Genomic DNA, 69,857 nt, shown 5'->3' with positions numbered 1-69,857 from the left:
AAACGGATAATATCTCATATAATATGGTTCTGAATTGTTACATGGACTATATGAAAGATTTAATTTTTTATTTTTTTATTTTATGAAAGATTCTCCTAAAATCACTTTATATACACTAAGAAACTTCAAATTAAACCTACAATCATATGTAAGGTTAATGAGCTAATACAGTTTTCTTATTTCAATTAATAGATATCAGTTAAATTCTCAAAACTTTTAAAAAAATTAAAAACAATAAAGATGTAAATTAAAGTGGGGTGTCTCTTATTAGTTTTGAAATAACACATTAGCTTCTTATTAATTATAAAATCACAGGCCATAACTAGATTAATCTTATGAGATGAGTATATATCCAGTTTGCAACCTTTCTTTTAACTTAAAAGCCAATATGCTTACTATGTTTTATTTTATTTTTATAGTAATTATATGGGAAAAATCAAGCTGCATTTTGATGATTTAGTTATTGAATTATCGTTAGTCTGAATTAAAATTTGATTAGTAATTAAAATTTCTTTTTCTTTTATAAAAAACAGCATAAATATTTTAATGTACGAGAATAAATTTATTATATTGGTACTTAGATTACGTAGTCTTTGAGGTTTTTTTATCATTTTTTTCTGATAAGACTGAAAAATATAATAAAAGTAAGTAGGCCTTATTTTTAAACCCTTTTGAATATAAAAATAAAATCAAATGGCTAACTGTTCATATGTTATCATTGACTTCATGGACAATTTTTCTTCCAAGCATTTTATATTAGAGATGTTCAACTAACTATATTGTCCTATTAATACCTCATTAGCACCATGATCTTAAATTAAACAAATGTTTAGACATGTACTTGACATATGGGGTCTGCCAATAATCTGATTGCATGAGAAGGAGAGTCATTTCTTCAGAAAAATACCTTTCACTTAATTCAACAAACAACAATTAACTAAATTAAATAAATTTAAATAAAGGATAATCTAATTAGTATTTTTTATTTGTGATAATTGAAATTTTCAGTTTAAGTCTTCTTATTCACTATATGTCCATATTAATAAAGTTTTATTACTTGTTATAGTAAGAATAAAAAGAAAACTGCTACTTGTTATGTAGCCAGATTACGTTAGATCTTTAATGCTAAATAAATAAATAAAATAAATAATATATTTCTTTTTCATTTAGATGTAAGTTCAAAATAGAGCTTAAATCATATTAAATGTTTCCCTTTTTATTTTTACTCTCAAGAAAGATTGTAAAATTAGAATAAATAGATGAATTTGATAAGATATATATTAAAAAAGAAATAATAATTATGGATTTTATGAGAAAATAAAATTATGCTTAATTGATTTCTCTTTTCTCAAATACAAAAGTTTTTGAATTTTACGTTTAATTAGTAAATATGGATAAAAACAAACGGAAATGAGTGTTGTACTAAATTATGTTTTAGAGTAAGTTGTTATTTAGTAAATTTTAAAATTAATTACTATAAATACTGAAATTTTAAGTATTATGTTTAATTATTTATTTAATTTTTAAGATTTAACTATTTAAACATATATGAAGAAAAGGAGACGAAGGAAGTTATCTTGGCTAAAAACAGCTAACTTACCTTTCAAAACTATTTGGCTAAATATATATTTGGAGATATCAGTTTTGACTATTTAATAATTTTTAATATTTTAATATTTTATGTAATTAAATAGCTTTTTAATTTATATTTTTAATAATAATTAAATATATTTAATATATATCTTTATTTAGCATATTTATTTCTAATGTATAAAAATATTTAAATATTATCGTAAAATAAAATTTAAATATTTATTACATTAAATAAAAATTAGATATATAAAAATTTAAAAATAAAATTTAAATATTTATTAGATTAATATAAAAAGAGCTAGAAGAGATCGAAAACTATTTTCCCCTAAAATTTAGATTCTATACTTTGAATTATTTTATCTTCTGCACATTTTTTTTCTTATTTTAGTTAGTCAAATCATTTTTTAACTAATCCATTTAATTTTATTTTTTATAAATATTAAGCAGTCTACTAATTAAAGAAATTCATTAATCTTACTCTGAATGTGAGAAGTTAAGAGAAAACAAATTTAGCTAATTATGTAAGAAGTTTTTGTTTTTCTAGAATCGATCATGTAAGAAGTTAAGAGAAAATAAAATTAGCTAATTATATATTGACCAAGAAAGCTTCTTAATTATTTTACATTAAATCTCAGGTTAAATCTATATTTGGGAAAAGTTTGAACTCTGAGGTCAATATCATTTATATTATGCAACAATGAGAAGAAATTAATAATATATATATATATATATATATATATATATATATATATATATATATATATATATTTTAGTTTATTGAATGATTTAATTTTAATATCAATATAAAGAATCCAATGTTCGAATTTTAAAAATAATTATTATCTTAATAATTTTTGAAATATGATAATTAAAACTAAAAAACTTCAAGACTACCTTCGATCGACCGGTTTGGATATCATTCTCCTGACCTTGCTAATAATAATAAGTCGATTTACTATTAATTAGGAAAATAAATGATGATTTGGAAAAATATTAAGATAAAAACCCTTTTACTTTCTAGTTGCCATGAGGCCGATAGTAATATTTTTGATTCATTTTCTTTGTGCATGTGGAGAATAAAAAACGTTTAGATCATAATCATGCTGACTTGTTATTATGAAATGGTCCGTTCCATTATTTGACAAATTGTGTCATGACATGTATTTATTATAATTTCAACTATATATTCACTGTCTCTAGAAAACCTGTTACATCATAAACGTTGCAAGACAAAGGACTTGATTCTCTTTCACTTGAATTTCTCCTCTCTTTTATGTAACCCCAAATTAAATCTTTGCCTTACGTCCATCAATCAAATTTTTATTTCATATTCATGTAACAAGAGCTCTAAATTTCTAATATTTTTCATATTTTCATGTATTATTTTCTCTAATAATGACAATAATAATTAACTTTTCTCTAATTTTTCAAAAAGTAAAGCAGGAATTTCTTTTAAATTTTTGTAATTGTCAAGAATATAAAATATAAACCAGTAAACATGGGTGAAGACTCTAGAAATTTCTATCTTTTTTCTTTCATGGAATAGGAATCTCTCGTGAATCCCATTAAAGTTCCTCTATTTGGAATCACTTACAATTCATGTTTTTTCACTTCCCAAATGGTAAGTACGTATTCGTTATAGAAGAATTATATATAGGGACCCGATTAGATTCTAATTGAAATTGTTAATTTTGTAATTTTAAAAAGGATTTGAATTTTGTACATGTGGCTTATTTAGGTGGAAAGAATTTGTATAGTCTATGGTTTTTCCTTCTATTTTTTTCATTTTACTGTTTTGGGTAAAAAATTTATAATTGTCAAAAAAAAAAAAAAAAAGAAATCCAAATAAATTGGTAAGATCAAACATAGAAAATGTTTATGATTCAAAATCAAAAATGGTAATAACAAATTATGTTGTTACATATAATCCAAAATCCACAATCCAAAACTAAAGAAAAGCACTATACTTACAGGAAGCAAACGTGTCACTGACCCAATTGCTTAAAATCAGAACTGATATCAAATGCTTATCCTAGTCAGCAATGGGATCTACGTGCTGGACTCATCCATATTGACACGTTAAATAATCGACACGTGGCCCAATTGACATACACCACCTTCTTTGATCGTTCTATAAATAAGTGCCTACTTCTATGCAACATTCATTCACTTTCGCGGTTCCTTTTCTGCCTCAAACATCCAATTTTTCATATTTCCTTTTCTTTCTTTGATCATTTTTTTTCTTGGTTTCTTTCATTTTCTATCTCTGATTCTTGAATTAAGAAACCCATTTTGATTCTTTTATTGGAGGGTGTTTTTTTGGTGTTAAGTTTATTCTTTTTTCTTGGAAAATGAAGGAGAATACTGGAAACCCTCTTCATCTGAAGTCCTTGAATCACATCTCTCTGTTGTGTAGATCAGTTGAGGAATCTATTGATTTTTATCAAAATGTTCTAGGGTTTGTGCCTATAAGGAGACCTGGATCTTTTGACTTTGATGGTGCTTGGTATGCACAGAATTGTATCCCTCAAAAACTACTTGCTATATATATGTATAGCAAGAAATTGATGTAAATTTTGTTCTGAAGATTATGATGCATGATGGTGTTCTTATATATGTGTGTGTTGTGTGTGTGCAGGCTATTTGGCTTTGGGATTGGAATTCATTTATTGCAATCAGAAGATCCAGAGAACATGCCAAAGAAAAGTGAAATTAATCCTAAGGATAATCATATCTCTTTTCAGGTAAATTTCAATCTAGTCTATACTTATTTGGTCTTTGTTTCTCAAGGTTTTCGTACACAGCTCTTAATTGCACGTCATAGTGACTAACATTATAAATGAGAATAACTAGTCTGTTTTAATTATTTGCTATTAAACTTTGGAGGAATCCTATATTAGAGGACAAAAATATTATGCTACATAGAATTTTCTATAAATATATTTTATAGGGTTCGATCGAATAAATGTTGGGTCTGAGACTTTTTAGTTGTTGGATCGAATGTGAAACTAGTACTGCTGGTTTTGAAGTTTAATTCAGTACAGTGTCGTAAAGGTTAAAAGAGTTTGGTATATCCTTGTCTGTTTCGTTGGTTTCTTTTAAATGATATCTATAGGTATTCAATTGTCTCACTAATTACTGTGGAGTTGGGACCATGTTGTTCACTTTTCAGTTTTCTTATAGCAGTCGCTTAGATTTATTTTACTTTACTAGTGGCAAAGGAGAAAAGAAGTATCAAAATTGTACATTCTAACAAGAAAATTGATAGATTTGTTGTATACTTAACTTGGTATTCAAGGGAAATAGAGTTGAATCCATTTAATTTGAGCATTTAGAGTTAAAATCCAGTTTTCTTTTTTGTTTTTTTTCTTTTCCCCCTAATCTTATAGTGCGAGAGCATGGGAGCGGTTGAGAAGAAACTGAAGGAGACGGAAATAAAGTATGTTCGAGCAACGGTAGAAGAAGGTGGTATACATGTAGATCAACTGTTCTTCCATGACCCAGATGGATTTATGATTGAGATATGCAATTGTGACAGTCTTCCAGTGATCCCACTTGCTGGAGAGATGGCAAGATCCTGCTCTCGTGTGAATCTACAGATGATTCAGCACAATAAGCAGATGCATCAAGTGGTCCAGCAGCTGTAATTAATTAAAGAGAGACTAGCTAGTAGTTGAATTGAAGCCAGCATATTCGGTGCTGTGTCAATTAAGAATCATAGTGGGGTCTTATTATGTGTATGTTTTCCTTTTGTACTTTTTTTTTTTTTTTTTTTGGTTGGGTATGTTTGGTGGGTCTTCCTGTGCAGGTATAGCAAATAAGACAAAAGCAAATGTAGTGATGATGAAAAAAATATCATTGCTTTCTTTTATCTTTAGCTTTTTGATCCTGGAAAATCCTCCAGGAAATCCATTTTCTTGATGCTCCTTCCAGCTGGTTTCTAGTATTTATTTTGTTTTTCCGTTTTCTATTTGATCGAGTTGCCTGTTTAAGGAGCACAACTATTTGAGTGCAGTTTTCCCTTTTTCTTGGTGCCCAGATTTTAATTTATGAACCCTTGCATTAAGAAGAAAGAAGAAAGAAGCAACAAGAAGTTCATGGGGGAAACTGTTTTGTCAATTGGATGAATGCATGGACTTAATGGGGTCATGGGTTTTGGCTGCTTAAGAAAATTCTGGACCTATGTAGCAGAGTTAATGCAAGGAGGATTCCATAAAACATCATATCTTGTTCTATGAAAAGAACATAAAAAACTTCAACTTGAATTGAGAGTCCCGTAGCTTTGTATCACTGCGTATGGCGCAATCTTCATCTTAAGTAGAGGAAGGGAAGAACTGAACTAGGATTGATGTAACATCAATTGCCCTTTGGATTTTCATTCCTTATATGTGACAGTCATGAATTTCCTGAGGCCCTGAAATGCTGCTAATTACTCTCTTCTCCATCATTTTCATTTGTGGTTCTCCATTTGATAACCACAAATGTACTAGGATATCAAGAACCTTTCCTCTAAAAACAATAATCTTGTTTTCTTTTTCTTCCATTATAATCTATTTTTTAATCTTTATTAAATATTCTCATTTAAAAATTGAATTTCAACTTTCTTACCTTGAAATTGCAAATTCTTATTGAATACATTTTTTATTTCAATATGGTTTAATTACCTATATGTTTTAACAATTTTAATTAATTTTATAAACTCTTTTTATAAAAATACCTAACTTTTAACTTTTTAAAATATAATTTGACATAAAATTTATGGTAAATTCTACTATGTATTATCTTTTTTAAGAAATTTTTTGTCTAATTTGGTGTATATATTAACAAATAGAAAAATAATTTATATTATAAGTTCTTTATATCTTAATATTGATAATTGAACTATAATTTAGAACTAATACATATGTATTACTCGCCCATTAATTTAGTGTTTTTAAATTTCTAAGTGTATAAGTAAAAATTTCCATAAAATTATTTAAAAGGAAAAAGTCAACGAGTGCTATTGACTCATTCATTTTGTCTAGACTCATACGGTATTCGGTATGAACACCATGCCAATGCAAACCCATGGAAATACCGTTTTATTAACGAACAATAGATAGAACGTTGAGGCCTCCATCTTATAATTTTGCCATTTTCACTCTTTCAATCTCTCAGCCCTTCACCGAAATCTGAAATGAGATGTTGTGGCTACCACTACCAGTTCATTGCCATTTATTTTCCTCCTTCTGTATTATTTATCTTTCTGTTTTGCATTTTCTTCTTTTTGTGTTCTTTACAAGGGTTCTTTTTTAGGTAAATCTTTTTAAAGATGAAAAATGCATTTATTGCCAGAGATGTTATACTATACGAACTTGACAGCTCTTGAAAGACAAAAGGGCTCGTTTGAAATGGCAATAATAAAAGCAACATCTTCAAGTAGAACAATATCAACATCACATCTTGCGGTGATTTAAGTGGAAAGTTCCAATTGCAGCAGCAGCAACAACAAGGTTTTCCGAGTGATTTTGGTGAGGTTGTGGTCTATAAAGCCTGACCTTGGTTCATTAGAAAATAGATGCTGTGATATTACTATTAGTACTAATTCTGTTTCAGTTGAGGCATTTGTAAAGTACAATACTCCTGATTTCTTACACCAAAAGATAAAACACTCAACTCTTAAACTAGTGTAGGACTTAACCATTTAATCGGGTTATGGAATGCCATGAAATAGGTGTTCTTTAATGGGGCAATAAGATTCATTCACACTTGCAATATGTTATTTGAAGACTTTACAGACAGAATTATAAAGGGTTGCCTGAGTTGATTTCGATCTCAGTTTTAGAAATTTTAATAATAGAAATCTCTAACTAAAGGATATCTCATCATCATGTAGTACTTTTCTTTGAGTTCCTAAAAAGATCCGTATAGTGAGAACATAGATCAAGAAAGCCAAAGATTGGACAGAGGCAAATAAAAGAAACTGAGAAACATTCCAATCCCAAATATTACAGAAAAATTTGATACATATGTATTAATCAAGAAATGGTATAATGGTAATGGAACATGCCTAAAACTGAGGCATATTGAGTCATTATTATTAGTATTCTTATCCATGTTTACTCTCTAAATCATGCATACATACATGTAAAATGATCATTAAAGAGAGAAAACAGGTTACAGTAACAAATTAATAGAACAACACCAGAAAATAAAGACAACAAACATAATAAACAAAGATGACCAAGAAAGGTAGTTATAATTTTAAGTTAATCAAATCAACTAAAGACCTCTTGCTAGCATTTTCTCGTAATTCTCAATGGATTCGAGCCTCTGAATCAAGAGTTGTTTCCTGAACTTCTTGATGAATGCTTCAGCGCTTTCATTTATATCCACGGATGGCTTGCTCTCGAGCTGCTTTTGCGGTGGTGGTTTATGAGTAATATTCTCCACCGTAGCAGGAGACCTCAAAGCTCTATCATGATACATATCGTGACAATGAAGAGCATCTTCTTTAGCTGCAAAAGGAGAAGATTTTTGGAAATGAGGAGGGAATTGGCCATTGTTCCTGTTCATAATTGCTTTTCTTTTTCAAAGGATTTTTTGGATATATGCATATTGATACCTTAGTGGGTCATATTTATATGCGGAAGTGGAAGAGAAGTGCTATAATTTGTTGAGTTAAAAAGATTCCACTGCCAGATTTTGCTAAATCAGCACTCTTCTTAGCCATAAGTTTTAAGTTGGATACTTCCTATGGAAGAGAATATATATGAGAAGGCTCTAAAGTGCAATCTGATATATATATATATAATATGCTTTCCGTGTCAAAATTATACAGCAGCATTATTGTAGCAGGAAACCACAAATTGGTTTTTACTAATCTTCAGATAAACATTATTCAGCTCAGGGTTTGTCTTGAGGTCAACAATTTTAAGGAGTATAGTCATACCAGAGTATTTTCAAAATGCCCATATCTAACTTTTGACATCTGGAAAATCTTTCTTGGGAGATTTATGATAAGAATTGCTTCTATTTTCTAGTTATCCAAGATTCAGAGAGACTTCCATCTTTGGAAAGTTAAATTTCTAAATGATAATTCAAGTCCCTGGTATGCTGATTACAATAGGGAAATTCTGAAAATTGCTCCTTCTACATCCATTATCAAAATAAGTATACAAGTGATCACAAAGGCAAAATCGATTTAGGTTTCTATTCTAATTGGGATACCATGATGGAGAATATTTTTTTATTTTCGGATTTTGTTTAGTTAAATGCCACATATAGTTAAAATATATTTTAGTTATTTAATTATTTAATATCTAAATTTAAAATACTTGAGCCTTATTTATTTTAAGGTGATTTTGTTTAACATAAAGTATTTTTATTTTATTTTAAACACCATTGCTTCTTAATTAGTTTAAATTTTATTTTTTAAATTTTATAAGTAAAGATAACTAGCAATCTGTTGAACTCTTTATAATTTTATAATTACGAAAATAATTAATACTTTACGAAAAATGATAATACTTTTCATATTTTTTTTCACAAATTATGCTAATTTTTTGTAAGTGTTACTAGTTATGAAGAAATTAATGGTATTTTGAAAAAAAAAATAATTACTTAAAATTTAATGATTTACGAAAGAATTGATAAATTTATAAAAAAAATACTAAACTTTTGTAGTCACGAAATATATTATTAAATTACGAAAAATGACAATCTTCTTTATATTTTTTTGTAAGTGTTACTAGTTGTAAAATAATGAATAATATTACAAAAAAAATGATAATTTTGTGAAATTTAATAATTTATGAAAAAATTGGCAAATTTACTAAGAATATTAAAATTTTCGTAATCGCAAAATATATTACTAAATTATAAAAAATGATAATTATCTTTACATCTTTTCACAAATTACATTAATTTCTTATAAATGAAACTAAATGCAAAAAAAAAATGAATGATATTACAAAAAAATAATAACTTACGAAATTTGATAATTTATGAAAAAATTGACAAATTTTAAGAAAATATTTAATCTTTTTATAATCACAAAATTTATTGTTGAATCACGAAAAATGATAATCATCTTCAAATTTTATTACAAATTAAACTATTTGTTCATATATTTTAAAAGTATATAGAATTTTAAAACTATCTTATATTACTTTAGAAAACTCCATTTTACTTGGTAATCAATAATTATAGATTACTAATTTTTTTTTAAAATAATTATATAAATTTTATTATTTTATTGATGGATTAAAATAAAGCATAATTACTTTGTTTTAAAATAAAGAAATCGTAGGATTCCCCTTATTTTAATTTTAATGTACATTCGACTACTCCCAGAACAAGGAATTCAATAGTTAGGCCAAATTATTGGATTCCCTGTACGCATGTGGATAAGAACCATTGATTCAAGTCAAAAAAGAAAACGTGCGGCTTAAGATGAGGTTTTGGGACCGAAAGTTTGACCATCCCTTCATAATGAGTGATCCCTTTTGCAACTTCCCGTCCCATGCCGTTCACACTGTAGTATAGAAATTTCTTTAGTCAACTAACTTTAGTTATTTAGTCAAATTAATATTTTAATTTTTAACGTAATTTAATAGATATTTTAATTAGTGTTTTTCTGATATTTAAATATTTTTTTATTAAATACTTTTATCTAACGTATTTATATGTATTGAGTATTAGGTGTTATAATATTATTAAAAAATAAAATGTAAATATCAGTTAGATTAAATTAAAAATTAAAAATACTTATTATTAAGGATAGAGATTATAAAAATGGAATATAAGTATTTATTAAGTTAAATTGAAAGTTAAACTAAATAATTAAAGTTTAGATGTTTAAATATGTATTTAATAAAATGATTTTAACTTTTAGATAACATATTATTTCGATGACTGAACCTAAGCATATTTATCTTTCTATTTTTTAATATTTTAAAATTTCTTAATATATATTCCTAATATAAAAAAAAATGAATAAATGGGAATTTATATCATGAATTTCTTATCTATTATGAGCATCGATCGGTGGCGGAATTGTTTTAAACTCAACTTTCCATTCACACAAATATTATAAGCCTCACAACTCATTGATATTCTAATGTATAAGAATTGTAAAGATTGCTATTGCCAATACCATTTTGGTTTTGGCCACAAAATTCATGTACTAAAATTGTTCATCAAGGATAGTGATGATTATTTTGACAGCAACTTCTATAGTGTTTCTCCATTCTTTTCTTTCTTTTAGAATAAATTCCTAATCTAGATTTAGTGTGTTTCGTATAAATAAAAACCCATTTGAAAATTTTTCTCATTGAATTTATGAATTTAGTTATAACTAATTAAACTAAATCTAAAATAATTTTAAATTTATGAGTTTCTTTTCGGTTGCCACAAAAAAAAAAAATTAGAATTCTCTCTCTAATTTTAATTCTATTTTCTACAGCAAAATATTCAAATTATATATTTTATATATAAAAGGCGTTTTAAATAAAAAGAAAAACTAAAATACTAAATTGGATTTCATATTTAAGCCAAACCCAAAATTCATTTTATTTAAAATGAATTCTACATCTATTACTTCAAAAATCATTATTGAATTTTCCATTCACAAATAAAATAAATGTGTATAATACAGCACTGCATTGCATGTGTTCATGAAGTCAACCCTTTAAAGGATCTCCACATACTAATTTGTTAAATTATTTGATGATACCCTTCAATTATAATAAAGAGCAGACTATGGCATCCTAAATGCCTAACCGTAGCTTATAAGGTACATTGCATGAACCTTTATTTTATTTTATTTTTCTTTTAATACAAGAAAGAAGTATAGCAAAGGGGACATAGTGCACATGGTTCACATTCATTGGTTAGGTATGGGAATTATCGCCCATATGGCTGACTCAATAGTGTTATAGATGTGGCTAGTGACTTGGCTTCTGGCCATCAGGTTGTGATCTGCGGTCAGGTCAGGTGCGTGCGAGTTGGTAAAAATACGATAGTTCGTTCAATCAATGCGCCAACTCCTTCCCATCAACCAAATCATCACCATTTCACAACAATTAATACTTGTCGCCAACATTATGCAACATTATTAGAGTGGATATTCCTTCTAACAAACTTGAAATACTGTTAGGTATCCTGACATCAATTATATTATCTAGTGGACGAGACTAATTGTATAATGATATTGTATATTTATATTTATTTATTATTATTAGTTATTTATAATTAAAAACTAACCAATCAAATATAATGATATATTATTATTATGTAATTGATTCTGTTTATAAATAATATGGTAAACTGAAACTATTTATTAGTTTTTTCAATTATTTATTTTTGTGTCCATGCATTACAAATTTTGAGCCCGTTGGCTGATTTAAATTGTGGACTGTTAAGTCCATTTTGTTTGGGTCATAAGGGTTTGATGACCCTTTTCAATTTTTTTTTTTTTTAATTTTCAGAGCTTCGGCCCGAAGTTCAATTTATTAGTTAGGCCTACTTGAATTGTTGTCACTTTTGTACTCTGTTTAATGACATTCGGTTATTTCTATTGTTCAAAAACAATGTAATGTGGGTGCATTATAGAATTACCCCACTCAGTTTTTAGAGTTTCTTTTTTCTTGAGCCTGACTCGATGAGCAGTATGGTAGCATAAATTGTAGTTTATAATTTGTGTTAGAATTCAATTTGATTGAACTACATTATGAATTCCCTTTGCTGATTTTGTTCACCCTTTTGAATTTCGTGGATTCTAAATTTTTAATATTGGTGAAAACTCTTTTCAATCTTTGCAAATAAATTATGAATTATTCATTTATTTAAATTGGATTTTTTAAAATGATACTTCTTTTATTTTGCTCATTAAAAGGAAAAAAAAAATATTTTGACCTAATGCCCACAAAAATTTTAAAATTTTCTATTTGAATTAATTTTAATGATTATTTAATTTCTAAAAATAAAGGGTTTAAACTTATGTGTGAGTAATTAAGAAACTCTTTTTTCCTTAAATGTTTCTACGAGAACACAATTCTTAAACTCAATAAAATCCATACACCCAATTAAAAATGTCGGCTTATTTTGTAGATTGGACACCATGACCAAGCCCATTATATTGCAGCAGCCTCGTAAGTCGTAACTTTGTGTCCTTAAAACAGTTCAACCCACAGCTCAAAATCTGTTTGAATGAATAACTAAACTCCTACATTAATGGAGACTCTCCATCGATTCTCTCTCCGTCTCCTCCCAATATCTTTAGCCGATAAATGCTTAAAACCCACAAAACACCATCCCATATATCGTTTAACCCGAATACCCATTTCCAAACCCGATTTCAGAACCACGATCCCCTACTCTATAACCCGGAAATCCTTATCTTCCTCTTCAATTGCCAAAGCGGGTTGGCTATTGGGTCTTGGAGAAAACAAGAAAATGAGTTTGCCAGATATAGTTAAAGCTGGTGACCCGGTTTTGCATGAACCAGCTAGGGAAGTTGACCCGGATGAAATTGGATCCGAAAGGATACAAAAGATAATTGATGATATGGTTAAAGTTATGAGAAGAGCTCCTGGTGTTGGATTAGCTGCTCCTCAGATTGGAGTCCCATTAAGGGTTGGTTAAAGATGATTGCTCTTTTAGTGTCTGGTTGATGAGAAAATTAAGGAAATGCTAGTATGCGCGGTACTAATTTTATTGAATGCAGTTTAGCTTACTTCAAAATGATGGTATAGAAAGTTTAGAATTTTCGATATTACAGGAAGTGAGAATAATCATGAGTAACTGCTAAAATGTTGATAATTAATAGTTAATTTAGTTACTACACTGTAAATGCAATGGGAACTAGAGGTGTAACCAGAAGTACTTGTTAAATGTTAGTGACATTATACAATTTAAATTCGTCAGTGATTTTAGTTTCAATCGGCTTTGTCTTGTCAAAGTTTAAAATATTCTAAATGTTAGAACCAGTTTAAGGGGTCAATCTTACTAGCTTGCTACTTCCATCTTATTTTGGTTATGTTTCCTTTCATGCATTGTTAATGACATAATACATTGTATTGATTTTGCATATTTTATTAAAGCAGTTTTGGATTGGAGATTGTGATTAGATAATCTTGTGTAATTGGGAGGGGTGGATGAGAACAAAATTATAAATCATGAAATTCCATTAATGTGATAACATACTTCGACATGGATCTGATAATATTATGTCCTTCCACGCAAACAAATGCCCGACTCTTACTACAAGGGGCAAGAGTTGTTCTTTTTCTTTCTTTTTCCTTTTAATGTTTTTTTGTGGTTTGTACATATGTGAATACTGATGCTGAATGCTGCTTTCTGATCACGTGTGTATTAACAAAGCTGACTTCAGTAACAACTGTTTTCGTTATTTTGATTTCTGCAGATCATAGTTTTGGAAGATACAACAGAATATATTGGTTATGCACCCAAGGAAGAGACTAAAGCCCAGGACAGACGCCCTTTTGATCTTCTGGTATGTTAATATATATGGCTAAGGAGAATATTCCATTATTGACATTTAGGTTTCCAATATCCAAGAATTATCACTTCACTTCTGCAATTTATTAGTTTGTTTGAGGCAGGTGATCCTGAACCCAAAGCTTAAAAAGAAGGGCAACAGAACTGCACTGTTTTTTGAAGGCTGTCTAAGGTAAGATGGAATTCTAATATCAAATTTGTTTATCCTTCACAACCTTCGCCTTTTGCTTTCAATCTTCTTTTGTCAAATTTACGTACATTACCTTTGTAATGTACATCACATGAGATTATACCACAGCTTGCATCGAACTTACCATTAGTGTAAATACTTAAGCATCTTTGACAAAATACCCAGAATTGTTAGGTTTAGAAATTTTATTCACCGCCTTGACCTGTGTTGGTTCACGAAAGTAGTATGGATTCCTTTATGGGTAATCTTATGTTTGTTTCTTTTTACTATCTTTCTTTACAGTGTTGATGGGTTCAGAGCAGTGGTGGAGCGAAGCCTCGAGGTTGAGGTTTCAGGTTTGGATCGATCTGGCCAGCCTATCAAAGTGGATGCCTCTGGCTGGCAGGCTCGTATCTTACAGCATGAGTGTGATCATTTGGACGGAACTCTTTATGTTGATAAAATGGTTCCAAGAACATTTAGAACTGTAGACAATTTGGACCTTCCTCTTGCTGAGGGATGCCCCAACCTCGGTGCACAGTAGTTCATGCTAAAGCTACAAAGATAACATGGAGAATGTGAAAAGGAGGGCTTGAAAATTCTTGTGAGACATGGTAGACTCGAATTATGTATCTATAGGCATAGCATTTTTCCTCATTTAGGAGATGGTAATGGTACTTATATTCGAGTTGCATAGTGCTGGACATCCTAGCCATTTTAGCGTCGATTGGAATAAAGTTATTAAAATTTCTAAATTTTGTCAAAATCAATGGAATAGCTTTTAATTTGATGAATTTATTCATACTTTCTTGTTTGGGATGCGCATCAAATCAATGAATTTTCAAGATATAATAAAGTCTTATACCTTTGGTGAAAAGAAATCAAAGGAAAATAGATCCACTTCTAAATAGTACTTATAGTACTGCAGTATATATAGGCTGTAAAACATCAACTATGCAGCCATCAGCATATAAGCAAGAAGCAAAAGAGGCCGAGTTTAGTGAAAGTACTTCATTTTCAAGTTGGGACTTTGCCAACTTCTGCTTCATGTTTCTACTGTTTACAGATTATTTCCTGTACGAAACTCTCTATAATCTAAAACAATAATAATAATTATTTTTTTTTAAAAAGGAGGCATTTACAGTTATTATAAAAAACAGAAACATTTCTACACGATTCGTGATACAGAATCTGGAATGCCTTGATCTCATTGACAACGAATTGAACTCCACAAAAGTCGCTGATCATAATCCTCTACTGCTTGATGCAGCCTGTCTTCAGAAAAATGTAAAGGATTCTGATTGAACTTTCTGCTTAATGAAGCTTTGGCTGTACGAGAAGCAAGGAGGTGGATTGACTGGATCCACACTCGAGCCATAGGCTTCCCAACAAAAAGATTTTAAGATTTCTCCATTGTGAGACAACAGTTGAACATCTTCTAAATATAACCCTTCACACGGTGAACTATCACTGCAAGCAAATCTAATAGCATGCTCTGTAGCTGAAGTTCCCTTGATGTGGATGAAGGATATATTGGCCACTTTAACAGCTGAACTCTGCATCCAATGGATTTAAAGGTTGTATTCTGGTTGAGCATCTAGACAGCCAATACTGACACATAATGATCCCAGACTAATGTGTTTTTATAGGGACTGATAAGAATCCTATACCTGGTTAGCACACGGAATTTGAGAATCACAATAGTATTGATCTATGATAATTGGATTTGATACATTTTTCATGAACACATTCTGGAACTTGATCTCAGTTGCATTACCACTACCTCCCTGTTCAAGTATTAAAAATGCCAGGAATTCATTAAATATAAATAGACTTATTCAAACCATCCATTTTCACATGCAATCAGGCTGAAAATACAAGCACGTAATTTTCAGAGAAAGAAAAAGATAGCTTTTGAGAAAATTACCTGCCATGTTTTGATCCGGAGTCCATTGTCAGTGTTGGACAGGAATGCCCCATCAATCAATATATCATGCACCTTTGAAGACGAGTCATATTTTCCCAAGCTTCCAATGCTAATGGACATAGATTGGACTTTGGTTAAACTATTCATGATAATAAAAACCTAGACAGAGTTGCAGTTGTTATTACCTTATGCCATGGCCTGGACCACAGGCAATTTTCCTGATTTTAATTCGTGACGAGTTGCCGACTATAGAGATGCAGTCATCTCCTAGATGAAGGGTTCGAGTGTATAATCAAAATTAAGAAATCCAAACTACAGCTCAAGGATGATTGTATAAACACTATTATCTTGCATGCTATTAAAGATGAAAAAAAATGTTAGAAATATCATTCCATAAGGTTGTAAGCAAGAATTATTCAATCCCATAGAATCGGCACAAAGTTTAGTTTCGCTGTCCTGGCTCATCTTCTCAGCAACTCTACTGCAGTGCGCTAGAGACACACATTAGGATATTTAGATTCAGCACAAATCACAAGCAAAGAATTAAGAGAACAAATAAAGAAACTCTTATTTCAATCTGTGTAAACTTTGTCCAACTATCAAAGTGACACTTGTGATGCACAAGTCGGCTGAAGTATGAAATATGATGATCCATCTATTAATAAATATATGGACACATATAAGCAGAACAATTTACATAATCTCCTTGTTGATATGCTTCTGAATTTAAAAATAGAAAGAAGAAAAACAAGCATTTCTAATTTTTTCTTTTTGGAAGTACTACCTGTCCTTACAATGCTATCTCTTATCTCAACATGGCGGGATGCACTAATATGAATCCCATCAGTATTGGGACTAAAAGCAGGTGATGTCACCACAAGATGGAATGCCGTAACCCTGATGCAATTGGTGAATGATAAATGCATTTGTTGACCATAGACCACCCTTAGGTTCATGATTTTCAAGTCCTTGCATTTGTGGAAAGTCATGGCCTGTAATGTAATTGATATACCAGAATAAGCCTATAAAACTAAGTTAAGAAAGCCACAGCCTTGGGGCCACAAATAAAATGAGAGGATTATCTAAATGCATTTCTTCAAGACCATAAGCAGCACTAACCGTAGGAGCATGTCGACACGGCTGCCACAAACAAAAATTGAAGACATTCAGAAAATCATGACTAAGAAACTTATTAAGAACATGGAGTCTGAGAATCAATGTTTAGAATTACGTTATTTGGGTTGATCTTGCAAGACTGAGCCCACCATCTATGTCCCATACCGTTGATTGTGCCTCCCCCATCTATTGTAAGATGGTTTACTCCATGGAAGTATAGCCATTTTCGAGGATTTGAACCTTTCCAAAAAGCAGGATCTTTGGGAGCAACAATAGTACCAGATATCTATTTAATTACAATTCCAATGCAGTGACTAAAAGGACAAGCATATACAAATAAAAGAAACAGAAAATAAAAATGCAAATTTATAGCAGAAATCATTTGCAAATTTAAGTAATTTAACTGTTAGTTCTTACAATGAGAGTAAGTTTTGATTTACAAGGCCCACCCAAATCAACAGGATGAACAAGAAGAGTATATCCAGCTGGAATTACAATTCTGGTTCTTGATGGGAAAGAACAAGCCATTTCCCAAGCTTCCTTAAAAGCCTGAAAAGTGAAAACCCAGACAAAGTAGCACAATATCAAGACATGTTTTACCACACAATTTTCTTGCACAAGGCCAAACAAAATTAACCCAAGAGTACCTAAGAAGCATTCTTGAAATAAGTTGGGAAAAATAATAATATATATATATATATATGTAATTTGAAGGAGACACTGAAACAGTGACTATTTTGATAACAACCTAGTTGTTAAAATATCAACAAAGGATTCAAAATTAGCAAGAAACCATGCAAGTATCAAATAAAGTAATTAAATCTCCATAAACTTAATTATAAATAAAGCATAACAATAAGATAAGGCACTACCTGAGTATCATTAGCGGCACCATCTCCTATAGCACCAAAATCGCTAACAAAGAAGACCCTTTTGGATCTGAGTCGGGTTCTTGCCGACAACCGAGATTGTGGGAGCTGGAGAAGGGAGTCAAATGATCCTTGTACACACACAAAACCAGTAAACATAAATGTACAAACGTTAATCAAAACTATCAGAAAGGGACCAAACGGTGTGCAAGAACTTATTTCTTTCTTTTTCATGTTGTTCTAAAGAAAACCAAGAACATGGAACCCCTATTATATAAAGTGTTAGACAGCCTTTAACTTTGTTTAAAGTTTAAAGTTTTAAGCTTTAGTTAATTATTTTATTTACATTCTTTTGATGTAACGAAGGCACACACAAGACAATTAGGCAATATTAGAAAAGAAAGAAAGGGCTCGACTGGAGGCAGCTTCGGGTGTCAATTTTCCTAACAGATGGGAAAAAAGTATGTTAGAAGCTCAGGCAGAGGCAGAGGCAGTGGCATTAAAATTGAATCTGTTGATGGTGAGATTAACTAATTTGAGTGAGTTTGTTTTGACACTGTCCTTTCTATTCAACATGGGCTTGGAATTATCAGTCAGGCTTGGGCTACAGTAATCATGGCGTACAGGTACTTCCATCTATTATTTAGAATTGTTTCCATGAGGTCCTTGGCTCTTTGTCCCTGAAACCATATAATCTAGGAAAAGCACAATACATTACTTTGTGATTTCATCTGATTTTTTTTTTCTTTTTCTTTTTCTTTTTCTTGGAAGAGTAATAGTTTTCAATCCATCACTCTAGAATAACTTTAAATATATATATAATAAACCAATTAAACTATTTTGTTTAGTTAAAATTTTGCTTGATAAATCAGCAAATACAAAAATTTAATAGATAAATGATATATATAAAGAAGTATATATATATATATATATATATATATATATATATATATATACTCTTCTATCTATCACATTATATACACCAACTATACATAATTTCCAAGCACGTACACTCTTGCATTGCATATCATCCTTCGTTAACTGGAATTCCATCCATGATCAAACTGTAAACTTTCTTTCCAAACCCATTCCGGAGAGCATTGAGATTTGGCTCGAGGCTGTTCAAAAGTATACGATGGAGTGCAATATTCTTCTTCTTTGTAACTTTGAGTGCTTTCTGGATCACATAATTACCGAACTGATCTCTGGCAATTTGCAATAATTGGCTACTGCCGCAAGTTAGAAGATCCTGAACTGCGTAAACCATCGCTTGTGATACCAAGCATTTTTCGACCACATGACTGCCCCACTTTTGAAATGATAGCCTTACGTAATGACCCTTCAGCTGAGCGCCTATTTTTGCATTAATGATTGGGTGTTCAAGTCCTAGGACTTTCTGCACGACATGGTTCCCTGAAGGATCCTGTGAGAGGAACACCGCATTGTCAGAGATTAATTCAAGGAGGGTTTGCCTGCGCGAACCTTGGATTCTGTCAATGAACTTGTTCGCTGATACACATCCAATTGCATCTGTTGCCAAGATAAGACAATGTGAAATAGCAGCTTCATACAGCAATGCGTTCTGCTGAATATCAAGGCAGTCCATGCAGAAAACCACAACATACGACCCTATTTGATTTATCGCCAGCTGGTAGAATCCCTTGTATAGACTAACAGTCAGGTAAGATATCAAGCATGACCTCTTCACCTTTTTTATCAACTTCTTAATCATCTTTGAACCATTTATGGCGCAGCATATTCGAACAAACTGTTCCGTGTTTTTGGTTATCCTCTCCAAAATCAGGGTCAACTGTATGTCATTACAGGAATCAATCAGCTTTGAACAGACATGATACCCATGTTGATCGACCATTAGATAATTGATCACAGGGATGCCAACCACTGAAGCTGTAACCTTATCTAGGATTTTACTTGTTGTAAGATAAGAGTCACTAGTTGCCAACAAATCCTGAAGGTACTCCGAGCCTTGTTGAGTACTAGCGAACATGATAAAGCTGTCCTGATTCTGCATACCTGGGATAGAATCTTGACCAACCGTACAAGAGCTTTCGTTTCTTTCTTCAACTGCAGAAGTGCTTGCACCACCATAACTGTTTGATTGAAAATTCATGCCATTATAACCATGGAAAGAGCCCAAAGGCATTCCTGCATTGACTGTTGAATAATTGACTGCCCAGATGCTATCTGGATACAACGGTGTTAGAACTGGTGTTCTTGACATCTCTAACCCAGTTTCTTGTATAGCAGGAGTAGTTTCTTGTGTTCTCGATGCAGAAGATTCACCATTAAAAGGCAAAGAACAGTCGCCATTGATCAACGAAAGATTCTCGACCGAAAAAGAGAGGATATCAATGGCCGAATCAACAGACAAATTTGACTTGGGTGTTTCAAAATCTCCGGCATTAGAATTTTCTTTCTCCATGGCTAAGAAGAGTTGCAGAATAAAGAAACAAGATTTCAACAAAACAATACGAACAAGAAGCAAGGGAGAAAAGCTCAATGGAATCGGTGTATAAATAGACAGAGAAACTCAAATTGTTATTCAAAATTGAATCGGACTTCCTTGTTTATAATGGTACTAAGGTGTGACCCTCTTAGGAGTCCTGATTGCCAAAGGAGAAAAATATAAAAGAACGTTGAGTGTCTTCCTATTCAATGCTCTTAACTAAATTCAAATTTTTGGTTATTTATTGCTCAAACACAGAAGATATTATCGGATATAATCCGGAATTATTGTTGTAATTCAATTAAAACAATCTACCTCTTCTAACTCTCTTAAGCATATTAGGCTTCAGCTTAATGATAATTGAATCAAAATTTAATTAAGAGAATAACCAGTTCTTTTAAAGAAAAATCTATTTTTTTATATATTAAGAAAATAGATTTTTGTTCCTTAGTGGCACTTGTAAAAAAGAAAAGATACCTACCGTTTCTAAATTATTTTGATAGTAAATAATAATACAAATTGAATTTATAAATAGAACTTTTAATATTTTATAACTATTTATAATATTTTAATAATATAAATAATTTTAAAAAAATTTAGATATTTTTAGTCCAATAATCTTTAAATATTTATTAATTGATTTTTATTATATACATCAATACTATATATATAACTCATCGTACTATTTTTTTAGGATTAAAAATGATTGTACAATTAGAAACCTAACTTACCAGTTAATATAATATTAAAATTATTATTTATAGGATTATAAATATTTTTTAATTAAGAAATTAATTTATCAATTAATATAATATTTAAAATATAATTAAAATATTTATTAAAAATGTAACTTATTAATTAATAAATTTATAAAAATTCATAAAATTAAAAAAAATAGATAATATATGTTAAAAATAAATCTACAAATTAAAATAAAAACAAATTCATGTCGAAATATAATAAAATGTATCAAAAAAATAACTCAATAATATATATATATATATATATATATATATATATATATATACACATCTCGCTATTGATTTATTCAGTTTATTGGTCGTATAGATGTTTTAGCAATTTTCATTAAGAGTAACGAGATCAGATTTCATTTTTCAATTGTAATAACATTTTCTCATTTATCCTTCAACTTTCAGAAGAAAATCATTTAACTAGTTGATGACCAGAAAAGTAATGGCAGAGCAAATATTATATTGGTATAGTAAAGTATTGAAAACAGTAAAAATAAAAGTTTGTGGTTTGGTTTAATTACGTGGATATTTTTGTAAATTAATCCAATATAATTTAATTCATTTATAAAAAAACTGTATATATTTTTATAACACTATTAGCACTAAAATAGAAATATGGTATCTTAAGTTAAGAATGGATTGTAGGTTCAAATTTAAGTAAATTATTGTCCGTGGACAATGACACGACCTTGTCCCTCCAACCCACTTTCCAATCTTCATGATTATTCACGCGGGTATTATTTTGCAACTTTTTCGGAGACCGTGGATCTTGCTTGCATTTAGATCTCCGCCGTTGAACCTGCTACACTACTACTTCTTTTAGCTCTTTTTCTCTTTTTCTCTTTTAGAAAAAAAATTAGTAAGTTTTCTAGGGGGCTCTTGAATCTTGATGAACATTCAAGGCTTCCAAGGTTCATGCATGCCAGAGGATGAGGATTTGCTCAAGAATTGAAGAATGGAAGTCCTACAAAAGGAAAGACCCTTTTCAAAAATATCACCGAAACAATTATTTTTCTAAGAATATTCTCAAATTTCAAAGAGGATTATTTCTATAATAAAAGATATTTTAAGAAATTTAAATATAAAAAATAAAATATTATATTTAATTTTAATAACTTTTTTATATTTTATATTTTATTTTACTTTTATTTCTATAAGCATTAGTAGTTTTAATTTATTTATTTTTCACTTTTTAACTTGTACTAATAGAAAAAATAAAAATTACAAATATTAACTAAGTCAAATACAAAAAAGTTTATAATACATTATTAAATATAAAATACAGAGTCAATTTCTTATGGTCTGACTTCCATCTATTCCGTCCAAGGGCATCCAAGACAAAGTTGGCAAACCGCGTTTTGGCTTAAGTCTTATATCGCAAGCAGGCACATTCTTCTTTCAAACAACTTCTAATCGTATTTGGTGAAATAAGATTCATTGTTCTTTTTGGAAACTTGCTACTAGTTTTAAGCTTGCAGCTCAACACAAGAGCAAGGTAAGCCAAGACTCTCGAAGATAGCATTGAGATTATTCAATGAATAATCATTCCCATTCTTGGTCTTGAAAAATTTTGCCCGTCCAAGAGCCAACCCCAACCCGGCTCAAGCGTAATAAGATTCGTTTTTTTCATTAAAGATGGATTGAGCCTTTTCGAAAAAGAAAGACGAATCAGGAAGCTCCCCCTTTCCCCGCAGCATGTGCAATAGTTTTATTTCTTTCTCTCGCTCGATCGCTTCGACTGAACCTGAAGGAGTGTAGCCACTCGACCACCCCTTGAACCTAGCCCTCGGAGCAAAAGAGAATTCAACTTTAGCTTCTGAAGGAAGAATGTCACTTGGAATTCCGGAAAGTGATTCTTCTCTTTCAGATCCTGGCCTTGGTAGAACTTGTCTTTGATTGGGATTTCGATTGAAAAGTCTGTCTTATTTAGCAAAGAAAAATAGAGTACGTTATAAAGAATTAATTAGCCAGTTGGATATTCGGGCGTCAAAAACTCATTAATGTGAAGAGTTTTTTTGAATTATTTGATTTCTTAAATCTTAATATGAACTTCTTTTTATTTTCAGCAATTCATGAAAAAATGACTCTAAGATCACATCGGATTGGTCCTAACTGCTAGGCTAGATCTTTGTGAAAAAAAGCAAAGTGCTTTCTCCTTCACTTCAATAGGTAAAGAAAGACCGGTTGACACCGCTTTTCAAGGATTTATTGTTAGCAGACTGAAAGTGCCTTGCCTTTTCCCTTTGATAACAGTTGGTCTCTCAACTCTCACTGTAGGAGGCTTCGTTCCCTGCTGAATTAGTCAGTGAATCAATAGTGGCAATTTAAAACAGACTTTTCGAGTACTTAAATATTATTTAATGGACGAAAACGGGAGAGTTGTTAATCTTGATCCATGCAGTAACAGTGTTTTGAATCCATTCAATTTGAATTAGTATTTTCTCCATCATAATTATCATCATAATTATTGTCATAATTATTGTGAAGAAAGAAATAAATAATTATTCCGATGGAACCTTCTCTTTTCCCGGAGATTGGACGTTGATATACGATCCAAGCGATTAATTTCTTTCTATTCCTTAATTTCTTTCTTTCTTTATTACTTTACTATTAACGAATCACATGTAACAAATTACAGGACTGCGTTAATTAAAAAAAAGGATGTGAGTGAAGAATGAGATTTCTACCAATATGGGCCCACTAGGCTCAAGACTTTAGGTTCAAGGCCAAGAAAAAAAAAAGAGTGTCGTGACAAAAACATCTAGACTTTCAGAGTATAATAATAGATAGCAAAAAAAAAAAGCAAGCCACCTCTGTTTGATCACCCGAAGGAAGTATTCATTCATAGGAGGGCCAGTCCGTGGTAAGCAAGACCACAGAGCTTACCTCTTTTCTGACAGACGAATAGGCGAGAGCCGAGACATAAGGACATTCGACGACTCGAAAAGGGACTTTTGGAACACCAATAGGCACTAAATGACAGAAAAATTTTAAGTACTCTATTTCACTTTGATGTGAAAATGTAACAATGAATTTATTGTCTTAATAATAATAACCTTTATAATATTTTATACATGGATTCGATAAGACCCCTCCCTTGCTTAAAATATCATGAACAGTTCTCGTAGGTTGAGCGCCTTTTTTAAGGAAATATAGAATAGTAGGAACATTTAAATAGGTTTGATTTTTTAAAGGATCATAAAAACCCACTTTCCGAAGATCTCTTCCTTATCTGCGGGTACTTTTCCCAGAAGCCAGCGATTATATGGTTAGTGCTCGATGGTTATACTTTATGCTGGACCTGGATCGGGTACGTGAGTATGCTTGGGGAGCAGCTTTGCTAGCATACACATACCGTGCTTTTCTACCGGGCAGAGCTGTAAAAGTGGCTTCACCCTCTTTGCCCACCCTAAAAAGATCTTCAGAGAGGCGTTAACTAGAAGAGGTAGGGCCGGGAGGGAACGACTTCTCGCCTTAGCGAGCGAAACACGCGACATAACATAAAGGAGAGGAACTTGCTTCTTCTTTTCCTTCTTTTTCTTGGCAGGTCTATAACTTGCTTCTATGATGCATCGCTGTTGAGGAATAGATGAATTAATCCCACGTAGGCTACCCCCGTTCTAAGCTTAGATCAATACCTACTGGTTCCATCAATTTCATTTCCTCGGGATCTCTACCCCGTGTCATTGACTCTGGAAAGAAAAGATTGCTACCCTTGTCCCGAACCTGCACCACTCACTCGGTCTTTCTGAGTCCGGAAGCGCGACTGCACTATATGACTTCCTTGTTAGGTACCTGATAATAGGTTTAAGCTAGTTTGAGAAAGATAGACTGAAGCTAAGCAAGTTCAGGAGTGTTTTGCTAGATGTAAAATAAGAAATTGAAAGATTTCGTTGAAATTGTTCGTTTGAAAATTTTCTGAAAAGCTAATCATAGGTATGCGGATTGATAAATTGCGTAAGAGAGGAACTAGTATCAGACTCAAGAGCCTACAGTTGGACTTACTAGTTTAGGCGCCTTTGAAATCGGATACTGTTCCAATTTCCTACTGAGATAGGCGAGCAACGACTTTTGGTCGACTTAAGCCAACTAGACTTATTGCTTCGTCTTATGCTTTTGGTATCTGTCTTTCCATCCAGCTTTGTTATTCGCTTTGGGACCTGTTCCACCTTCAGTTTAGGATCTTAGGTTTGGGGGCCTCAAAAAATAATAAACCCTTATTTGACTTGTCTTTACATTCTATCTATTGATAAAATAAAAATGACAAACTCTTTGATTCTTTTTTTTATTATTAAAAAAAAGAATCAATTCGAATTATATTTCTATAGGGTTGAATAAAATAAAAAATTCGATTGATAATTTGATATAATTGCTATGCTTTCCAATTTCCTTATTTGATAATGTCATTGGAAATCATAAAGCGAATATCCTGCCGCTTCAAATCAATCTTCCTCGATAACTAGTTATGTTTGCCAGAAGTACGGTCAGTGTAAAGCCGCAAAATAATTCTATTAGATCTAATGTACTTTTTCGATCTAATAAGTACCTTGTGTCAGAGATGATAAATTCCAATAAATTCATTGTTATAAGACAATAAATTCATTGTTACGTTTTCACATCAAAGTGAAATAGAGTACTTAAATTTTTTCTGTCATTTAATGCCTAACCCTTATAATCTAAACGTTTTGAAGCACCAGTAGTTGTAGCTGTGGGTAGGGCTTTCGTTCTTATCGGATTCATCCAATTGAACCCACACTCAAAGGAGGACCACAAGCTTGGGGCTCGACGAAACAGAAAGTATCAGCATTAAGAAACTTCTCTTCTTGGGGTTAGCCATCCAGGCCCAGGGGCCTTCGCAGATCCTTTCCTAAAACTTTGTTTTGAATTTCCTCATCCGTAATAGGAATAGGATCAAGCATTTGATTACGATCGCTATAAGTAGAGGTAAAGTTGGCACGGAAACATCGTCAAAGAAAGACACATTCTGTGTATAGTTGACAAGTTTATGAAAATAGAAAATATGTTTTAGCTCTCTATATATAGAAAATCAAACTTTACTCTATACTTCATATTTAAATAATAAAAAATATATTAAAAAATTATTTAAAATAAAAAATTTGACACATATAAAAATAAATATACATTGCAAATGTTATAACACTGAATAAAACATTTCTAAATTTGCTTCACTTACCGAACGTCAGAATAATTTAAGAAAATGAAATCATGAAATGATAGCTCTTTGGAACCCAAAAGTTATAAATGCTTCGGATAGAGATAGTTAAATATTTAAGTAGTTGTAGTTATAAAGTATATGTAAAAAAAGCAGTTTGAAATGGTATTCATAATACTCCTAACGCTATAGTGATAAAGTGTTAGCAAATTATTTATCAATTATATAATAATGTTTATATTTGTGCATAAATTATCAATTATTGAATAAATACATACTACAGTTGTTGGGTCACTACCCTGCCTTGTACTCTTTTTGCCCTTCTTAAGGCTGATTGTTAATGTAATTTTTTAATGGTTCAAAAAAGAAATACTACAGTTGTCATTTTGAACCTACACAAGTGACTGAAAACTATACAAAGTAAATCATTTCCATTTGGATTGGTCAAGGTCAAACACCAATGCAGTATGTCAGATATAATCAAATTAGCCAACACAGTGGCAGTTGCATCACAAAAACATAAACTATGAAATAACAAAATAATAACATACGATAAACTGACAAATTTAGATGTGTAATGAAAATAAAAAGAATAGCAAAACCCAGTTGTAGTTGCATAATATCCTATAAAGTAATAAACAACAAAATAATATAACATATTTAACAAGCTGACAAAATTAAGTGACATACGCAGTTAATTAAAAAAATGTGTATGGGCTGTGACTTGGCACTTTATCAGCAGCTTCGCAGGTCATGAAATGCCCAAAATTGCACCACTTTCAGTGCCAGGAATGCCAGGGACTTACGTCATTGAAACAAACAACTAGAATAAATAAACAAGAGACTCATTATTTTATGTCAGATGATAGAACTGATCGTAGCTCTGAAAATTGGCTTTTCTAGTCTGATGTGGCTTTAGAAATTAAAACCAGGTTCTGTCAAACTGTTAGGTCCGTCGGTGAGTCACTAACCGATGACTACTTGCACAATTTTCAAACTGTCAGGTCCATTAGTAAGTCACTAATCCATGGTTCATGGAAAAATCATAAATAATGTGCAATATTATCAATAATTTTTGTGGTGGGGTGGGGATGCATGGAAACAAAGAGGGAACGTGTCCAATAATGAATGTGTACTAAAGACAGTCAATCCCCAAATAAGCAAAAAAGATAAGATAATTCACGGATTGCACCATCAAAGTACAATATTGGCTGCAACTGCAGGTTTCAACAACCCCAAGTTTGATTTTTCGGATTAGCCTCTTATTAGATTTGGTTGATTATATTCATGACATTTTTTTATTATTTCTAGTTGGGTTTGGTTTTAAATCAAACTAGCCAAATGGTGACCCTAGTTTTAGGTGGCTGTGGTCGGTGTGCTTTTGGACCAAAAAAAACCAAATACCCTAAATTGGGTGCAATGAATGCTGAAACCTTAAGAGGAAAAAAGGGGTCCCTCTTGAGCAGAGAGGGTAGGGTTAAACTATAAAGGAACTGATGTGTAAGGGACAGTCAAACATGTTAATTCAAGTTGGACTTAATCAAATGAAGGAGTTCACATCCTTGCTCATAAATTCAACAAAGTTAGAATTTGTATATGCTGACCCGAAAATGATATTTTGAGCCAATTGCTTTCATTCATTTAGTAAATTTAATTTAATTAAATTCAAGATTTCTTAAAGTTTTTTCCAAATTAATTTTTTTCTAATTATCAGTCAGTTTTATATATTCAATATGACATTATTTTACAGTATTAATTTAATTTAGCTAGTTTTTTCTATAATTAAATCTATTAATTATTTTTTAATCAAAGTGTACTACTAAACTAAACCATCCTGAGATCAGTTCTAATTTACATTAATTTTGATAACAATAATAATAATAATAATAATAATGATAATCAAATTTAGCCTAACTTGACCACAATCAAACTTGCCTGATCAATCAACCATCCATCTAGTAGGCATTCAATTTTGTGATGCTAATTGTCAGCCGTCCGTGCGCGACTAGTAAGAGTCGCATTTTGATTCAATTCTGTGATCCTAATTTGGGTATTGCATTAATATATTTATGCCTCTAATTTGGAAAAACAGGCATAACAAAACTCCAAGAACTTAGATTAACAGGGTCCACTTCTCTTAATTTGGTGATCCCAAGAAAGCCAGAATCTTGGCAGAGAAACTAGAAGAATTGGAGCAGATTCAGACTAGATTCCACTTGTTTTTTTTTCTTTTTCTTTTTTGCACAAAAAATGCTAATCCACAAAGAGGAATCTGTTATCATATACTAGCATTAAAAAAAGAATCCAAATTAGGAACACTATTATCCTCCTACACCACAAAGATTCAAGAAATTGTATACCGAAAGGAGAAAAGGGAGAATCAAGATTTGCTTTTTATACAAAAAAGAAAATAAAAGAAATCTTCATGAACAAAACCATATACACATAATTGGATCCACCCAAAACATCAGAACCATCTCTAAAACCTAACATTGAAAAACAAAAACCATACCCATAAAACTAAAATTAACAAAACATGAAAAACTAGCTATAACTTAATTGTTTTTGGTTTTAAGAAAAAGAAAAGCTCATGCACCTCAGTTTATTGCTCATGAGATGAAACGAACTTAAAAACTTTAATTCCCTAAAGAAAACTAACAACATATGTATATAATATATCTATTTTTAGATGCAGTACCACTACTAAATCCACCGGAATATTCCATCTCCGATCACCGGGAAACGAAAGAGGAAAAAGAATAAAGCTATCTCGATCTAGTCTTACCAGCCTTTTTCCGATGATTCTTGGGTGGTTTTCCGAAAGCACCACAGAACCCACAAGCAGAAACTCTCGGAGAAGGAGGTTCAAAAGCCGGAGAGACCTTACCGGTACGGTAACCTCGCTGTCCACCATTGGATCGGCTTCTTTCAATGGTGCTGATTGATCTCGATGGCTTGACGTCTCTTTCTTGCTTAATATCTAGCTTTTCTTGAATTTCTTGATGTTCTTGCTGATGATGATCGTGTTCTTGCTTTTGATTGCTGTTGCTGTTAGCTACTTGGTTTAACTCCCCCGACAAAGCCTTATCATCCCAAACAAGCCCTGATGATCCCTGCCTTCTAAATGATACTGCAGATCTCTGTAAACCGGCCATGGCTATAACTTTCTCTCTCCCTCTCTCTCCAGCTAGATCTTTATTTCTTGATGAGATAGTCTTAGTTTCTATAGGAGTTCCCCTAGCTAGCTGTGTATATATATATATATATATATATATATATGACCTTTCTTTTATTTTTATATTTGTATTAGATATATAGAAAGAGAAGAGGAAGATAAGAAGGTTAAGTTAAAAGAGAGAAAAGATCATAATAAGGGAACTCAGTCAAATATGTCAATAAAGATTTGTTTATTTATTTTTTTTATAAAAATAATATAATAATTTTCCTGTTATCTTCTGTTGAGATCGAAATCAAAACAAGCAAAAGGATTTGCTTAAATCTATTTAATTATTTTATTCGGAAGATAAAAGATATTATGATTACTGTTCTGAAAAAGCTGTTTATAGGGTTGTTTGAATTATGTATCAATTATTTAAGATTTTATTCACCTTTCTATTTTAATTTTTTCCTTTTTGTCTATAAACATGATTTAAATTATATTTCCACCATAATTGACCTGGCTTACATGTTTTTTTTTACGCTAAAGCCGCTTTATTTTATTTTGTGTACATGTTATCTTTTTATTTTATTTACTTAATTTTTTTATTTATATTATGAGGATGACGATTCTAAAGAATTTATAAAAAAACCCAAAAACTATAATGGGAATTTGTAGAAGAAAGAAAGAAATTGGTGGTACTCAGAATTCTCATTGGGATATTCCAAGTTTTATCATTTTCCTTGCATTATAATAATGTTTCTAAATAGAACAGGGACATCTGCACTCCCGGAGACAATTTCTTGTTAAAAATAAACCTTGCATTGAGTTGAGTATGTCGAAATTTCTTAATTTCTCCCTGGCAATTCATTCCCATAACTTAAATCATATATTATATTTGTATTTATTATCAAATTTAGTATGTAATTTTAAATCTTTTAATTTCAATGTCATATTGTTGATTTTAATTTTAGTTTCAGTAAAATTATTCATTAAATTTATTAATGTGGCGAAACTCCATCGATAACTAAAAAGAGTTGGTATATATAATTTAGCAATTAGACCATTATAATATAATACTAGTGAGGATGATATAACTGTTTCATTGCCAAATTAAAAGTATTATATAATTTTTTTGGAATATATATGAAATTAACTTATATCCTAGTGGATGTCTCTAATTACAGTTTGGCTGATTTATCTTTAATTACATTGCAGATTTAGTATAATGCATTAAAAAGAATACTTTGATTTTATTAGCTGCTTGGAACTCAATAGAGATGCCTTAGTAGACGGCTACACATACCGCCGGTTCAATTCAGTTTTTCTGTTATTATACAACGAGCTTTTGTGATTAACCTTTAATTTATGGACCAAGTGCTCAGAATAGAGCATCAATTCTATTTTCGAGATCCATTCTCTTTCTTTTAAGTTATTAACAATTAGAATAGTTCATTATTTATATTAATTAAGAAAATAAAATTTCTTATTTTTAATAATAAAATATAAGCTTTTTAAAGAATTATTTACTATATTTTTAAGAAAAACCACTAAATATGGATCATTGACTGTGTTAAACCGTTCATAGAAAGACTGTAAATTGAAATATGAGTTGGGTTGCTCTCCGTTTTCAATTAAGTAGAGAAAGTTAAAAAAAAAAAAAGAAACAAAAATCAGAATGCTTGAGAAGCATTAATCATTCATTGGTTGGATAACTACGTAAAAATTTTAGCTTAACTCTTAAATAAATTATATATTTTGTAATTATTTTTACATAATTTTTAATTTTAAAAATATTAGTAATATATTTTAATATTAATTTCAATTTTAATTTCTGGTGAAAATTTACCGATGTTATTACAATTGGACAATAAAAAAAATTAAACCAGTGACATTTCATATAATTATTTTTAATTTTTTTATGGGTGTACAGTACTATACAAACTTATAAAATTAATTTTATTTAATTTTAATAATTTATTGACGTAATTAAAAACTAGATTAATAAGTTATATATAGTATTTTGTTATTGATCAACTAAATATTTTATTTTTATTTATTAAATTTTTTATCTATTTTTAGAATTTAATAAATGGTTCTTTACAATTATGAAATTTATCTGTATTATTTTAATTTATATGAATAATAAAAAATTATATATGAATTTATTGACAAGCAAAACTAATAGAAAGATATATACAACTAATAAATTATTTAAAATAATATTGATTAATTTTTAATAATTAAAAAATACAATTATAATAGTAGAGTACCACACACAATGGTAGTCTAACAAAACCCTATATTAACTAATAAATTAATTTCTTAGTTATACCATGATTTTCTACCCCTACAAATAGCACATTATATTTGTAATTTTGATTTTACATATAATTAATAAATCAAATAATAAATATTTTAAAAATATTTCTATATTTACTAGATTAATAAAATCTTAAAATGTTAAAAATTTAATTAATAAAAACACTTGAGAATATTTTAAATTAGTTTATTTTATAAAATATGGTAAATAATTATAAAATAATAGAATTTGTATTAAATCTTTTTATATATCTAAATTACATCATTATTCTTCAAAATAATACCTATATTTAGTTTATATTGCAAGATTGTCTACTGGCACAATAATACTCTTATTATAAATTTCAACTTTCAATTAAAACTTTTAGTATAATCTATGGTTCAAGCATATTTGACTCTTATGAGTTCAGCTTTTATAGATGAAGTTCTATATAGAAAGTAACAGTTTCAAGTAAATTAAGGAAAACACTTTTTAATCCAATAGAAAGATTATGTAATCATTATTAGAAATATTTTGTATTATGGACATAAGACTAACTTTATTATATATCTATAAAATTCCATATGTCTAAGTTTTGGCTGAACACTGTATATAATCATAATATAATATTTAAGTACTTCGATACTTTGGAATTATTATTTTTAAATGGGATCAGTGCATCTAATTCTTGAACTGATCATGCATTTTGGTTTTTGTTTTTTCCAGAAAAGAGAAATAAAAAAAGAGCTTCATTAATTACTACCATCTAAATTACAAGCAATGGAGAATCCTGGAATTCTTCCAAGCAGACGACAGCATATTGAAAATTCTCAAACAGCCTCAGAACCCTATATGCTACTATGTTCCCACTAAACCTAACATATAAAGAGGACTGCTTTAGATACACACTTGTATTTTTGGCTGCTTTTCTTTTTTCAAAAAGAGAAAAGATTAACATTACTCATAATCAATTTATTTTAAAGCATAATTTTTAGCTACTTAATATGATATATAGTATTTTACTAAGCTATTTTATAATATTTTAAAATTTTAAAAATAATATAATAAATCACAACTTCGAGTTTTATATTATATTAATTTTATGTATTAATAATATTTTTATATATATAACCAATTCTAAATAGATAGAAATTAATACAAGCTGTGTGTTCTAGTTGCTTCTAGGAAAAGATCTTGAATCCATCATTGTCGAGAGTGGATTATCACACTGAAAGGATATTCCAATGTAATTTGCAAAAAATGGAAAGCCAAAAATTTCATGCAAGTAGAGGTCAATGTCTGACACATAATATGGTGGCCACTCTTCAGGATGACCAAGCATGACTCATTAATTACTATTGGGTCCATCTCATTTATGTTTACGATTAATTCTTTGCCTTTATGCATATGCAATTTTTGGGGCTATATATATTGCAATATACAAATTGATAAAAAAAAATTATATCTTAATTTATTTATATAATTTTACTTTACATAAATAATTAAAAATTATATATACAAATTTACTTACTAATAGATCTAAATTTCTTTAAAAAAAATACTAAATTAGTTAAAATAATACCATCTAATTATTTATAATTGATAAACTTTATAATAAATATAAAATATAATGAGCAAATAAATCTTCCCTATTGGAAACGAAATGTCTTTTGGACATACACTTTTTTTTTCTTTCAAACATGGCAACCGTTCTGCAATTAATTAGCTGTTGAAAGAAGTGAAGCATTGGGTAAAAAGATAGCTTTTTGAACTGTTATTTGGTCAGACATGAAGTGAGAAAAATGAAAAGATGGTCAAATACTTTAATTTAATAAATTATAATGGGGTTTGAAAAAATTGATAAAGCAGCCATGATCAAAGTAAGGAAATATTGGGAAGTCCAAGACACAATCAAGCACATATATTCATTAATTTCTCTACTCTCATCATAGCATCATCAACATTATAATTTCAACGTATATTAAAAGTGTAATGAAATCTAATCCCATATAATAAGAAAAAAAAGGATTGCTGTTATTGGTTCAATAATAATAGTTAAAAAACGAAATTGTTGGGTTCTTAATGATAGTGACAACCAATCATGTTGACCTTTATGCAGTGAGACATAATAATGAAATCATGACTTTGATTTTTTTGAGATGTTGAAAAGTTGTGTGTTCGTATGGTAAATCATATGTGCCTTTAGCAAATGGGAATCATTACCATCTTCTTCTTTGTTTTGCAATATATAAGGGAATTTGCTCAATCTTTACTTATTATATCAAAATCTTGAGATTTGATTACAAGTTAGATTCCTTTTTTTTTTTTCTATTAAAAATTTGCATTAGCATGACTTTTTCATTTTACAGTAAAAATTTTTATTATGTAGTTTAAAATTTATTAAAATTTTATTGAATAATAAATAAAAAATAATATATACTTTTCATCGTATAATAAAAAAATTATATTATATACAAATTGATTATGTGATTTTTTAAAATCGAAAAATAATTCAAATTATCTCATATTTGATAACTGCTCCAGTTTAGAGAGTATCAAAATTACTTATTTTGATGGTTAAATTGTAAAATTGAAGAGCGTAACATAATATTTAAAAAATTATAAATTTATTGGGTATTTCTGTAGCTCATACTTAATGTCTTTGTATATGCTCTACTAACAATTATTATCCTATTAGTTTTAGTTAAACTGTTTTTCTTTTCATTTTTAGACATTATCTCCATATCCTAATATATTTATTTATTTATTTATCTGAATATGACCCTATCTTCAAAGCCTTTTCTTGTCACAATTGAATTCTGCATAATTAATCATTTTGATTATTCGATAACCGTTCTAAATTGACAGTCAATGTTTGAGTACAATGCTTGTAAACAATTCTCTGTTTTGGTTTCGTAAAAGCAAGTGTCTGAATTCAAATTAATTTGATTAATATTAACAAAAAACCTTTTCTGAAAACTAAAAAGAATTGACCTTTTCATGTGCCCAAGTCCCATAAAATTTAAATAAAGAAAAATAAAAACAGGGTCAAATAAGAACTAAAACCCGAAACAATTGCCAAGTTTCCAACTATCTTGGCATATATATAATATTCTTAATTAATAGTGAGATGCAATTATTCAACCTTGTAATTCAAACAAAAGGCAGAGGTGTTACATAGATAATGTAGTTCAATTTTCTGTAACATGGAAGTTTGAAGAAAACTGTTTACAAGGAATAAATATCAAAAGGTCAAAACATTATATGTACGGTCCACATCCAAATTCTGGAAAGGTCTCATTTTAGCATTTACTAACAACTTTGATTATAATCATCAATTTGATTTTTTATTAGCCCACATAAAATGACCTATTTCCCTTATCATTATCTTTTATTTTATTCACCTCTGAGAATAATATAAGACAGTAATGCTTATTTCATAAAAATCAGAGTTATTTTATGATAAAACATTATCCAAATATGCTGAAATATTTCTTTTAGACTCTGTTTGCCACAAACTTCTTTATATAATTTAATGTTTATTATAAAAGTTCTTTCAGTATTCCATTATGTCAATAAACTATTAAAATTAAAATAATGTAAATATTTATAGATTAATATGATATCGTACATTCTATGTTATATTAAAAGAACTTATTTATTTGAGAATTAAATGAAATATTCCTATCTTCTTAAGAATATGTACATGCTAGTCCTCAACTTTTTTTTCTTTTTGTTTTTGAAACTGACATTTTAGTTTGTAGCATCTTAAATAAAGAGCACTTTAGTCTTTGATTTTGTCAACTTTTAAGGACTAAAAAGTTATTTTATAACTTCCAGGATGAAAGTATTATTTTCAGTAAAAAAACAAAAAACAAAACTGGAATGCAAGTTAGATTTCAGAGAGACTAAAATGTATTGGAAGTAAGAAAATGAAGGATGATTTTGTTCGCTTTTCAAATTAAAAAAATGAAAGGTAAAAACCGAGAAGAGAAGTACTAGTAAGTTGCTAAAAAAATTCCAGGCAAGAGTACAGATAAACCCTTCAATTTTCGGTTAAAGTATAATTAAGTTTCTAAACTTTAAAGTAATTCAATTACACTTCTAAAATTTGAAAAATTATAACAATTACATCCATAAACTAATTCTTTCTATCTTGCCATATAATAGTGTGAGACCTAGTTAGTTTTAAGTATTAAAAGAAATCATTTTAATTATTTCTAATTCACCATTTTTTATATACGAGAAAGTATTAGCTTTGCCTGTAATGGGTAAATATCATAAAATTGTAATTTTTACTTCACTTTCAGGAAGAAAAATCAACACCATTACCCTTGGTTAAAACTCTAAGAATATAATTGTTCTATTTTTTAAATTTTAGCAGTGCAATTGAGCCACTTCAAAGTTTAAGGGGCTTATTCTTACTTTTTGCCAAAATCCTAAGATGATGCGCACACAATCAAAACTATTTCTTAGCGCCTACTTCAAAATTCCACGAAACAGTTCCCGCCAAAGAAAAATCTCTGTGACAATAATTCATTCACTTTCCCTTTCTCTTTCCAGTAGTTTCTCTGATAACAAACACCAAAAGGGTATTATTCTGTTATATTTATTAGACAAGAAAGTGTAGATTTTGGGTATTATTCATAGATTGGAAAGATTTTCAATTTTTCTACTGTTCAGGTTTGTTAATTTATTTATTTTTTCCTGTTCTTGTGCTGATTCCAGAGTTTGATTAGTCATTGTGGCATTGTTTACTGTGTATAGCTAGTTATTTGGTTATAAGTGATGCTTCAGTTTTGGTTTCTTTTGAGTGATGGCAAGGTGTTTGTAGTTTTGGTCCAGTGAAGTTCTCTTTTTGTTATTGCGTGCTCTACAGCTCTACAGCTCTAGTACTTAGTAATTATGTTTTTCTTTTTTGCCTTAAAATTCTACTAAATGTGTATACCTATCTATATTTGGATATTGATGTTATATGTGTATGAAGTTTTTAGGTCCATAAAGTTATGTAATTTATGCGCGTGACCTCTTTAAAATGTTAAACTGGACATATGGATTTTAACCTTAGTTCAATTTCTTTTTCAAACTTTTTTCTTTTCAGCAGGTTAAGGAAGATGTATGCAAAAAAGGGATATGAGCTAGTGAAAGAATTTTCGAGCGGCGAAAAAGGCCAACTTCAGGCATTTAATGTAAGATACAGGTTCCTATGAATTGGGGTAATAGTGTTCTAGTTAGTTCATATTCTCCTTTAATCATTTTTGTCATACGTGTAATGTTGTTAGGAGGATCTGTTTCATCAAGTCATTGGTCAATGTGGTCAGCATTACCTAGAGCTTCAGGCTTTGATAAGGTAAGGTAATTCCTGCTTTAGTTCACCATATGGATACAATCTTTTTGGTATTTCTATTGCTTGAGGATCTGAAGTATGTGAGGATTTAAATACTTGATCTTTTGCATTTTCAGTTTAATTGTGTTAATTGATGGAATGTAGCTCACTCGTTTCAGTGTTATCCTTTTAGAACATAGTATACTAGAACATGAAATAGTGATTGAATTTCCTAGTGTCAGGTGTTTGGACTGTTTTTGTTTTTCTGATTGCAGCATGCTCTTAAGAAATTGAAAGCATGAAATCAAATCACTTTGACAACACTTATAGAGAATTAAACGTATTCAAAGAGACGTTGAAATTAATGATTCTCAAACTATCAGAAAAAATTGTTTACAGGGGCAGGTCATCAGTTTTGAGAAACACATAGTTTCTGTTCCAGAGTTGCAAGAATATTGGTATGCTTGATGGTGAGAAAGTAACAGGAACTGGATGCATGTTTCATCACACATTACAAGAGAAAGTATATCGTTTTGGTTGGATTGACTAGCAATCATGTGTAATGTAGCAGATGCTATAAATCCAGGACATACTTTTCCCTGTGTAGTAACTTTTGGCATTGTATCAAAAGAAATTCAATAAATGAGTTGTTTATGCACCTTTGCTTAGTCTTTTAAAGGAGTGACTTACAGAGTGTTATATTACATGTGGTTTCTTCTGTGCGATGTGATTTAACACTTGATTGGAATATAGGAAAATGCAGGAAGAAAGTGTGGATGTGGCAGAAACTAGAAACGCAGATCATTATGGAGCGCTTACTCACCATCTCTCTTTAATTCGCAACAAACGCTGCTTAATGGCGTATGTGTAAGTAATTCTCTACATCATCTCACAAACAAACAGTTTCTGGCTAGTTATATGTTGAGATTTACCATGTCTTTATAAACTATGCAGGTACAACCGAGCAGAAATTATACGTAATTTGGCATGGAAAGTAGGGTTTGAGCTCCTTGAGCTTCCGGAAGAAATTCAAGAGAAGCTTAATCACTCAGAGAAAAACTATTATGGGAAGCATTCTGCTGCTCTGCAATCATATATGGCAGAAATAGGCATCGATTTGAATGTGGTATCTTCTCAATCCCTCTCTTCTCACACACATGACAAATACATGGTTATTTGAATATTTTGTAAGTGGGAGTTGATAATCACCAAATTTCTGAATGGTAGCCTATCTTTAAGTGAAAGCTATTTGGGATCTCAATAATTATGATGTCTGCTGGGGTGCTGAAATGACAATAGAATTTATTCCAGAAAGGCTGTATGCCACACAGTTGATGTCCATTTAATCCCCAAAACGCTATTAAATAATCTCTTATCCAGTAGAGAAACCCTCCGTCTTCCTCAATTTGCTTGTGGATATAGGCTGCAACCCACTTAATGGTCCAAAGTGTTAATTTTTGTTCTTTATAGGTAGTATTTTCACACTCAAAATAAAATTTAAGTTTTCTTTTTTCACTCTGACATAGTTGTTAAGCTAAACGTCAACTTGTCAAGTTCAATCGTCAGCTCAATTAAAACTGAGGGGTTTTGAAAAGCTCAGAAAGGTTTTTAAAGTATTGCTACAATTGGAGAGAAGCAGCATAATTTTTTGAAGAGCATCGAATAGACTGGTAAACATTTACAATGTTTAGAACATATATCTCAATAGATTCTGGATTTGTCTTGCTGGTTATGTCAATAAACTGAAATCAATGTGTTGTTGTAATTCTTTCACTGATCAACCTAGCATCATGAACTAACCGTATAGATTTTGATACCTTAAGTAATTATTTATTTGTGCTAGGATATGGTGCCACCCAAGGATCCCTACATCAAGGTAAGAGTCCTTAGTGATATGGGTGAAGGGATATTATTAAGTGACAAGACGGCCAATCTTTCCCGCCACTCAATGCACTTTCTGAAACGAACAGATGCTGAGCAGTACATTGCACGGGTGAGTTTAGTCATGTCCACTCGTTAACTCGAACTCTTTTAGAACATCAGATTCTATCCTGGAAATCCTTCCAACTTCTCGTCTCATTTTTCTTTCCTTGACAAACAGGGTATGATGGAAGAGCTTACAAGCTAACCTAAAATAGCAGAATCCATAAAAAGAACAGAAATTAAAGATGTTGCAGGGGAAACCTCTTTGTTACTTAACATGAGACTTTAAGTTCTCAGTCATGCTTATGACAGTAGAACTCTGCAGGGATTTACGATTTGTTCGGATTTACGAATGCCTGTGTAATATCTTGGGTAGGTAATAAAGATATGTTTCCAGAATTTTTCTCATTCAAGCTGTTAGTGCTATGAGAAGCTGTAAAATGTAAACTGTAAACACAAAGGTTGATAAATAAAGAACCGCTGCCTGCCAATCGTGGAATTCATCAATGAAACAGTCTGTCCCTGGACTGGAAATTTCTACCTTGCGCTTGAATGCTAATCCTGTATTTTCTCTTGTGTGGTACTCAGAACTTGAGATATTGAATAGACCGTGTTGGGATGCTCTTGTGCTTGGACAAATGGCTATTGGCTGAAGAGATTGCATGTTTTTTTCTTTTTTTTTTGGCTCTCGGACTAGTTTTGATTTTATAGCCTTATTGCTTCATCTTTTTGTCTTGCCGTACACATGAGACCAGCTAAGTTAAGAATTTAGTGAAGGTATTGAAAAAAGTTGGAAAACATGACAATTACTGGAAGAGGTAGAAACCAACTTTAAACACATATATAAGAGACTCTGACTACTGCTAGAATTCGAGTTTGTACAGTCTTGGAGATATGATACAACTCCACCACTGAACTGAAGACAAAGTTGATAAAATGCTATGGCTTTTACCTCGTGGTATTTGGTAGCAGTTAGTAGGGTTTGATTTACTTTATTTCACTACATGAATATGAATACAGTTATATTTTTTAGTATTCATTTGAAGTTCAATATTGAAAAATGTGTAAAATTGAAACGGCTAGCTGGAGTTGCTCAGTCGGTTAGAGCGTGTGGCTGTTAACCACAAGGTCGAAGGTTCAGCCCTTCCTCTAGAGACTTCACATACTTTTCTTATTAATTTTTTTAAGGAAATTTTTAAGTGCACTAACACGGAACTAAATACATAACCAACAATCACTAGAAGGATGCATATGTTTTGAAGGAGGTCCCCGTAATATCTACTTGGGGATAATCTAAAAAGAATGTATAAATTTACTTTACAAGAAAAACAACATAATTATATAAAGAAATACCATACTTTTTGTAGAAGACACAATTGTACATTCCATTTGCCATTGCCACTGACCTCTACATATTTACATTGGATCATGGATGCATTCTCCCTTCTCCACTCTCCACTCTCCACATATGCATAAAAACCATAAGAACAGAAGCAAATCAAGGCAACAATCGGTGGAGTCATGCTGAGAATGACATTTGTCATTAATCATATACTGAAAGCGCACGAAGAAGCAAGGTTTGGGTGAATAAGTAGACCTCTAACTGAAATGTTTTCCACTTGTTTACCATTAATTGAACAACACCCTTCAACCCATAACCATTCCCATTTACCCTTCTCCCTGACTTCTCTCCAGACCAACATTCCTGACCCAAGGTCTCTGTACAAGCAAATAGCCCCTTCACCACCCACACATTTAATACTGCCCCAACTTGCCTTACCCCTTAATAGTTTTACTCCTAACTCGACAGGTACCTTCTCTATTAAACACCAAATATCTCCTTTATTCAGCTTCCATACAAAGGCTTCCCCACCACCTGTGCTGCCAACAAGTGTCAACCGTCCACTGCGCTGCACCAATGTGGCGAATTCGAGCCTATCCGCCATGGGCACACTCACTTCTTGCCATTTGTTGGACTCGATCTCAAAGGCCATCATACTAAAGGCCCTAGCCGATGTAATCCAATAAAGAATCCCATTAGAATAGACACTTTCGTTTGGGCTCCAAACTGTCAGTCTCACTGCGAATTCAACCGGCATGGACCCTGCAATTTTCCATGTGTTGTGCCTTGAATCATACATTTCCAATGTAGGCTCGTATGTTGCGCCACCGCGTGAAGCCTCTGACATTCCACCTGCCACGTAGACTCTGAAATGTTGGCTTGAGTTTAGAATGACAACACCAACTGCTGGATTAGTCCTTGCAATGTTCAACAACGGAAGGTGCCTAAATTGTCTAGTGAAAGGATTACACATGGCCAAACTAAGAATTGTAGATTTTGTAGCTTTTAGAAGGATCAGGCCACTGATACAAGTAATGGGTCGGAATGGATCAGACAAAAACTCAAGAGATAACATATGCCACCTCTTGGTAACCGGATTATGAACATAACAGCACGGTTCACGGTTACGTGTAGGAAGAGCTACAAACCACGGTGGGTGGTGGTGGAGCATGGATGGAGCTAGGCTTAGAGGGTATGCATCAACACACGTGTGCCAATGCCGGCAAGCAGACCTAGCACGAGCCAAGGAGTCAGGTGAGAGGAAGGAGAAGATGTTGGCAAGGAGATCAAAGGGGAGAGAGCTCCACATTTTGAAGAGAAAGAAAGATGGTGCAAAGGATTATTTTTTGAGGTTTGAGCAATACAAGTGTATAACATAGAATAGTGTGACATAACCAAAGTGCAATTATTGGAGATGAAATAATTGTGGAATATAATGCATAGGGTTGTGTGAGCCCACATAAACTATTTAATCTCTGCCTTGCATGTGAGGCTATCAGTTTTTTGTAAATCATTTATTGTACCTCTATGACTATGAGTTGTGAATTCATCAAATAAAGAAAGGAATGGTATTTAGAGAAACTCAAGAGGCAAGAGAAAATGATAGATATTTAGAAATGGACAAATTAGCCTCCCTGATGCTGCTGCTGCTGCACCTTTTGGCATCAATCTTTTTCAGCAAAGTTGGCTTTGTACGTAATTCTTACACCTTTTTACATCAAGTTGGTCCTCTAGGATATGCTTCTCATCATCATATATATGCTTCAAGGACTTGGGTTCAAGTAGATATGCATTAGATTTTCCTTTTTTAATCAAGTAAATGATTCAAGTTAAATGATGATAGATTTAGATTAATCAATTATCTTCTGAGCTGAAGCATAAAGTGGTCAATAATCACACAAAGTAGTAAGTTTAAGATAAGATAAGAATTGGCAAAGAGAGTGAGTGACATCTTTGCTTGTCATAATTAATTAACTTTATGTACATTTGAAACCTTGGAAACTATTGATGTTGACAGGACGCTTATCATGTTTGTCTTTAGTTTTAAGGAAGCATTATGCATTGGTGAAATTCTAATAGCATATTGCAAAATAATGTTTTGGCCTTCTAACTTTTCACTCTCAAATAGAATAACTTTTAAAATTGAGAAACATATATTAATTTAATCAATATTAAGCCTCGCACTGGTAACCTCACACAGATTAATAAATTCATGTGAATAATCAAACAACAAAAACAAAAAACTTATTGAATAAATATGTAGTGAGATAATAAAACTTTTCCTTAAATTAAATATTAAATAAATTTACTGCCTTCCTAAGTAACAATTTTGTTTTCTTTCTGGGGGTATCCCCCTTCTTCTGTTATAAGAAAAGAAGAAAAAGAAATTTAGTATTTGGTAAAGGAATCAGTTTTATAATATACATTTCATATTTATATGTACAAGGTATTTGTTTGGTATATACTTTCTTTTTTGATGAAATATTTGATAATAAAATTTTGGAGAATCGTTGATAACACCATAAATTTAATGTAATCTTACCATTTGTCTTTTCTCATTTGAACATGTGGTCATGGAGAAAGAAGGGGGAAAGTGTAAAAAGGGCAAAGAAACAGCGATTTTTTGTTGTTGTCCAAAAATATAATATTATGCAATTTTTATTGGGTTTTTTTTTTTAATGGATAACTAGCTTAGGCCGGGCTTAAATCCGTCGCCGTAGCACCAACCTCAAGATTAAAAAAAGAGATCCAACCAAAGTGCAGTCCTGGGCGTTCTTGAGAAAATGTCCTCTAAAAACTGTTTCCTTTTGAATTTGAACATAAAACTTTGAGCAACTTAGTGAAACCCATTTTTGATAGTGAAATCATAATCTGTTTAAATTTAGACGAGTATTCTGACAATTCAGTTATATTTGTGAGTTTTCAATCTGTATATAAAAATATTTTAAAATTAGTTTTGATTAATAATGATATTTAATTGTAACAATAATGACACTAATATTACTAGGGCAAAGCCTACAAACCAAACAAACTTGGATTCGCCCTAAACACACAAAATATCAACAGAAGTATAAAGAAAAATAAAAGAAACATAATAAGTTGTTCATTGATACATTTGAAGACCCGGATGCTTCTCATATCTGAGGAAAAGAAGTCATGTAAGTATACAAAAAAAGAAAAACATATTAAAAGGGGAGTATAATTCCTGTAACATCGTCAATAATGTTGTCTCTTTACCAACGTCTTCAACTAGATTAGACCATTGAAAGATTTTTAATTCTAAAGATGAACATGAACATAAGCCTGGACATCTAGATTATTATTTCTTTCTCTGCCTCAAGAAAGAATAAGCTTTCAGTGTGCATGAGGCACTCACACCCCCTCCAAGTTCAATTATTCAATCAACTCCTTTGGCATAGAGCAAATGCAAGAGTGGATGCACTCTTTTTTAAGAAGAGAAGAAACCCATGGATGACAAAAAAAGAAAAAATAAATAAAATCAAAACGAAAATAAAAGATAAGTAAAAAGAATCGAGGGTGCAGAGTACTTTTCTTTTATTTTAATTATTTGCATAATATGTATTAAATTGATGGCATATGTTTTCACGTATTATACTAAACTGATAGATAATCAGCATATATTTATTAATTTTAAATAATAAAATATATCAAAAGCGTAAAATATTCCTACATATATGTCACTTTTCTATTAGTTGTGGTGTATATTTCCAGTTTAGATAAACAATTTTTTATATCGATATAATATGAGAGACATAACATAAGCTTATTTGATATGAATTAAACAAATATTAAGAGAAAAGACTAAGCAATTTACATAGACACTAAAAATAATCTACTCAGGGAAAAAGAAAACATCGTTTAAACTATGACGAAGGAGAAGGAAAAAATGGAGCTCTCTTGATAAATGGAGCTAACTTTTAGTCCAAAAATTAAGAAGTGTGTTATTGATTTGTTAATACTACTAAATATTAGACTCCTCCGGCATATTCTGCGCCGGACTTGGTCGAGCCTGGGGGCTTGGCTTTATTTATTTATTTATTAATTATTTCAAAAATTAGTTTTTCCTGTTTAACACTAAAGCAGTGGGCATGAAATTTGAGAATGGCTTCTTCAAGAAGATGGGCTGCTATCATTTCATTCATTTCTTCTCTCTTTCTCTTCTTTATCGTTATCTTTCAAGTCCCTCTCTTCAGGTAATTATTTATTTATTTCTCTCTTCTTTCTTCCTTTTCAATTACTTTCCTTTTTCTTTTTCTTTGGCAGTAGTCATTATCAATACTTTTCTTTTCATTTCCCCAATAAACAATTCCATTCCACGTCCATTTATTCTCTTTCTGTTTATTTCCTCTTAAATTCTTAGAATTTTATTTAATTAATTATTATGTTTTGCTTGCTTTCTCTCTCTCTTCAAACCCTAATAAATATCATCTTTAAATTTTAAGAATTGTAAAGATAAATGGATAATTGTATGATCCAATTTTGATTCTAAAATGTTATCTACATCTTTAGCTATTAGCTATGAGTTCTTGAAATATTTGCATAAATAATTAGTGCAATTTTTCTTTGTTGATAGGGCACCGTGTAGAATTGGAATATGTACATCACCTATATTGGTGACATCCTCTCAGTTGATTGCAACAGAAATCTGTCCTGAATTTGTTGTTAAAGCTCTTCTTTACCCTGGTGCCATTGCAAAAGCTTTCATCAAGAACAAGAACATCCCAAAATATAGTGAATTGTTGAAGCTATATAACCTTTCCAATTTAAAGAAAGGTTCTATTGCAACTGATTACCATCGCCTGGAGGTTTGTTTTTAAAGATTACTTCTTTCATGGCATGGCATTTGCTTAATGTCTAAATGTTCTTGTTCCCGTTCGACCATTTGAATTCAGTTACAGGAGGTGATGTATTCTGTTTTCTTTTCCCTTTCTATTTTTAAGATTCTTGCAGGAAGCTACTTGACTGTGGCAGGAGCAGTATTAGGTCTTCTAAGGCAAGGGAGAATGAGCCTTTGTGGAATACTTCTTATCATATGGGGCTTTGTAAGGGAGGCTATTCTAAGAAAGTATGCTAATATGAATCCTATGAAAGGTTTTAATATGTACCCAGCAATGTCCATTGCAGTTCTTTGTGCTTGCTTATCCATAAGAAAGGATGTAAGGAAGCTAATCCGTAGTTCCAGAGCTCAGCGAGTCGTGAAATCTCTGCGATATAAGTCAAAATATATGTGACTTGGGGGTATCAAAACTTGTAATATGATCAAGTAGCTATTTCACAAGGCAGGGTAGCTAATATGCCAAGTTTCAGAATAATCCCAAGAATCAGAAGATTTTCTTTGATTCTGAAATGTGCTATACTAGTTTGGTTTCACAGAAGCTTTTGGACCATACTTGCCTTTGGTAGTTGTTTTCTTTAAGCTTTCTCATTGTGTAGCTAGTATGTACGTGAGCTTTTGCCCCTGTATTTTATAGGATCCAGCTTACCTATTCATTGAAAAAGGACCATTCTTTATTATGTGATATGTTTCCCCCATGTAACCTTCCTGTATTCTTATCGCTTATCAACCTGGAAAAAAAGAGTTGTTAAGAAATGGAACCTGGGGATTTCTTAAAAAATGAATCCAAATTTCATTTCCTCTAAAAAGATGGGGTCCCTGGCTAGTGGCTAGGCAACTCTGTGGTTTTGGCAACATCTCATTGCATACAGCCACATAGGATGAGAACAAAAACTGATTTTGTTCCTCCATCTTTTTCTTTTGCTGAAGTTCTACTTTCCTGGAGGGGTCCAAAGAATGCTGATGTGGACTTGGCAGCATGAACTGTTGTTGCCGATGAAATAGAATTTCTTTTATGTTTGCAGAGCTTAGCTTAAATATTGCTGGTCATGTCTAATTTTAAGAACAATGAATCAAAATGCTGGCAGTGAATGAAATGAAAGAATGCCACTCATATATGACTATTAATGGGTTAATCATCACTTATATTTGTTTTTAGTTACTAGTTTTTTGATAGCATTAACTGCAAAATCAGTTGTAGTGCTTGTATCCTAGAAAGGGTAATGTCACATGAAGAAAATGTTATATAAATTGGAATTCACTTTTTCTTTTTCCTTTTCTTTTTTATTTCAAAGTCATAAAAAAAAAAAAAGGTTGGAAGATGCAACAAGGGACCGTTGAGAAATAGACTTATTATAAGAAGACAGAGGCATTGAACATCTGATAATGACATTTCTTAACTCACTGTCCCTATATTGCAAAAGGGTTATTGGATTTATACTCGTCAAGGCAGATTCTTTCTACCAACGACATGATGGAAAAGAATAATAATAATAACAATAACTAATAAATCAAGGTAGAAATATCCTAAATATATTAGTCAACAAAGAGAAATTATATATTTTTATGTTCTAAAAATCTCATTTTATTTATCAAAAAACAGAAAACAATTTAACATAAACAGACAAATGTCTGTTAAATTACTAGTTTAATTATCTTTTATACTCTTATTTTAGTGTAAAAATCTTGATACTCTTTAAATGACATTAAAAATGCTAGAATAAGAAGCATATTGGCAGAAAAGGCGAATAATAAGACATTGATTCTAGGACAGACTTTAAGTGCCCAATTTTCCACAATCCAGACAATAGTAAACTGACCGACAGACAGAACCATGTGTTTTTATCTTTATTTTTAAAATTTTTATTTTCAGTTTTTTCTTTCGTTATTTGTTTCAGTGAATTTCTTTTTTCTTTTTACTGTATAACATACTGTAATGTGAAATGTGAAATTAAGGAGAGAGAGTGTGTGTGCGTGCAGAAAGACGAGAGATTCCTACCCACTTGCCTGCCAATTGCTACGAGTGTCATGGGTCCATATTTGTTTGCTTGTTGATCTTAAAATAAAGAAGAAATAGAAACTAAAAACGTGGAGTTTTAGTGTCTTTACTTGTTCACATCAGTACAGTACCACTTGCTTTCTGTTCATTTTGAGCTTCAAGTTGGGTTCTTTTTGTTTGTGGCTTCAATTACTGAAAGGTAGAGAATTTGGAGTTGGCTTTGCTATTCTTTCAGAAATCTTTTTGTTTGGAGTTAGTTTTGCAGTTCTAGAAATGGGTTACTGCTAAGATGCACTTAATATAGAAGTCCAATTAAATATTGGGGCTGAAGGGTTCAAGATTAGGGGCTTTGGTTGTTTGCCTGTTTTGGAAGGAGGGATTTCCTTCTGGAAGGGAGAAATTGAGAAAGAAATTTGTTTATGTTTATGATCGATAGAGGGATAATTCTATTGAAGTATTAGAAGTTTCATTAAAACTCTTTGGTTTGTGTAGGTGGACTTAGTAGCCACATTTGCCGGAAGCTAGCATGGTGGTTTCAGCGTCTTTTTCTAGTACCTGAGATTCTGGGTTTGTGAGATGTTTGATGGGAGTTTGATAATGTCCTTCCACTCATTGAATTATCCATCTCATAGATTTAACAATGTAAATACACATAAAACCTCGTATAAAGCAAGGTCGAACCTAGTTCAGGCTGTACCTCCGTCATCAGTTATCCTGCACACAGATGAGAGTGGCAGATTTCGTGGATCTAAGAAGAGTTCTGGTTCAACAAGTGATTCTTCTGATTTGTTGCTTAATCAAGCAAATACAGTAGGTATAATAGGAGGGACATCAGTGAACTGTGCTTTGAATTTTTTGAAAAAACTAGTCCAGTGGAGTTCAGAAGATGGGAAAGATTCCCTTCCATTTGTTCTCTGCTCCGATCCAGTATTAAATAAGGAGCTTTTATCACATGAAAGAGATTTTTTTCCTTCAATTGGTAGGCAGAAGGAATATTCTAAATTGGATCACGCTCAAATTGTGGAGAATCTAAGGAGTAAAAGGGTTTTTCTCGAGAGATCAGGAGCTCGCTGCATAGTAATGCCTTGTCATATTTCGCATTCATGGCATGAACAGGTTTCAAAAGGATGTTCTATTCACTTTCTTCACATGGGTGAATGTGTTGCTAGGGAGCTTAAGGAAGCTAAGCTGAAGCCTCTGGAGGCTGGGAGCCCTTTACGGATTGGGGTGTTAGCGGCCAATGCCACATTGACTGCAGGATTCTATCAAGAGAAGCTGCAGAGTGAGGTGAGTTCATTTTGTGATTGTTTTTATCATTTCAAATCACAAATTCTAGCATGAAAGTTTAATTATGTTTTCCAGATATGAAAAGAGAATGGAAATATTTTAGAAGAGAAAGGAAACCCTTCTTCTTGGCTGTTGAATGCACTTTCAAGGCATAAAGTTACAGTTACTTGAACCGTATGCAAGAGTACTACACAACACAAATTACAAATATATGTTCTAACCTAAATCAATTCAAATTGTGGTGGAAGTGTCTCAAAGCATGAGGAAGTTTTCGGAACACCATTAGATGATTTGAGAGTAAATGTTAAGGCAAGAGGGCAAAGAGTATATAAACATGAATAGGACCTTGAGCTCTCACCATATTACCAAAGGCTGCCTTTAATAGCAGCTTGATTACAGACAGAAGTTCAAGTTCAAAAGCTACTACCAACTTTCCTTATTTGGCCTTAAAAACACTTTTAGGAAACATATTCCTTTAAATCAGGTTCTTTCTACTTTTTAACTACCATAGTACGACAATGTTTCATCCAGGATTTTAGATTTATTCAAACCAAAAGATTAGCAAACTTTAATCATGCCTAAAAGTATCTCAAAGAGTCTCATTTCAATAACAGTATATTTGTGTCTGGAATTGAGAAAGAATTTGGATTTATGTATGCATCAACCTGAGGTTGAAGTGAATGGCAGTTTGTTCTAATTCACCTAATTAAAGAGCATCGATCTTACTATCGGTGAATTTTATGTGTAGATTCCCTAGATACCCTTTTACAGAATTGATCTTTCAAACAATCTCACCTTCTTAAGACTGACTTAGCGGCATGGCAATGAAGAAATTCTGTTCTTTGTTTATAGTTGGCACATAGCGTGTTAGTTGCCCCTATGTGCAGCCTTTTATTTTCTTCCTCTCCGTTACCTTTTTCTTTTGGAAGTAATAATTTTGCAAAATGTGGCCAACGCCACTGAAATAGATTGGTTTCATTTGTCAATGCCGTGTAGTTACTCTTAAGATGACTTCTGCATCTCCTCCTACACTAGACTGAGGGCTCGGATGCCGCTTATATTTTCCTACCATGGCCTGAAGATGTTCAAATCCCTATATTTGACTGTTTCTGAATAACTTTTTCTCTTTTGGATAGTTGATTGGAACACATATTAGACAAAGAAGTTTATCAGATATTATGTTTGGTAACACATCTCTTCCCAAATAGTGAAGGGTCTGGATCTGTTGCCACAGTATCCTAACATTTGATGGAAGAAATCAGTTTTTGATACCAAATACTTTACTTTTTTTGGAATTCAACTTCTACAAAAATCCAGTAATCATGCACAGGTGCTTTGCTGTGTATAGATATGGACAAAGGTCAAGATCAAGAAACACTAGTCAATTTACATGGAGTCTTATATATCCTACTCCTTGTGCTAGACGCAGCTTGTACTGAATTTGCATAATGAAGAAAAAAAATCAAAGTCAGATGAAGATATAATGGAATAATTAGATTGGATCTCTCATTTCAGCCCTTCCATCTGTTGTATGCATAAGCAACCCAATTTCAATTATTTGAGTTCCACAGAAGTAGATAACCATGGACAAATGTCAACCCTAATTCTGCTTCAAATAATTGGAGCTGTTGAATCTGAAGAGAGGTACTTGAGCTGCAAATTGTGAAGGACTTTGAAACCGAGTAGAAATCCTCTTTATGATTTTCAGTTACTACGTAATTTTATCCCATTTGTTTTCTTTATTTCATGAGGTCTTTAGGAGTTGTCGATATTAATTCACAATTTCTTCTGAGCTTGCAGGGATTTGAGGTTGTGTTGCCAGATAAAGCAACCATGGAACATACCATCATTCCTGCAATTGGAGCTTTAAACAGAAAAGACATGGAAGGGGCCAGGAATTTACTGAGAATAGCACTCCAGGTTCTTCTGGTTAGAGCAGTGAACACTGTTATCCTAGCCTCTGATGATATGCGTGATCTTTTGCCTCAGAATGATCCTCTTCTCAAGAAATGTATCGATCCAATGGATGCTTTGGTTCGTGCAACTATCAAGTGGGCAAAAGCTGCTGAGAAAGATACATAATTGATACAGAACATGTGTATTCTGATTTTCATGCTTCTCCATTGATACAAAAATTTGCGGCTATTATTTTAGAAATGATCTACAATTGTCGTCTTGCTAGGCGAATGAATCTATTTAAAATTGTTCCCTAGTATCCTGTATTATACGTCAAATACATATTTTTATCATTGAAATTGTATTGCACTTGTATTAGAAAAGTGCTTAACAGGTACTGTAGAAATTGAAAATACAAAACGAAGCTTATTTAGTTCTTGATGAAGCCAATAAAAATGGAGTTCATCATTCAAATTATTGCTGAACTCTCTGTTTGATACAATATGTTTACTGTATACCACCTTATTAAACACTTATGTCAATGCACGTTTGAAGTGCAATAAAGGTGAATGGAAACTTCCATTTCATTATATGGCATCACCTGGCTATGGTCTTAAAGTACTGTGACCAGCCATGCAGTGGAATTCTGCCAAAAAATCCATTCTATGCATGTTAGATTATAATACTCTTCATCCCAGTTTCCAGAAAGTTTATTGAACAACTTAATGTAACTTGACTCGGTCAATCCAAATGAGGTATATACCAAAACATCATAATTCATTTCCTGGCCATACTATGGCAATTGAAAAAACAGTCGGAAATCAGTTACAGCAATGGAAGCAATTTACTGACGTTTAGTCAACGAACATATATATCAAACTATTGGAGTTGAACACAGAAACAAACACTAGATGCAGATGGTATTGAATTGCAGACAAGGATAGACCAGTCGTTAAGGGATGCTTCAAATAAACTACAACATGACTAGATGGTAACAAGAACATAAATGAAATCAATCATCTGAGATTAAAGAAGTATTGGGTCTATGCTACGGGAATCAAATACATCAGAATGGAAGAGAATTAGCGTCTCTTGCCACCCATCACTCCTCACATGCAATACAGTACAGACAGGCTTTGAAAGCGAGAAGAAAAGCACTTCCGAGTGGCTTCATCCTCCCATTCTAAACTTATTTCCCCCGTCTTTCCATCCTTGAATAACAATTCTATGATCTTGGTCCTGTTAGAATTAAGTGGAAGCTTCTTCAGCTTGGGACGGTCGCCCATAGTGATTTCTTTCAGGTATCAGAAAGGCAGGGGTATTGGATAAATGGTCTTCAATTTTCGCAGAGACGCAAATTAAAGAACATTAAGGCTGGCGCTTTGATCGAAGAAAGAAAGTTACCACGCTTCGCGCCTACAGCGTTTTCGCCAGATGGTCTTTCTTCCAGTGTACTGACTTCTCTTCCACCCAATTTTACTTGACGGATCATCTTTTCCATGTTGGGGCATCTTGACACAATAAGAAACTCCAGATTTGGCACAAGAGTTAACCATGTGAAGTTCTCCAGTTTCGAGCCACCAACTATGGAAACTTTCTGAAGGCTGTTAAAGCGTCCTCCCCTCGTAATCAACTATTCATCAATACTGAGCTCTCTCAAAAGGATGCAATCAATGAATTCAAGATCATCTAGAAACTTCATGTTTTCTAGAAATGATATATTAAGCGACCTCAAGTTCTTGAAATGATGGAGGGATAGAGCGTGGGTGCAGGTTCAGAACTTATCAGAGCTCTTGAATCCTTCAAGAGTGTACTCGCTTCTTAGGTGATAGTTATCACATTCAGACATTCGAGATGCTGCAAGTCCCTTACCAAGAATTTATGACCACCGATTTGAATACCATCTTCCACAACTCGATCTGAAGAAGCACTGTAAGCATTCTTACTACATTTAGGTTAGGAAAGCAAGGGATTACTTGCACTGGTATCGTCTAGAGTTCAAAGGTATACTCCAAGTTCAGACATGTCAGCCTTTCCAAATTCTGTAGCTCAATTGGCAGCTGCCTAATGCTTGTCCTGGACAGATTCAGATATTGTAAATAATATAATTTTGAGATTCCTGATGGCAATTGAAATTAGCTCTCTTTTCAGACAGGTCCACGATCTTCAGAGAAGGTATGAACCGAAAGAAAGAGTTATTAATCATCTTCAAACGATTATTTCCTAGGAATAAAGTTAAAAGCTTATTGTATCCAGGTGCTTCTGTCAGATTTTGAATTCTATTCGCCATCAACGACATCCTTCTTACCCTTTCCCATATTCCTATTCCTGGTGCTTCACTTGACTGAATTCCTGCCTCCATCAAGTACTTTTTCTTAAGGCCACTTGACTGAATTCCTGCCTCCACATTCACATGCTATCCAGAAGGTCACTTCTCGAATCAATCTTCGTCTTGCAGTAAACAAGCATCAATAAGAGTGTTGATAATTATATGACCCTCGTTTCTTGCATTGAACTCACTCAAAAACCCCACCCCAATCCAATAATTTATCAGGTCAAACTTATTTATGCTATAGTCTTCCGGAAACAAAGTACAATACAGGAAACAAGATTTAATTGTATTACTGGGTGGACTGTCGTAAGAACTTTATTAAGGCAAAGGCTGGATCTTTTGTACCTGAAAATTCTGAAACATGCTTCCTTATAACCTCAACTTAATGACGCCAACCTTATGTCTTCGTGGAAGCCATAGTGCGGCCAACAGTAATCAGTGCAAGTGTCAAACCATCGCAGATTTTGGCAATAGTTTGAGCTAGCTGAGGGATCTCCAAATGAATATTAAGTGTTTCTTCCCTGACCTTCTCCTGAAACAACTCCCAAGGTTACTCCTCCGGCAGTCTGTCAACTTCAATATTTTCTTCAGCACCCATTTGGTTGCAAACCTCCTCTATACGAGTTGCGAACATCAGCTTGGAGCTGTTCTCTCTGTTTGGGGTAGGAACTCCCACCTCAGTTAGATCAAACTGTTCCAGATATTATCCAACAGCAGTAGAGACCTTTTATGGTTAAAGATCACTTTGGAATTTTCAAGGTTAGGATATTGGTACCATTATCCACAGGGCAAAGTCGAAATGGATTTGCGGGTGTGAAGTGAGCAAGTTGTTGCTGATTTGAGTCAAGACAGTAGTCTTGCCTATTCCACCTTTTCCATATATGCCAACCATATTTGCTGTATCTTCTTCAAGACAGCTCCAAGCTTTACCAAACATTCCTGCCCCAGGAGTAGCCACTGTTTCAAACTGTTCTTCACTTTTTTGAGCCTCGACATCTCTTAACTTCAATTTCCTTTCCTATCTTGTACCTGGATCCGCAATTTTTTGGTCAATAATTTCCAAGGCAGTTATTTTTAATTTCTTGAGATGCACGATTCACCAGCTCACTAACTTTATTTCCCGTAACTCCAACCCTCGAAATCCACCATTCCACCCCCCTCTGCCGATTCCACTCTGCTCTTCAAGTGGTCACTCGGTCTCTTCAGGGTTTCCATTTCTGATTGTAGAGTTTTGAGTTCTTCTTCGAAAAAAATATAACCTTCATGTTCTGCATTTCCATAAGCAGGATAGTGATCCCACAATATTAAAATCCATGTTCATGGTTTCCAAGGATCTGGACTGTAGAATGGAAGAAATCTGAGAAGTCTGCAAATGCCAATCTAGAGAATTGATATTTTCAAAACTCAATCAATATTATCTGGTGCAATCTATAAACTCCTTTCAGAAGCACCAAACATTTTGTACTTGCATACAGTCAAGGTATCAAACTTAGGTGCTGTCCTTCTACTTAACAAGAAGATAAAAAATATAAAGGCTAACGAGTAGGGCCTGAAAGACTTCTTTACAGGCTGCATTGGAATACATGCGTAGATTCATTATGTCCATATGTGGAATGTTTAACTTTGCTTTTCTTAAGGTAGCTATCTTCAACAAAGCAAAAGCTGCTGGTTATGATTTCCAGGTTATCACATTTGTTCTCATTTTACATGTCTTACACTTTCTCAGTACAGTGTTCTATATCGGATTATCTACCGGAATTGGCTAATTAAGAAAAAAAAAGAACTTAAAAGAAACAATGAATTCAAGTCGGATCGATTCACTCATCCTCTCATATTAGTTACTCGTTCTGAAGATCAAAAGAAAATATAAATTAGTCCATATTCATGAATTTTAATTTAAGAAAATATAAACAAATTACGATCCAACATAAATTACAAATATACTTTCTGACCTAAGCAATTGTAGTGGAAGTGTACCCCAAACTGTAAGAAAGTTTCCATTACACTAAATGTCAACATAAGCATGAAAAGAAACTTGAAGTCTCAGCATATTTTCCATCAATAAAGACATCCATTTATAGCAGCTTGATTATAGGCAGAAGCTTAAGATCAAATATTACTACCCACACATCCTAAATTCACCTAATTAAGGAGGCATGGAGTATACCAAGTGAACTTTACGTGTAAATGCCCTAAATACTCTTTTACAGAAATCAACTCTCAAACAATCTCTCTCAAACAATCTCACCTACAGCATTCACCTAATTAAGGAGGCATGGAGTATACCAAGTGAACTTTACGTGTAAATGCCCTAAATACCCTTTTACAGAAATCAACTCTCAAACAATCTCTCTCAAACAATCTCACCTTCTTAAGACTAAATTGACAGCATGAGAATGATGAAATTCTCTTCTTTTGTTTTATAGTTGGTGCATGGATTGTAAATTACTACTATGTGCAGCCTTTTTAGTTTCTTCCTTTTCAAACTCTCTTTTCTGTTTGAAGTAATAACTTGCAAAATATACTGATACTGCCGAAATAGATTAGTTTCTTGCTCATGCCATATAGTTAGTCTTAGATAATTTCTGCAGCTCCTCCTAGACTAGAAGTAGACTGGAGGCAAGGGAAAGCTATTTATGAATAATTACTAAAGAACATTTAAATCAAACTATTTAAGCATACAAGCAAACACTGGATGTAGATATTGCAGATAACGATGATAAACCAGGCACTAATATCATACCTTAAAGTAGACAAAAAGAGATGCTTGTTACTTTAAATCAACTACAGCATGATTAAGGTGGTAGCAAGAACACAACTAGATGAACAATACTCTAATATTAAAGAATTACAGGGTCTATGAAGAAAAGAAAAGGGAATTAAAGAGAGCAAGTCTTCAATCAGTATATACAGGCTTTAAACGAAGGAAGGAAAGCACTTTGAGTGGCTCCATCCTCCCATTACCAGTCTTCTTATCCTTGAATAAAAAATTTTATGATCCTTGGCATTGTTAGAATCAAGTGGAAGCTTCTTCAGATTTGAACAGTTATCAGTAACAACAATTTCTTTCAGATATTGGGAAGCACTGCTATTTCATAGATGTTTTCAATTTTGGCAGACTTTATCGAAGAACTTCAACAAGTTTTGCCAATGTTCTGACATTTCTTCCACCCAGTTTTCCTTGACGGATTATCTCTTCCATGTCCGGACATCTTCACACAATAAGAAATTCTAGGTTTGGAGCAAGATTATCTCTTAAATGGATAAAAATTCAAATTTGAGTCCTAAATAAAGAAGTGTTTATTTCAACTGAGAATCACCGACTCCCAAGCATCCCAAACATATGAGAGGGTTGAAGTTCTATCCTCCGAAAATAAAATCTAGAGAAGGCAGCTTTAGTTTCACGATTCTCCCACTCAACACCGTTCCACCAATGATCGTCAGCTTCAATCACAACTTTACGCCCCTTCGCACTGTTAGAGCCAAGTGGAACTTTCTTTAGCATCGGGCAATTAAATACCTCAATCTTCTTTAGAAACGGAAAGGGCAGGATACTTGGATATATGCGTTTCATTTGTGGCAAATCATGCAATTCAAGAACTTGAAGCCTTGCAAATGGATTCAGAATCTTGCCCACAAAACCCAATTGTTCAACACTGATTATTTCTTCCAAATTTCTGCACATTGTGACCTCCAGAACTGTCAGATTTGGAACTAGAATAAGCCATGTCAAATCCCTCAATTGAAAGCATTTTCTCACTCTCACTTCTTGAAGGTTGTTGAAGCATCTGGTTCTCAAGATGGTTGAGTTATGGAGATTGCCAACTGCTTGTCTTTCTGTTCTTGCCATGTTAGAATTAATATTCAATGAATTAGGACAGGTAAGCAAATGCTGCATATTTGCTAACCATGAAATATTGAGTGATACAGAACTGCTGAAATTCTCGAGGGATATAGCTTCAACACAGCTTCGCAATTTGTGAGTGCTGAAAAAACTCTGGAGAGCAGAGGCGCATCTTACTGTGATGCTCAATCTGTTTAGATTTTCCAGACACTGCAGTTCCTTTACACAAACCCCATCAGACAACAAATTATCTTTTGCTTGTGGATAGTGCACAGGACCACAGCCCAACATTCTCAAAGCTTGCAACCTTGACAAACTCCTTACCAATTGCTTTGGAATCATATAAAGATTCTCATTATGCTCCAAGTTAAGATATTTCAGTTTCTCCAACCTCATTAATCCAGCAGGCAATTGGTTTATCACTGTGTATGATATGTTAAGATATTGCAATGAAACCATATCTGAAATTCCTGATGGCAGTTCCTGAATACCAGTCTTTGACAGGTCTAGAACAGTTAGTGCTTTCATTGAGCGGAAGAAGTCACCCCTGATCATAACCAAATTAGGATTATGACAAAGAAACAATGTAAAAAGTTCCGGGCATGTTGGAACTTCAGTAAGAACTCGAATAGAGTTTTCCATCAGTGACATCCTTTTTATATGCTCCCATTTTCTAGCCTCTGGTGCTTCAATTAGCAGAGCACCAGCTTGCACCAAATTAGTTTCCTTTGTTCTCGCACAGTTGCATGCTATCCGCAGTCCCATATCACGAATTACATCATGCATCTTTACATAGTCGCCTTCATCTTCTAATAAGCATGCACGCACAAGAACACCCATAATGTGGTGTCCCTTGTCATTAGCGCTAGACCCATTGTCATACTCATCCCAGAATTCCTCACACATCCAATAAGCTATAAGGTCACTTTTGAAAATTTTGAAATTTCTTGGGAACAATGTACAGTATAAGAAACAAGATTTGATCTTATCATTAGGCAAACTATCATAACTATACTTCAAAATGGTAAACACGTTATCCCACATACCGTGAAAATCTGAGGTTGGGTTGCTTAAAACTTCAACAGCATGATTCCACTCTTGGAGAGTCCTCCTAGAAGCCATAGCACGAGCAATGGTAATGAGGGCAAGTGGTAATCCTTGGCACTTTTTAGCTATATCATGAGCTAATCTAGGAATTTCCGGGTGAATGTGAAGTGTTTCTTCCCCAATCTTTTCTTGAAACAATTCCCAAGCTATTTCCCAAGCTAAGGGTTTCAGATAAATTATCTTTTCAGCATCCATTTGGCCACAGACTTCCTTAGAACGTGTTGTGAATACAACTTTGGACCCTTTTTGTCTGCTTGGTAGAGGAACCCCCATTTTTACAAGATCAACTCGCTCCCACATATCATCTAGCAATAATACAAACTTCTTTTTACGCATTCCATTCAAGATGTCAACGGCTTTCTCTTGAAAGCTCTTCTCCTTCCACTGCTCATTAAAAAAACCCATCCTTTTCCCAATATCTTCTTGAACCCTTTCAAGTGTAAAATCTTTAGAGACTGTAATCCAAATCACAACATCAACCTTTTTGGAGGAATCAAGGAACTTGTTGTTGATATGTGTTAGAAGGGTAGTTTTGCCAACTCCCCCCATACCATATACCCCAATAATACACACAGGTTCTTCTTCATCAAGGTAGCTCCATACATTATCTAACATGGTTTTGAAGCCTAGCGTCAACTCACTAGGTCTTTCAACTACTGGTTCAACAGGTCGCTTATAAGCCACCTCTTGAATGTCTCTTTGACCAGTTAGCTCTTTCACTTCATTCAGTACTTTGTCGACCCTTTTCCCAAACTTGTAGCTAGCGCTGATGTTCATTGAGCAACAGCCTCCGAGACATAATCTGGCTTTCTCTCGTGGACCTCGTGCAATCAGAAGCTCAACTTCTTTTGTTAGAGCTTCCACTCTTAAAAGCCAGCCATCAATCAATTTGGACCTCGACATTCCTGGTCCTTCTTCAGCAGTCATGATCATCTGCGTCCAGTCTGTATGTACAGCCTTTAACCGATCTCTTTCAGCCTCCAAAGCAATAAGATTATCTTCAAGTTGGCAGATATACAGTGCTTTTGGAATAAGGCAATCCAAGCAGCGCTCCAAGCAGGGATCTAATGATGGTTGAATTGCAAAGACGCCGCCCATTGTTTTCCTAAATTTTCAAGGGGAAAAAGGGTTATCACAGAAATGAAAGAGAAGATTCAGACATAGAAATGAAGGACTCTATACTGTTCCCAGGCCCCGCGAGCAGCCACTAGATCGGAACTTAATCAGCCTAACATGTTAATACTAGCTACTAACTGCTTGTTCATCGTGCCACTGCTCGGCCGATTTTATTATTTAGATTCTAAAATTAAATTTAATAAATTTAAATATTTATTTATAATATTTTTAAAAATAACAGTAAATTAAATATTATATAATTTTTTAATATTTTATATTTTTTATTAATATTAATAATATACAATTATTATAAAAATAATTATAGATTAATTCTAATAGTATATAAATTAGTACTATTAATTACATTGTTGTTTTTCTGAAATTAAAAAATTAATTTATAAGTATATATATAAAATACTTTTAGAAATAAAATTATTATTTAATTAAAAATTAACTTTTAATTTATATAATATTAAAATATACTTGATAAAAAATTTAGCATAAAATTAATATTATTATTTAATTTAAAAATTAATTTTTAGTTAATATAATATTAAAATATAATCAATATATTATTTCTAATAAAAATCTAATTAAAAATATAATTATCTAAAAATTAATAAAAATATTATAAATTTTTAAAATTTTTATAAACTAATAAATATATATATTAATAAAATATCATATTAAAAATATATAAATCTCAAAAATTAATATATATATATATATAATACTTTTAGAAATAAAATTATTATTTAATTAAAAAATTAACTTTTAATTTATATAATATTAAAATATACTTGATAAAAAAATTTAGCATAAAATTAATATTATTATTTAATTTAAAAATTAATTTTTAGTTAATATATAAACTCATATTTTTATTAAATTTTACCTTTTAAAATTTATAAAATTAAGTCAAAAATTAAAATATTTCTATGCATTTTAACATGCGGATAAACTTAGTATTCGAATAGCAACAAAACTAACATATAAATGTGACTTAATTGCTAGAAAGCTAATATCTTTTTACATATTTTTTTTGCTTTATTTATTTTTAATAATATATATTACCATATCATTTATTTTAAATTTAGTTTTCGGCTACAAGCATTTTAATTTAACACTATATAAAGAAGATAAATAAAAAATTAAAATATAGTAATAAAATTATTGACGGAATGATTTAAACAAAATATCTAATTGTACCCAATATCCACATTTATATCTCCCATTTAGTCTCATCTTATTCATTCAATTTAAACTAATAATAAATCAGATTTTCTCATATTGTGAGAAAAGTAATGAATCATAAGAGATAGAAGTGTAGTAGATTTGGAGATGATACAAAACATTTTTTTTTAAAAAAGAAGTTGCTTAGTCATTATTATTTATTTTTCTCAAGAGTCAATTTAGTATTTTATAGGGTTAAATTGAAAATTAAATTTGAAATAAATATTATAGCATACAATTAAAATAGATATAACAAATAGAATTTGCTAATTTAGAAAAAAAAAATCGAAAGTACAAGATCTTTTTAGCTAAACCAATATGTTAATTTTGTTCAAAATCAAATTAAACCTTTTAAAAAGATTAATTTATAAGATTTAAGCATACTAAAAATTATATGAGGGCCTGTTCTTTTTGTAAAAGTTAAATTTAAAGTGTTGAGATTCATAATTCCCAAATTTTATAATATCTTAGAATTCAAATTTTTATATGCAGATTTTAAAATTTTATTTTATAAAAATTTTATTATTTTTTATATTAGAAATTATATATAAATTTTATAATAAATTAGGATGATTTACACATTTTAATAATATGAAACTTACTAATATAATTTTAGCTTTTAATTATTACATTTTATTTATTTTAAAAAATTAAATATTCATATTAAACATCACAATTAAAATAAAAATCAAGAATTTAATATACAAAAGTAAAAAAATAAATTTTTAAATAAGAATATTTTATTAATAGAAGATTAATCAACTAAGAATCTTAATTTGAATATATAACTTTAAATTTATTTTTTTAAATTTAGAATAATATTTAAAAATTATAAAACTAAGAAATTTTTGGAAGTTATTTTTTAGAATTTATTTTTCTCAAATTCAGATTCTTGCAAATTTAAAGTCCTCTCCCTTCAATTATCTAAATAATTGTAAAATTTTACAAAATTTCTCATAACTTTTAATTTTATTCTTATTTTTTCATTAAAAAAAATCATACCCTAAATATAAATTAAGCAAACTAAACTCAACAATGACAATTATAGACGGGTTCTGCTCATTCCAGGACTTAACACATCACTTTACAATACGAATTGATCACGGCATGGACTACCTGTGTCTGCATTGCCAAACACAAGAGTATAAAATATATTTAAAATAAGTTAGAGTTTATAATATTATTAATAAATATAAAAGTTTAATTTTAATTGATGTAATTAATTTTATTTATATAAAACTAAACCGAATTGTAGCGAGTAATTTTAATTTTTTTTAAAAAAATTGAAACCAGACTGAATTAAATTTATAAAAAAAAGTAAACTGACTCAGTTTGATTTATGCCCAACCTTAAGTTCGGAGCAAGCGGTGAATAGAATTTGCTCATCTTCTTCCCAAAGTTCTAATAGAGATTTAACAATTTAATTTTTAAATTTTCACTAAACATCTGATTTTATTTTTATAATTTCTTAAACAAATTTAATTTATAGTTATAATATTTAATATTTATGAGCAATACAATATAAATTTGTTGAATAAGACTAGATAATAATAAAAAAATGTCAATAAAATTAAAAAATTAATCAAGTTAAGTCAATGTCCCCTGCCTGGCTCACTCGAAGCATTATTAAAAGTGGTTAACGGCAAGTTGGCAACTTCCAAGTAAGGAGACAGTTAAAAAGAATAAACAATTCGTTATTTTTATTTTGTATTATATAATTTTTTCAAATTCTAAAATTAAAAAAGTTATCTTCATTTAAATTCTGGATCTCACGAAGTAACTAATGGCTTATTTAACGAATTAGCTCTGAGCATCCCACAATCAACGCTCAATTATAATGACTATAATTGTCACGATCTATGACCGGGCCACATATCGAATCATGTGACAATAAATTATATATTTAATTAAAATTTATTCTGGTGTTCTAAAACATATTAATATAAAATTTAATTTAATTATATAATCAATTCTATATAAATTTGATTATGTGAAATATTAAATTAATTTTTACTCTATTTTAAATATATAAATTTTAAGTTCATAAATAAATTTTATGAATTGCAACCAAATATTATGTAAATAACCAATTTTAAATTTAAGAATTTTAAGTTGCGATTCATTTTATTCTTTTTAAAAATATGAATAATCTATTAATAAAAATTAATAAATATATATTGATATAAAAGAATAAAAATAAATATCAAATATAAAAAATTATATAGTAAAAAAATTTAATTATAATAATTGTTAATCTTGTTGATAGAATAGTATGCTGATATACTGTAAAAAGAACGTTTTACTAAATGAAACTAGCCACATATTGATTTTATACATATCACTTAACGAGCTCGTTTATTTGAATGGTTGGTCGAATTTCTTCTTTAGAGAGTGAGAATTTCACAATCATAACTTTAAAAAAAAAAAAAACTCAACATTTCTATAATAGATAAATATAAAATTTATATAAATGGAGAATCATAAAATTTTATAAAAATATGTTAATATTTATTTTTAAAAATTAATTAATATAAAATAAACAAATTATAGCCTATCTAATAGTAATCAAGCTTAAAAAAAATAAAAATTTGATTAAAAAAAAGGAGGAAAAGCTCAGCAATACAACCAACATCAAATGTGAAGCAATGATACACCAAGCAATATATAGTAACAGTAAGAAACACCAAAATCATGACTTGCTTGAGGTAGCAATTTTCTTTTCCTTCAAAAACTTGTAAAACAGGGCAGGAAGGTAATTTTAGCACTATCATCCATCCATTCTACATTATTCCACCAATGTTCCTCAGCATTGATGACAAGTTTACCTCCCTTTGAACTGTTAGAGTCTAGCGGAAGTGTCTTCAGCATTGGACAGTTAAATACCTCAATTTTCTCTAGAATTGGAAATGCCAATGCTTCCCAGTATATGCTTTTCATTTGTGGTAAATTTTGTAGTTCAAGAACTTGAAGCTTTGCAAAAACTTTGAGACTCTTGCCAACTTCAGGAACTTGTCCCAGTACCCCACTGCTGATGATTTCTTCCATTTTTCTGCATGTTGTAACGGCCAGAATCTTCAAATTTGGAGCTAGAACAAGCCATGTTAAGTCCACCAAATCAAAGCATTTTTCCACTCTCACCTCTTGAAGGCTGCTGAAGCAAATGTTCCTTGAAATGGCAGAGCTGAGTTGCGGTTCAAGAGTCGACTCTTCCAATTCATTATTATGCTGATGATTCACATCTGACCATGAAATGTTGAGAGATGCTGACCCAATTAGATGCTCAAGGTATAGAGCTTGTGTACATCTCCTCAAATGGCCAGTGCTAAACAAGAGCTGAAAAGCAGAGTCATGCCTGATTGTCATGCTCAGTACTTTCAGATGTTCCAAAAGTTGCAGTTCCTCAATGTGAAGATTACCATCAGACAACATATTATTTTCCACTTCCTTATTGACACAACCACAGCGAAACAACTTCAGAATTTGCAACAAACACAACTGAGATATCACTTCCCTTGGAATCAAACTAAGGAAAATAGTATGCTCCAGGTTTAAATATCTCAATCTTGTCAACGTATTTAGCTCAGCTGGCAATTGGTTTATTGATGTATGGGATAAATTAAGATATTGTAATGAGATCAAGTTTGAAATCTCAGGAGGCAATTCCTGTATGCTTGTCATTGACATATCTAAGACTGTTAGTGATTTCATGGATAGGAAGAAATCCCCACTGATCATAACTAAACAAGGGTTGCGACTTAGAAACAAAGTTAAAAGATGAGGACATGCAGGTATTTTTCTTAGACTCTGAATAGAGTTTTCCGTTAATGATATCCTTCTAACCCCCTTCCATTTTCCAACCTCCGGTGCTTCAGTTAATTGAGCACCTGCTAGCACCAAGAATTTATCTGCCATCTGCAAACCCATGTCACGAATCACGCCACATATCTTTACATATTTGCCTTCATCTTCTAATAATTGTGCACGAAGAAGAATATCAATAATATAACATCCCTCATTGTAGGTGCCTACTCCACTGTAACCATCCTCAAATTTCTCACAGATCCAATAATGTATCAGATCATCCTTCGAGATTCTGAAGTCCGAGGGGAACAAAGTACAATACAAGAAGCAAAATCTGACTGTGTCATTGAGCAAACTATCATACCTGTGCTTCAGGTCGACAAGTGCCTCAGTATCTTCTATATTTTGCTCATCTTGTAAACCAGAGGTTGAGGGTTGAGCCTCATCTTCCACTATTTCTCCCTTATCTGACATCCTCGTGGAGGATCTTGTTAAGATCCTAAGAGCACTTTCGCGTTTCTTCTTGAAAGAATCACGAGCAGCAGCTTTGAGTTTTACATCATATTTCCTACTACTGGCCTGAGCTATAATGGGGCTACTGATGGTCTTCTCCTGAATAGCGCCTTTCCATGCCAAATCCGCCATGTTAATCACCATTTGCGCTTCCATTTCTCTGCAGATATCCTCACTACGGGCTGTGAATACTACCTTTGACCCATTTTCTCTGTTTGGAAGAGGAACCCCAAAATTTGCAAGGTCCACTGGCTCCCATATATCATCTAACAACAACAGAAACTTCTTTCTGTGCAGTACGGTGAAGATGTCTATAGCTTTTTCATCAATGTTTTTCTTCTTCCATTTTTCATCGGAAATTCCTATCTTTTTTCCAATGTCTTCTTGGACCTTTGCAAGTCTCATGTCACTTACTGTGACAAAGATCACAGCATCAAAACCACTGGGTGTAGTAGTAGTAGTAGTAGTATTGAGGAACTTCTTGTTGATTTGTTTCAAGAGTGTAGTTTTCCCAGCTCCCTCCTTCCCACATATTCCAATAATTCCTACCAGTTCTTTACTCAGGCTGCTCCAAACCTTAGCTAGTTTAAGGTCTAAGCCTGTTGGCTCAGTTGGTACTTCCACCACTGCCGCCTGTACAGGTGCTGCTACCGTTATATTTGTGAAATCCCTTTCGGCTAGAAGAAGAGCAACATCTTTGAGTGTGTAGGCAATTCTTTTCCCGTATCTATACCTGTATTTGAAGTTCCTGGAGCAACAGCCTCTCTGAATTTCTCTTTCACCATATTCTATAAGCACATGGGCTTCTTGTACTGTATCCTCTACCCTTGATAGCCACGCTTGAACAAAATTGAGTCGCTTCCTTTGCCCTCTTTCCTCAAGTTCAAGCATATCCATCACATCATTTTTAAGCGCCCTTAAATAGGCTACTTTTTCTTTCAGTTCGTCAAGGTTGTCTTGAAGATGGCACACATAGGTTGCTTGTGTTGCACAACAAGACCACAAACGCCCAATCGAGCAATCCAAGGCCATCTGTATGGAGATGAAGTTGCCCATTTTGAAGGTGTTTTAGAGAGAGAAACTTAGTACAAGAGATTAAAAATGTTCAAGACAAATGCTATACAAATCTAGTACAAAGTTTTGGAAGAGAAGATAAATAGCAAAGAAAGAAAGTGTAGCGAAGGGGAAAATTGTTTTCCTTTTTAAACATTTTTAGAAACTACTATCATCTGCATCGCATTCGTATAAACTAAAAAGCATTAAATCAAATTAAAAAGAAGTTCATTTTCTTTTTCTTTTGAGGGAAGGTTGAGATATGACCCTAATGTTTACCCTTTTTGTCATATCAGACCTTCATTTTTTTTTTTTAAAGTCAAATGTGTCCTATAGTCTCTAAAATAAACAATCATTCTAATTGTAAAAGGTAGCAAATTTATTTTAATTTAATACTAATTATGGAATCTTAAAATAAATAAAAAACATTGAACTATTTAAAGATTAGGAATATCTTGTATTCTTTAAATTTTAATATATAATATTTTTTTAAAATAATTTAGAATAAATATTAAAATAATAATTTAAATAAAATGAGAGTTCATCTCTTTTCAGTTAATTAATAGAAAATAAAAAAACCAAAAATTAGACTTTACCAGTTTAGAATTCCCTGGATTGGCAGGGATTGATGTACTTAGAGTTAGAGTTAGAGGTCTCAGTCTGAAAACTTTTCTTTATGTCGTGTGGATTTAATTTTCTATGAAGTAAAATTAGGTAAAGTGTAATGATACAACTAGACACTCTTCCAATCCCACCTAACACTAAGCATCGTATATCTGAGAGAAAAGAGAATTGGACCTGGATTTATACATTGGGAAAACTGGACTTGGATATATATACATACTGTAATTGAATAATCCATTGTTCACCCTCAGTCCTGTTTAATGAGCTATGCACAAAGGGCGTCTTCCTAAGTCAAATCAACATTAATACCACCACTAACCTTCTGAGCTGCTTTCAGAATCATTTCAAGTGTTCAGAGATTCTATGCAACTCGCAATATTGCATAAACTAAGAAAACTATAAGAATAGGCAACTTGCAGCCTTGCATAAACTTTGGAGAACTATGAAGTTCAGATTCTATGTAAAACGAACTTGCACAAACTATAAACAGTTTCAAATCAAGAGATCCGAGTCTCCTAGTATAGCATGCCACTTCGAAAATAGACATGTTAAGCATTTAAAATATCATATCCTCGCATTAAGAGGTCATTACTACAACAACTGACACATCTGATTGACAATTCCTGCCTCTGACAAGGATAATTTTCAACGAGTTATGCAAGAAAGGGCATATCTTCAATCCAATCAGCATAGATGCCACTAATTTTCTTTACTTCTTTGAGCTTGAGTGTGCACTCCATGCCTTCCGGTTGTCGCTTATGACATGTCCTACTCATATCCTTGCCCCTAGGAAGAAGAATATTTGGAGTCTTAGCAGGCAAAAACCCAGATACCAATTCAATGTGGCCAGCAGGCTTCTCCAGTTCTGTTAATGAAAGTAAAATCCAGTAAATCACAACCAAAAAATCTTATTAGGATGAGCATCTTTTCAGTTTCAGGTCTCAAAACTACAGAACTAAACCCCACTCACAAATTAGGAGTCCTAAAAAATTCAGTGTCTCAAAAAACTGCAGCACCAATTCATGCTCTAGAGTAGCTAGTCAGAAGTGCACTAATTTAATGATATATGTTTACCTTTTCATGCCTTGCTTAGATCACTGAAGATAAAAAGGCTCAAACTTCGCTGAAAAATCAAAATAGCATTTCCCATTCCACTTAAGTAGCCTTAAATGGCCAAAACTATAAGATGATGGCACATATACAAAGAGAAGCAAATTAAAGCACATGAAAACAAGTAGACAGGTTAGCATACTAATTCTTTTCCAATATTTTCTTTGATTTTAGCAAGATTCTAACTCCATTGGCTTTGAAAAACTGTTTGGTTATCTAATCATGAAATTTTTGCTCTAACACAAATAAAAGAAAGAAAAACAAACATTTCAATTCGTTTACAACTCTTTACGTGATTAATTTACAAAGAGCAGGAAAATGAATATTTGTAAAAATGCCAACAATCCAAACTTGGGTGATAATCTATATTAGTCATTCCATTCTCCCACACTATCTGCTTCTGAAACAGTCCTTTCAGCTAGTGGTCCTGGTACATATACACCATTATGATGACCTACGTAGAGACCTAAGACTAATTAGCTAAGGAAAGCAATTTATCCTCTATGTAATACTAAAGATCTTGAACATTTTTTCACTAAAAAATCCTCAGATTTATTTAAAAGTTCCTCAAATTTCTGTACTGAATACGAATAATCAAATCAGGTTTATCAAATTACTTTTGTAAGAGTGAGTTCAGTTCAATTAATAACTTTTCCATTTCCAATCCTCAATCACTTGTACTATCCATAAGCTCAAGCAAAAATAACTAAAAGAATGACGACAATAAGTAACGAACTTGAAGAACACCTGCAAATCCATGAGCAAAGCAACACATCTTTCCATATGGGCAGCTTCCTGTCATCTTCCACTTGTTACAGAGCCTGTACTTTTTGATCACTGGCTTTAAGCTTGCAAACCCACTTCTGTTATCCCCTGAAATTCCTCTGCTTTTAATGCTTATAGATGAATTTTCCCTACAATACCCCGAACCTCTCTTCATACTGTTGTCAGGAACTCCATGAAGGAACTTGCACTTATCCCCATATGTACATTCTTGCCTGAAATAGAACATTTTGCAGACATTTGATAGATTTGCCATTCTATTTACCCCATTCCAAACCCTGCCCAATCCATTCTCAATGACTATAGGCCTTTGCAGTTGCAAATTAGGCAGGCAGTGCCTCACTTCATGATTGCCATGGGCAAAGAAACATTTGTTTCCATACCTACAATGTCCAAATCTGAACTTTGAGCACAGTTGGGTCTTGAAATTGCCATTCATAACATTGTCTATTGCCACAGGCATTATAGTACTTGGGTAAGCAATTTCACAAGTTTTTGGTTTCTTGCGAGTTGGGCTTCCATTTTCAGAGACATTCTTAGAATTTTTCTTCTCAATGGGAAATTGAGGGCCTAACTGCAGCATTTTTGGATACTGAATCTGGGGAAAGTATAGAGACTTTGCAAGCAGATATAGAAACACTCAAGACCCAGATGAAACTTTGAATATAACAGTTTTAAATCAAAATCGAGAAAACCCAGATAGCTGAATATAGCAAACGTCACCAGTAATACTCACTCTTATGCAAAGAAAGCTTATATACCGACCGACATGAAAATGCAGAACTAAGAACCTACTTCATGAAAACCCAAATGGATTAGATCACAAATTCAACCAAGCTTTAGAACACCCATGTCATGATCTTGAGAAGAATTTGGTGTAAGTAATGTTTTCAGTAAACAAAACCTTATGTGAATGAGCTAAAAACTATAAAGATCAAAGACTCTTCATATAGTACTACTGAACGTTGATAGCACATTGGACACGAGGCTCAAATGTCAAGTACCAACCTTGAGGGACGCGGCCAAAACCCACAAAAACCCATAACCGCCAAGAAAATGACAGGACAAGCAAACCCAATTAACTAAAACAGAACCTGATATAAACCCCAATAGAAATCAGATAAATTGTCCACTAGTTTTCTTCTTTTATCTTTTTTTTTTTATTAACAGTTTTTGTAAAAATATTATATAATAAATTTTATTTTTCTGAATTAGCACTCGAGTGGTATTAGATATTTAAATACTCTAGTCTAAACCAGATTAAAGGAAAAAAAGGAAATTTTAGGGCAACCTTATTGTTTATAAAATAAATTTTACACTGTAACATGCAAGTCCATAATGTGAAACAAAATAACCATAATCAGAAAAGAATTAAAACAATAATGTATTCGATATTGATATTGGATTCAATATATATGCAATAAGCTTGAAGAGGACATAATTGGCTTGAAAGAAACATCAAATAGACCAAAAGATAATAGAGAAATTTTATCGTGTTCAAGAAAAAGGGGGAAACTTTTGATAGAACTGGACGATAGTTTTCTACTCTGCAAAAAATATATCAAGGGTCGTAAAGATGACCACCGCAGCTACATTTCCATGCAAGAGGATAATACTCTTCTTCTTTAGGATAAAGTTTTGGAGGCCGAGTCACTAAAACTGGTTTGCAGGGAGAGCAAACGGTGCA

The 69,857-nt window shown here is 31.9% G+C and overlaps 12 protein-coding genes across 15 annotated transcripts; 5 read left to right on the top strand and 7 right to left on the bottom strand.

Annotated features, from left to right (window-relative positions):
* Window positions 1–3,758: 3,758 nt before the first annotated feature.
* On the top strand, window positions 3,759–5,563 carry LOC8282307 (glyoxylase I 4). Its single transcript, XM_002517560.4, has 3 exons — window positions 3,759–4,099; window positions 4,232–4,337; window positions 4,983–5,563. The coding sequence occupies exons 1-3, from the start codon at window positions 3,945–3,947 to the stop codon at window positions 5,238–5,240; spliced, it is 519 nt and encodes a 172-aa protein (XP_002517606.2). The 5' UTR covers window positions 3,759–3,944; the 3' UTR covers window positions 5,241–5,563.
* Window positions 5,564–12,746: 7,183 nt separating this feature from the next.
* LOC8282305 (peptide deformylase 1A, chloroplastic) lies at window positions 12,747–15,057 on the top strand. The gene is made up of 4 exons (XM_002517558.4): window positions 12,747–13,209; window positions 14,000–14,089; window positions 14,199–14,266; window positions 14,567–15,057. The coding sequence occupies exons 1-4, from the start codon at window positions 12,808–12,810 to the stop codon at window positions 14,805–14,807; spliced, it is 801 nt and encodes a 266-aa protein (XP_002517604.1). The 5' UTR covers window positions 12,747–12,807; the 3' UTR covers window positions 14,808–15,057.
* Window positions 15,058–15,144: 87 nt separating this feature from the next.
* LOC8282304 (probable polygalacturonase At1g80170) lies at window positions 15,145–19,018 on the bottom strand. Its single transcript, XM_002517557.4, has 9 exons — window positions 18,179–19,018; window positions 17,724–17,855; window positions 17,422–17,592; window positions 17,310–17,330; window positions 16,975–17,182; window positions 16,376–16,457; window positions 16,191–16,299; window positions 15,934–16,050; window positions 15,145–15,819 (listed from the first exon to the last, which is right to left on the bottom strand). The coding sequence occupies exons 1-9, from the start codon at window positions 18,407–18,409 to the stop codon at window positions 15,541–15,543; spliced, it is 1,350 nt and encodes a 449-aa protein (XP_002517603.2). The 5' UTR covers window positions 18,410–19,018; the 3' UTR covers window positions 15,145–15,540.
* A 182-nt stretch (window positions 19,019–19,200) lies between these two features.
* Window positions 19,201–20,340, bottom strand: LOC112534605 (putative pumilio homolog 8, chloroplastic). Its single transcript, XM_025157074.2, has one exon. The coding sequence runs from the start codon at window positions 20,337–20,339 to the stop codon at window positions 19,203–19,205; it is 1,137 nt and encodes a 378-aa protein (XP_025012842.2). The 5' UTR covers window position 20,340; the 3' UTR covers window positions 19,201–19,202.
* Window positions 20,341–28,944: 8,604 nt separating this feature from the next.
* On the bottom strand, window positions 28,945–29,849 carry LOC125370792 (uncharacterized protein At1g15400-like). Its single transcript, XM_048377520.1, has one exon. The coding sequence runs from the start codon at window positions 29,720–29,722 to the stop codon at window positions 29,333–29,335; it is 390 nt and encodes a 129-aa protein (XP_048233477.1). The 5' UTR covers window positions 29,723–29,849; the 3' UTR covers window positions 28,945–29,332.
* Window positions 29,850–36,479: 6,630 nt separating this feature from the next.
* LOC8282722 (probable DNA replication complex GINS protein PSF1) lies at window positions 36,480–39,787 on the top strand. 4 transcript variants are annotated; one of them, XM_015718304.3, is made up of 7 exons: window positions 36,480–36,618; window positions 37,131–37,215; window positions 37,309–37,376; window positions 38,106–38,219; window positions 38,307–38,478; window positions 39,196–39,345; window positions 39,454–39,787. In XM_015718304.3, the coding sequence occupies exons 2-7, from the start codon at window positions 37,141–37,143 to the stop codon at window positions 39,478–39,480; spliced, it is 606 nt and encodes a 201-aa protein (XP_015573790.1). In that variant the 5' UTR covers window positions 36,480–36,618; window positions 37,131–37,140; the 3' UTR covers window positions 39,481–39,787. The 4 variants fall into 4 exon arrangements, with proteins under 4 accessions (XP_015573790.1, XP_015573788.1, XP_015573789.1 ...); XM_015718302.3 differs by having other exon boundaries at window positions 36,488–36,709; XM_015718303.3 differs by having other exon boundaries at window positions 36,488–36,709; window positions 37,128–37,215.
* Window positions 39,788–40,591: 804 nt separating this feature from the next.
* On the bottom strand, window positions 40,592–42,107 carry LOC8282300 (protein UNUSUAL FLORAL ORGANS). The gene has a single exon (XM_002517553.4). The coding sequence runs from the start codon at window positions 41,924–41,926 to the stop codon at window positions 40,823–40,825; it is 1,104 nt and encodes a 367-aa protein (XP_002517599.1). The 5' UTR covers window positions 41,927–42,107; the 3' UTR covers window positions 40,592–40,822.
* A 2,415-nt stretch (window positions 42,108–44,522) lies between these two features.
* Window positions 44,523–46,159, top strand: LOC125370808. Its single transcript, XM_048377625.1, has 3 exons — window positions 44,523–44,831; window positions 45,212–45,443; window positions 45,579–46,159. Exons 1-3 carry the CDS (start codon window positions 44,740–44,742, stop codon window positions 45,867–45,869), a joined length of 615 nt encoding a protein of 204 aa, XP_048233582.1. The 5' UTR covers window positions 44,523–44,739; the 3' UTR covers window positions 45,870–46,159.
* Window positions 46,160–47,279: 1,120 nt separating this feature from the next.
* LOC8282299 lies at window positions 47,280–51,131 on the top strand. The gene is made up of 2 exons (XM_002517552.4): window positions 47,280–48,758; window positions 50,559–51,131. The coding sequence occupies exons 1-2, from the start codon at window positions 48,048–48,050 to the stop codon at window positions 50,838–50,840; spliced, it is 993 nt and encodes a 330-aa protein (XP_002517598.1). The 5' UTR covers window positions 47,280–48,047; the 3' UTR covers window positions 50,841–51,131.
* Window positions 51,132–55,697: 4,566 nt separating this feature from the next.
* Window positions 55,698–59,194, bottom strand: LOC8282295 (probable disease resistance protein At5g63020). The gene has a single exon (XM_002517548.4). It carries the CDS (start codon window positions 59,033–59,035, stop codon window positions 56,303–56,305), a length of 2,733 nt encoding a protein of 910 aa, XP_002517594.1. The 5' UTR covers window positions 59,036–59,194; the 3' UTR covers window positions 55,698–56,302.
* A 3,663-nt stretch (window positions 59,195–62,857) lies between these two features.
* Window positions 62,858–65,859, bottom strand: LOC8282294 (putative disease resistance protein At4g10780). The gene has a single exon (XM_002517547.4). The coding sequence runs from the start codon at window positions 65,654–65,656 to the stop codon at window positions 63,011–63,013; it is 2,646 nt and encodes an 881-aa protein (XP_002517593.1). The 5' UTR covers window positions 65,657–65,859; the 3' UTR covers window positions 62,858–63,010.
* Window positions 65,860–66,766: 907 nt separating this feature from the next.
* LOC8282293 (zinc finger CCCH domain-containing protein 39) lies at window positions 66,767–69,248 on the bottom strand. Its single transcript, XM_048377697.1, has 2 exons — window positions 68,135–69,248; window positions 66,767–67,142 (listed from the first exon to the last, which is right to left on the bottom strand). The coding sequence occupies exons 1-2, from the start codon at window positions 68,751–68,753 to the stop codon at window positions 66,931–66,933; spliced, it is 831 nt and encodes a 276-aa protein (XP_048233654.1). The 5' UTR covers window positions 68,754–69,248; the 3' UTR covers window positions 66,767–66,930.
* Between the last annotated feature and the right edge of the window lie 609 nt (window positions 69,249–69,857).

The sequence above is a fragment of the Ricinus communis genome, chromosome 8 (genome assembly GCF_019578655.1).
Source record: "Ricinus communis isolate WT05 ecotype wild-type chromosome 8, ASM1957865v1, whole genome shotgun sequence".
Taxonomy (NCBI): Eukaryota; Viridiplantae; Streptophyta; class Magnoliopsida; order Malpighiales; family Euphorbiaceae; genus Ricinus; species Ricinus communis.
This window is presented reverse-complemented; position numbering and strand designations above follow the sequence as displayed.

Excerpts from the sequence above, each read along its gene's own strand:
- LOC8282294 (XM_002517547.4), bottom strand. The coding sequence starts at position 65,656 with ATGGGCAACTTCATCTCCATACAGATGGCCTTGGATTGCTCGATTGGG.
- LOC8282299 (XM_002517552.4), top strand. The coding sequence starts at position 48,048 with ATGTTTGATGGGAGTTTGATAATGTCCTTCCACTCATTGAATTATCCA. Across the intron at positions 48,759-50,558 it reads AAGAGAAGCTGCAGAGTGAG|GGATTTGAGGTTGTGTTGCC; the intron begins GTGAGTTCATTT and ends CTGAGCTTGCAG.
- LOC125370808 (XM_048377625.1), top strand. The coding sequence starts at position 44,740 with ATGGCTTCTTCAAGAAGATGGGCTGCTATCATTTCATTCATTTCTTCT. Across the intron at positions 44,832-45,211 it reads TTTCAAGTCCCTCTCTTCAG|GGCACCGTGTAGAATTGGAA; the intron begins GTAATTATTTAT and ends CTTTGTTGATAG. Across the intron at positions 45,444-45,578 it reads CTGATTACCATCGCCTGGAG|ATTCTTGCAGGAAGCTACTT; the intron begins GTTTGTTTTTAA and ends TCTATTTTTAAG.
- LOC8282295 (XM_002517548.4), bottom strand. The coding sequence starts at position 59,035 with ATGGGCGGCGTCTTTGCAATTCAACCATCATTAGATCCCTGCTTGGAG.
- LOC8282304 (XM_002517557.4), bottom strand. The coding sequence starts at position 18,409 with ATGAAAAAGAAAGAAATAAGTTCTTGCACACCGTTTGGTCCCTTTCTG. Across the intron at positions 17,593-17,723 it reads AATCAAAACTTACTCTCATT|ATATCTGGTACTATTGTTGC; the intron begins GTAAGAACTAAC and ends GTAATTAAATAG. Across the intron at positions 15,820-15,933 it reads AAATTCCGTGTGCTAACCAG|AGTTCAGCTGTTAAAGTGGC; the intron begins GTATAGGATTCT and ends CATTGGATGCAG.
- LOC8282305 (XM_002517558.4), top strand. The coding sequence starts at position 12,808 with ATGGAGACTCTCCATCGATTCTCTCTCCGTCTCCTCCCAATATCTTTA. Across the intron at positions 13,210-13,999 it reads AGATTGGAGTCCCATTAAGG|ATCATAGTTTTGGAAGATAC; the intron begins GTTGGTTAAAGA and ends TGATTTCTGCAG. Across the intron at positions 14,267-14,566 it reads TTTTTTGAAGGCTGTCTAAG|TGTTGATGGGTTCAGAGCAG; the intron begins GTAAGATGGAAT and ends CTTTCTTTACAG.
- LOC8282307 (XM_002517560.4), top strand. The coding sequence starts at position 3,945 with ATGAAGGAGAATACTGGAAACCCTCTTCATCTGAAGTCCTTGAATCAC. Across the intron at positions 4,100-4,231 it reads TTTGACTTTGATGGTGCTTG|GCTATTTGGCTTTGGGATTG; the intron begins GTATGCACAGAA and ends GTGTGTGTGCAG. Across the intron at positions 4,338-4,982 it reads ATAATCATATCTCTTTTCAG|TGCGAGAGCATGGGAGCGGT; the intron begins GTAAATTTCAAT and ends CTAATCTTATAG.
- LOC8282293 (XM_048377697.1), bottom strand. The coding sequence starts at position 68,753 with ATGCTGCAGTTAGGCCCTCAATTTCCCATTGAGAAGAAAAATTCTAAG. Across the intron at positions 67,143-68,134 it reads CTTTGCTCATGGATTTGCAG|AACTGGAGAAGCCTGCTGGC; the intron begins GTGTTCTTCAAG and ends TTTCATTAACAG.
- LOC112534605 (XM_025157074.2), bottom strand. The coding sequence starts at position 20,339 with ATGCCTTTGGGCTCTTTCCATGGTTATAATGGCATGAATTTTCAATCA.
- LOC8282300 (XM_002517553.4), bottom strand. The coding sequence starts at position 41,926 with ATGTGGAGCTCTCTCCCCTTTGATCTCCTTGCCAACATCTTCTCCTTC.
- LOC125370792 (XM_048377520.1), bottom strand. The coding sequence starts at position 29,722 with ATGGCCGGTTTACAGAGATCTGCAGTATCATTTAGAAGGCAGGGATCA.
- LOC8282722 (XM_015718304.3), top strand. The coding sequence starts at position 37,141 with ATGTATGCAAAAAAGGGATATGAGCTAGTGAAAGAATTTTCGAGCGGC. Across the intron at positions 38,220-38,306 it reads CGCTGCTTAATGGCGTATGT|GTACAACCGAGCAGAAATTA; the intron begins GTAAGTAATTCT and ends TAAACTATGCAG. Across the intron at positions 38,479-39,195 it reads TAGGCATCGATTTGAATGTG|GATATGGTGCCACCCAAGGA; the intron begins GTATCTTCTCAA and ends TATTTGTGCTAG.